At 49.9% G+C, this 64,741-nt stretch overlaps 1 protein-coding gene and 1 pseudogene across 1 annotated transcript; both read right to left on the minus strand.

Moving 5' to 3' along the window:
- Window positions 1-20,729: 20,729 nt before the first annotated feature.
- LOC149369697 (uncharacterized) lies at window positions 20,730-22,406 on the minus strand. Its single transcript, XM_089576128.1, has one exon. It carries the CDS (start codon window positions 22,404-22,406, stop codon window positions 20,730-20,732), a length of 1,677 nt encoding a protein of 558 aa, XP_089432254.1.
- A 12,124-nt stretch (window positions 22,407-34,530) lies between these two features.
- On the minus strand, window positions 34,531-56,031 carry LOC149369698 (uncharacterized; annotated as a pseudogene).
- Between the last annotated feature and the right edge of the window lie 8,710 nt (window positions 56,032-64,741).

Below are 64,741 nucleotides of genomic sequence, written 5' to 3' on the forward strand. Positions count from 1 at the left end.
AAGCTGCGCATATATTTCTCGCGGACTTCATAGCTTGTCGAGTAACGAATACATCGGTCTTCGCATCAAACGCTGACCATTCAGGAAGGTATTGACCAGTGAAGGTGCACGCTAGATGAACCAGGATTGAGTACACGCGGCAGACAAGTGCCTACTCTGATTCCAAGGATTTCATTGCTGTGTTTATTGCTTCGATGTTCTATACGACGTGATTACACTTCACAAAAACTATATATACGTCATGTCTTCGGGGATAGCGAGTGCTAGCTGCTAGCAGGCTCTCGAGCTTTTCACCTTTTGTTTTATTGCTCTCCAGAAACCAAGAACATGAATGAACGCTAAAAAAAAGTACCAGCTCTCAGGGGAACCATAGTGGCAAGTTGCCAAACTGGCAATCAGAGAGACATGCAGGCAATGTGAAAATCCCGCCGTATTCCCCTGGAGCCTGTAAGCACTGCTGAGTGGAAAGAGCAGATTTTGTCGGGTGGGGAGCTTGTCCTGGCTACTCTCGTGTCCTGTTGCGTTCCTCGTTACAGGAAACTTATGCCTGACCTACACACTTAAAAACCGTCACGCTGGTAAAGAGAAGACAAAGGAACGCGACAACAGAATTTGGTTTCGATTGAAAGGAATAGTACCAAGGACAGTTCAGTGCGGCTGTGTTCCGGGTGAACTAGAGAAAAAAAAAAGTAGAGTACATTTCTTCACTTGAAACTGGCATTCTTTTCTTCAAAGACAGCTCGAAATCCGTGTTTATTTATTTTCCAGCATTCATATCAAAATGCCGTGGATCTCTACTTGTAACAGGGTTAGTTGGTGCGATTGCAATGTTAGAACTTCGCTCACTTCAGTAAACGGGCCTACACGGGTTCGTGTACTACCAGTACGTGTGGTTCTTTGTTCTGTACAGTCCAGCCAGCGCAGCTCTAACGCAATGTGTTTTCCTCTTTCCGACTTTCTCACGGGAGCCAGATCGTTTTCAGCTTAACTTCCACACTTTCACGCAGCAGCTGCGCGGCTTCTAGAACGGCTATGATAAAACGTTCCTCTGACAAACCACTTGCCCTAGTGCCTGGCATACCGAAGTTTACCAATCATGAACCGATGCTGCAAGCAGTACAGCGACGGCGGACGGCGGACGGGCGCCGAAAGAGGGCATGCACCTCCATGTTGTTGGTGCTGGCTGGCTCCCCCTCTCAAGCCGACGGAAGTAATTTCGAGCCGTGAAGAAAAGAGGTTGGGTGCTCTGAAGGGCAACTCGAACCGCGAAAAGTTCTGGGAACCTGAAAGAGCTTCAAGCCATAAAGAAAAGAGTCGCCGAGAGCCCCACTGTCCTCCGAATGTCGTAAACCGGACCCCGCTTCCGACGCGTGCGCGAGCACCCGTGCGTTCCGGTGGTGGTCCGGTGACGTCTCCTGTAGTGCGCATGCATATACCGGTTCTGTGGTATTCCAAGAGCGCCCACCTTGGGCGCGTACGCCAAAGAAGGGCCATTGGAGCACACTTGCAGAATATCGAGTGCCCTCAACAATTTTTCAACCGAACATTCTCGTTCGAAAAATGAGGGGGGAGATGTCCCTTTGCCAATATCAGACCGAAGTTGTTGAAAGGATGTGAGGAGCGGGTTGGGACAGGTATATGTCGAGAGAACGCATCATGGTAATCTTTCGGCACCTTCTTTTTACACTATCTCGATAGCTGGAGGTGTACGTCGAGGCTTCAGGTTCCGCATATTAGGGAGCAGCCCCCCTCACCTTTTTCCAAGAACGATACAATGGAGGGCTACTGACTCACCCCCCTTCGCGCTAACCCCTTGAGCCAGCCGAGCAGGAAGTGGAAACGCGGTCTGTGAACGAGGGTTCTTGGTTTGAAGAGACCTTCATGTAAAAAAGCTTTCCTGCAATTCTGCAAGTTGTCCATTCACTTCAGACACAATGAACGCAGGCACCTCGAGAGTATGCTAGGGTGCGTCAGCGGACATCAAGGCCGCCAAGCGAACCACAGCGAAAGCGGGTATCTTGCAAGGAGCTTCCTTCGTTGTCTGCATTCTCAGTGCACGCTCTGCGACGTATTAACATCAACAGCTGTTGAGGGCATGTTTCTTGGTTGTGCATCGTCGGTGTTGGCGTTGACGTCTGAGAGGTACGAGCACAGTTACATCACGAGTGAAAGAATAGTGACGCCATGCGTATTGAAAGCAATATGAAAATAAATGGCAATAAGAAATACGATTTTCATCACCTGATATCTCGCGTTCTACAGTGGTAACCACGTCCTGTGATTTTTGTGTTCTAGTTTGAGCGTTTTTTTTTGTTTTTGATATAGTGACATTGGAGTCTCGACGCTTTGTCGTCGCCAGATGATCTCGGGAGAAACGGAAAGTTTGCTACATTCGACTAGTTTCTAGCCACACAAGGCGAGAACACGCGGTTTTTGAAGCTTTCACCAATTACGTGGCCGCTGAAAGGTCTCGTCCGTTCACAATGGTTTGTTTTATTTGATACTGCACACAAGCCATAACAACACAGTGCAAGCACGTTTCATGAGAAGGAACGAAGTAAAGGCTCTAGGAAAAGCCTTTCAGCGTGCCGTATTTTTCAGTAAGTGAGCAGACGAGAACCACGGCCACTCGGTGATGCGGTTCCATCGAGCGGCCGTTTCTTTATCAACCGCCACCTCCACAAACTGCTGAAACAACAGCGAGCTGACGGGGTAGCATTTTCTGGTGCGGCACTAAGGCTTGAATTCTCGATTTCGACGTGGTCTGTCTGTATGTCTGACGCCTGCTTCACCTGAAATAAAATAATCGAAAATGTTTTACGGCCGCGAGTGGGTTTCGAACCCGGGCCAGCGCGAGCAGATCAATTTTAGACAACTACATCGCCGCAACCGAGCATCCCGCATCCTAAACTACCGGTCTCTTGCGCTGTGTTTTGAATAGCATCTGTGCGCAATGAATCCGAACACCGTAACCGCAGTGAAAACCGAGGTGCGGGCGCACCTGCTTATTTGCTAAAAAATAAGCAAAAAAGAAAGCGAACAACACACATGAAAATATTACATCTCCGAATGATCGTCTTTTGCTTCGTCACTGACGAGCCGCAATTAAACTACTTGTTTTTTTCGGCTTGTTACTGTTTTTTTTTTGTTGCAACCTATTTCTCCTCCAAAGAAATTCAACCGCCGCGGCCGGGTTCGATCCTGGCCGCGGCGATTGAATTTCTTTGGAGGAGAAATTCTAGAGGCCCGTGTACTGTGCGATGTCAGTGCACGTTAAAGAACCGCAGGTGGTCGAAATTTCAGGAGCCCTCCACTACGGCGTCTCTCATAGCCTTAGTTGCTTTGGGCCGTTAAACCACATAAACCAAACCAAACCTACGTCCCTTTCTATTAAGTCATTTCTCCTTGTGACCACGCTTGCTTTAGCCGTTTTAATTGTATAAGCACTGAAGTTGTTTCCATAGGGTGAGTGAATGGTAATTACGATTGTTCTCTCTGTCCTCACTCGACTGCAATTGTGTATGCATTTTGTAACTTTTATTGGTTCAGTGAATTTTTCTGTCTTTTTTTTCTGCCTTACAACAAGCTAATTCCATGTGCTCTATTTACTCTTGAAGAGTGGAATTTAATTGTTCAGGGCGTATTGTGTACTGTATTTAAAAAAAAAAAACAATGTCACTGTACCGCTGTCTAGTGCTCGGGGGCGTGCGGCTCTGTCAAGCACTCATTTATCACATTTGCTGCCGGCCTTCACTGTTCTGTACCCTGTGAGACACGAATAAAACCACTATTATTATTAAAATCAATGTCCACAGAACCGAAACAGCCCGGCGTTGCTGTGGGTGGGGGGGGGGGGGGGGCGAAGCGATGGCGACGGCTGTTGTTCAGTGCGGGTAGTGCGGGCTGTGTTCGAGCTTCGGAGGCATCCCAAAATCTCGAATGAATTCGCGGAGCTCCGTTGACTGGAATGTAACTCAGCCGAATGCTATTAAAATATTTGTCTAGCAGCACAATGCGGCAGTCGAGTCGAATGACATCACTTGGAAGGCGTTCGAAACTCCCGTGTAGCAGGGGTATTACTTGTCACGGATCGTGATGCTTTTTGTCGTTAACACTTGTTTAGATGTGGAAATAAATCTGAAAATTGACTCGGAGTAATTAAATTTGCGAAAAAAATGTATTTTGTAGGTATTTACGTGAAATAAAAAAGAATTTCTCAAAGGTGCTGCAACATGCCTCGCCACTGCCATCATTTCCAAATTACACTCCTTTTTGCCGTGCAACAGCGCGCTCCGAAAGTGTCATTCGTTCAAGCTAGAGCAGTGCACTTCGTGAATGTGTCACTGAACCTGCCTGTGTGAGAAGGCACTTGGCTAGTTATGCGAAAACCCCGACGTAGCCAGAAAGCCGTGGCAGGCCAGAACTACCTAGACTGGAAGGCACGCGTGGCAGAAACGCTGCACGCGAGTGACGTCATCATCATCAGTGCGACTCTCCCCTTCCGAGAAGGGCAAGACGACTTCCGTGATGAATGGAAACAGGTTTAGGGGCGCCCCACCGCATTCCTGGGGTCGTTATACAATAACCATCACTCGTATAACAAAGCAGACCAGGCTCAAGATGGCAGCGGCTGGCCCCTTTGCTGCAGGCACTGGGCGAGATGCCACTTTACCGCCTGACTTGAAGTGGTACACGTAAAAAATTGTGTGTCGCCTCTGCGAAATAGGCTAGGAAATAAGATGCAACAAATCCCAGCAACAACTCAGCGAAAAGCAGTCCTCTCGCAGTTACACATCATAAGAATGACTTAGGTGCCCCTATAATTTGTTTGTGTGTTTGTATGTTTTTTTTTATTATACCCCTCATTTGCGGAGAAGGGTGTATGAGCACACGCTTTGCTCTTCAAGACGCAAGGATTGTTATCCATTAAATGTCTCTCCAATGGCGCACTCGGCTATGCATTGTGCTAGCTTTATTTGTGTGCATCTTTTTTATAAGATAAATATTCCTTGTTCCACCAAAGAGGAAGAGATGAAGGCCCAATGAACGAAATCCCTTGTGGGAAGTGCCTGACGACTTGGACAGGGGAAACGAAAAGCTGAAAAATAGAATTAGCGCAAGAACTACGTTCAGAACTTCTTGAGGGAGTGCAGGGAGCTACCGGTCATCCAGACTGCACCGACCACAAAGGTACCCTGAGAATACGACCGAAATTTAAGTACGAGTTTTAAGTACCATCTCCAAGGGCCCTTCCTGGGCGTACGCACCCAGCGTCTTCATGGCTTGAGCCCATTTCAGGTTCCCGGAACTTTTCTTCGCGGTTTAATTGGTCGTTTCAGCGCCTCCAGCCCCTTTTCTTCACGGCTTGAAATTCTTTCCCTCGACTAGAGAGGGGGTACGAGCCAGCACCAGAGACATGGAGATGCATGCCCCTTTTCGACGCCAGTTCCGGCACACGCCAGGAGCGCCGACGCTGAGCGCGTACGCCCAGGATGTGTCGTTGGAGTCGGAGCTTTACACTCTTGCAATCCACTCCTTCGCTTACCCAAACACAAACAGTGGACGAAATTCCGAGACCTGCCTCACGCGCCGCTGAGCGACTCGCGGAAAGGAAATAGGGAACAAGTGAGTGCATAGTATGTCTCACAACAACACAAGGCGTCGCTATGCTCCTTCCAGAGCCCCTCCCTCCCGCAACCGGTCGCCCCCGCACCACGTAACAATTGTGCCGTAGAATGCCCAAGACTCGTTCCCTCCTTTCTCATGCGCAACCAGAGCTGTCACTGCGCATTTCCATAACTGCTGAGGTATGAACCAAAAAAAGATGCCCAGGCTTAGCTTGGTTAAGCCAAGAATGCGTTGCATATTGCGCGGTCTTTTTCTTTTGAGGGCGAGGTATTGCTTGGCGGCACTCGATGATGATGATGATGATAACAACTTTTATTTCCACTGATGTAGGAGGCCCCCTACTCCCCGTCCCTGGCACGCAGGCCTAGGGGACGGGGGACGGGACCTCCGCGACTAAAGACTGGCGAAGATACATTGGCTTTTCGCGGCTTCAGCCGCCAGGTGGACAGCTCGTTTCTGGTCGGCGGGGACCTCGCTTCGCAGAAGGGCCTCCCAGGCTGCTCTACTCTTAATATTGTCCGCAGCACCCGGGGATCCGGGGCATTGCCAAATTATATGACCGAGGGTTCCCCTCGCTCCGCAGGTCTTACATTTGTCATCTTTTTTATCGTCTAACGTCGTTAACCCCGTCTGGTTATTTCAAACCACGTTAGATCGGCACTCGATTTTCTCGGCAAGACGTCACGCGCCGGCGCAGCGCCCCTAGCGGGAGGACCGGGAGTCAGGTGGTGGCTGCGGCCGCGCGCGACCGCGCGAGTTGGGGCCCAGTTTGTTGTTGTTGATAAACCTTTATTTTCCATCAGAATGGAGGCCCCCTACTCCCTACCTCCGGCACGCAGGCCGAGGGGCAGGGGCCGGGACCTCCGCGACTAGAGACAGGCAAGGAGCTTCTCACTCCTCGCGGCAGCTATCGCCAGATGGACCGCTTTCTTCTGCACGACGGGGTCCGTGCTTTGCAGAAGGGTTTCCCAGGCCTCTCTACTGTTTATTTTCTCTCGGAACCTTGGAGAATCCGCACATTCCCAAATCACATGGTTGAGTGTCCCCCTCCCCCCACACTTCTGCGCGAGTTGGGGCCCAGCTTTTCCTCCGGCTGTCGTGACGTAACGTCACGTGGTTGCGCTCAAGGTCAATGGTGGCTGCCCGGCCGCGCCCAAGGGCTGAACTGAGTGATTGCAATATGCAACGCATAAAAAGAAAACGTACACTTCGAATAGACCTCTCCCGGCACACGTCATCGGCGCACGTGTATCTGGCGTGGCGGGCAAGTCAGGGGGCTTCTGACCGGGAGGGGAAGCAGGTGCTACTCATACCCTCTTCATACCAAGGCGTCTCTCTAATCGGGAGAAGAAAGGCGGCAGGGAAATGATCGACACATACAAAACCAGTTTAGAAGCAAAAGTGGGCGATTTTTCCCACAGACACTTGTCCATTTGACATCATGCTCTTTTTCCAGGAGAGTTTCCTTTTTTATTGCCCATCCTAACATATGTTTCCAGTTTTCATTCTTTTAAGATTCTTAACATAGTATTTGTATTGGCTTGGCCAGGACTGTTTAGTTGTTCACTTTCTTCCCCTTCGACATCCTTTGACCTGGCTTTTCACGATCAATTTTTTATTCGTTTTCATTGCATTTTGAGCAGGGAGATGAATCATAAAAGAAAGCTGTGAGCGATAACGCAACTAATCTCCTACACTGGTAATATAGAATAATTTATTTAAAAAAAATGATTACAGCACAGCTTCAAGAGTACAGATGCAAACGTTCCTCAAAGGAGGCCCTCAAGCCAATGGCGTCAGCCGATTGACATGACTTCGCGGCTAATCCTGTTAATCTTCGGTTAAGCCTTTTGCACCTTCCAGCCCCCTGCAATGTAACTGTTAGAGGTGCGGTGGGATTATCCGCGGCCCCATGACAATTGGCTGCTGCCATTCGCTAGAGGGTCTGCTTTGCCGGGCATTTAATTGCCGCTGAATTCTTGCGCTGTATCCGACTGTATGCAATCTACCGACAGGCAGTGCAGTGAAATGCTAAAGCCGCTATACATACCATTTATATCTGCCATTTGTAAGACGCTTTCTTGCAGATGCCCATATAAGAGCGCTTTTTTGAAGGACAGAAGTCGACTAAATTAAATTCCCCACTTTCTTCGCAACAATTAAAAAAGTTGGTGGTATCTAGTGGTAGAAGAGAACTTTGGTGGCTGAAAAGCGCAGCCTCATTTCTGCAGTTATACCCCACAGATAGGATCCTGGCTATACGTCATGCATGCATATGACAGAAGTTTGAATGAAAGAGCACCAAAACGGAGTCGCCTACAGCTCTTTAAAAAAAATGTACGAATGGCTATAATGCGTGAAATTGTTCATTGATACTGTAAGAAAGAGAGTTGGGGCGACGACGCCGCTTTCTGACCTTTCGCTTCGCACCGCCAGTGCCGACCCCATTCGCCCTCTCGCAGCGTGCACTGCCCGCCTCGTCATCCAACACTCTTAGAAAAAAAGGTAGTGAAAACGTAGTAACGGATGCTGTTCCAACCTTTTTTTAACCCCTACTACCCATGTACTATGTTGCTACGACCTTGTTACTACTGGAAAGAAAATTAAGTAGTAACAAGGTAGTAACTTCTGCTGTTACTACGTTTTCTTGGCAGTTACTACACTTGTACTACCTCATTATAACCCTGGTAGTATCCATTACTACCTTGATCTGGAAATGGATGATCGGAATATGCACATGTACGTATACTAACATTCCCGGTGACATTGCTACTCAATGCCCCATGCTTTTATATAATGAAAAGGGTTTCCTAATTGGCAGCAAATCTAACAAAATTGCCAGTGCTGTTTTTTGTTTTCAATACAATATACGCAGCGCGTATGTGTTCCACTCTTTAGTTTGATTTCTTAATTGCACTTTTTCACCAACCCCAAGCTATTGTGCCTGACTTGTGCTCATTTTTCCTTCTGGTTTACTACAAGATGCACAAAAATGGGCGTTGAGTTTCTGATGTCATGTTCATGCACTCCTTGTGACACATTCGAAAGTCACCACGAAGTCAGGTATTCATGTCTTTCGACAATAAAAACTCAGCAGAGACTCTTTTTCGTTAACACAGAAGATTTCCTTATGTCATTGGCCATCAGCCACTGAAAGGTCCTTCTCAACTCAGCAACATTGTTGTCCCGTGCGAGAATGTAGATGCTGCTGCTACATTTACACGCAATGAAAAGAACAAGAAACAACTGTGGCTGCACATATCACGGCACATAAGTTGACAAGTTAACGTCTGGTGGCGTGGCGTAGTGGTTAGCGTGGTAGGCTAGAAAGTATAGAAACAAGTTCAACACAGAAAGTCAGAGGTCCGCGGTTCGAATCCTCCTGAAAGCAGGGATTTTTTTTTCTTTTTTTTTTGCTCTAGTTTTTTTTTTGCTCTTATTTTGCACTATTACTATCTTATATGCATACGATTCTAATGTCAAAAGTCATTAGATTATTTCTTAAGGTGTTTTCTCTCGAGAGGTAGTAAATGTTACTACCTCGCAGTTACTACGTACAGTTACTGAGAGGTAGTAAACGTTACTACCTTGCAGTTACTACGTACAGTTACTACCTAGGTAGTCATATATGTGACAGTCGTTACTACCCTAAAATGTAGTAACCTCAACTACCTTTTTTTTTAGAGTGAAGGCCTCTCATACACCATTGAGTTCTTCGTTCTCGCCCGCTCCTCTCATGACATCATCCTCGAGTGGGGCTTTCTGTCCGCGCATCACGCCATCATCGACTGTGCACGTGGCTGAAATTGATTTGTCGCCGCTGTGTGATGCTCTTGTGGACGTCTCCCCTGTTACCGCCGCGCCTATTCTCACCGCTGACGACGTCGACGTACCAGCTTTCTCTTCTGTTTTTGTGCCGCTGACTTGTGCTGCCCTCTCTGACGCTACTGTCCTTTATTCACCCTCTCCTCTTTGTGCGCACCGCAAATCTGTCATGCTCCCTCATGCCGTGCTCACTCTTTCTGGTGGTTGTGGCGCCCTGTACGTCGCAAACCCGTTGCCATTCCCCACCACTTTACTTCGGGGAGAATCGCTTGGCACGGTTGATGTGATCGATCTCGAAGACGCTTCTGCTGTCCTTGATGACCCTGACGCCCATGACATCAACGCCCTCACTCCTCCCACCGACGTCGCCGACCCGTCCTCCACGGATATGTTTTCCCATTCTGTCGATGCCGCTCTACCACCTCACCAACGCGCCCAGCTCATCGCTTTGCTGCAGCGCTTCCGCGCATCCTTCGACTCTCCTCAAGCACCGTTGGGTCGTGCAACAGCGGTTCGCCACCATATCAACACTGGCACCCATGGACCCTTGCGCCAACGCCCCTACCGCGTCTCCTCCGCCGAGCGCCGCATCATTGATGACCAGGTGAACGACATGCTACATCGCGGCGTGATCCAGCCCTCTCACAGCCCGTGGGCTTCTCCGGTCGTGCTCGTCAAGAAAAAGGACGGCTCCATTAGATTCTGCGTCGACTACCGCCGGCTAAACAAAATTACTCGGAAGGACGTCTACCCCCTGCCTCGTATAGATGACGCGCTGGATTGCCTGCAGGGAGCGGAATACTTTTCATCGTTGGATCTGCGCTCTGGGTACTGGCAGGTGCCGATGGCCGACGTCGATCGCCCGAAAACAGCTTTCATCACGCCTGATGGGCTGTATGAATTTAATGTGATGCCCTTCGGTCTGTGCAACGCGCCTGCCACTTTTGAGCGTATGATGGACAACATCCTCCGTGGACTTAAATGGCAGACATGCCTCTGCTACTTGGACGACGTTGTCATCTTCTCCAAGAATTTTCCGTCTCATCTTTACCGCCTCGAGAGTGTTCTTCGCTGTCTCAGTGATGCTGGCCTGCAGCTGAACTTGAAAAAGTGTCGTTTTGGGGCCCGTCAGCTGACTATTCTAGGCCACGTCGTCTCTAAGGATGGTGTACTCCCGGACCCTGCCAAGCTCCGCGCAGTTGCTGATTTCCCGAAGCCCGCGTCCCTGAAAGAACTGAGAAGCTTTGTTGGACTTTGCTCCTACTTTCGCCGGTTCATCAGGAATTTTGCTGCCGTTATCGCCCCGCTGACGCAACTTCTCGCTGGTAGCCACGAGTTGTCGGCTTGGTCCCCTGCATGCGACGAAGCTTTTGCAACGCTGCTCCAGCTTCTCACTTCTCCTCCGATCTTGCGCCATTTCGACCCTTCCGCGCCTACAGAACTCCACACGGACGCCAGCGGCATTGGTCTCGGTGCTGTTCTAGCTCAGCGAAAACCTGGTTTCAATGAGTGCGTCGTTGCTTACGCCAGCCGTACACTCACAAAAGCAGAGACTAATTATTCTGTCACAGAGAAAGAATGTTTGGCTATTATTTGGGCGATCACAAAATTTCGTCCTTACTTATATGGGCGCCCGTTAGATGTTATTACCAATCACCATGCCCTTTGCTGGCTGTCTTCACTCAAATATCCATCTGGCCGCCTCGCTCGTTGGGCTCTGCGTTTACAAGATTACGACATTCGGGTCATTTATCGTTCCGGTCGTAAACACTCCGATGCCGACGCTCTCTCGCGCTCCCCTCTGACCTCTGATCCTGATCCGCCATCTATTTCCGGCCTCGCACCTTCTCTTGACAACGTTGGTATGGCTTCTGAGCAGCGCAAGGATCCTTGGATCACTTCTCTTCTGGATTTCTTAGCCAACCGCTCAGCGCGCCTCCCTTCTAGAGCACTCCGTCGTCAGGCTCATCACTTTGTCGTGCGTGACCAGCTGCTGTACCGTCGGAACTACCTCCCCGATGGTCGCAAATGGCTGCTCGTGATTCCAAGGCATCTCCGCTCCGCCATTTGTGCCAGTTATCATGACGACCCGCAATGCGCTCATGCCGGTCTGCTGAAAACTTTTACCCGCCTACGCCTTCGGTATTATTGGCGGGGCATGTACCGTTTTGTCCGCCAATACGTACGCTCTTGCCTGGAATGCCAGCGTCGCAAGAACCCGCCACCGCACTCACCTGCTCCTCTGCAACCTTTACCGTGTCCCGACCGGCCATTCGACCGTGTTGGAATTGACCTTTATGGCCCTCTTCCCATCACTGCCGCCGGGCACCGCTGGATTATCGTCGCCATTGATCATCTCACGCGCTATGCCGAAACTGCCCCGTTGCCAGCTGCGACTGCCTCTGACGTAGCCGGTTTCATACTTCAGCACATCATTCTTCGTCACGGTGCGCCTCAGGAATTGCTCAACGACCGGGGTCGCGTCTTTTTGTCCGGCGTCGTGGAAGCCCTCCTTCGGGAGTGTCATATCGTTCACCGCACGACGTCTTCGTACCATCCGCAGACGAACGGCATGACCGAGCGCTTTAACCGGACCCTCGGCGACATGATGGCCAAGTACATTTCTGCCGATCACTCAGACTGGGACCGCGTTCTACCTTTCGTTACATACGCCTACAACTCTGCAACGCAAGCCACTACTGGTTTTTCCCCGTATTTTCTTCTGTACGGACGCGAGCCTTCCTCCATCATGGACACCGTACTTCCTTACCGCCCCGATTCGTCCGAATTTACAACCGTTTCTCAGGCCGCTGCGCATGCCGAAGAATGCCACCAACTCGCCCGTTCTTTTACTTCACACGACCAGCACCGTCAGAAAAGCTCCCGCGCCGCTTCTCCCGGTCTGCCGCCGCCCTATCTTCCTGAATCCTTGGTTTGGCTTTGGGTGCCCTCCTCCAGCCCAGGACAGTCTACAAAACTGCTGAGCAAATACCAGGGCCCCTATCGCGTTGTTCAGCAGACATCGCCAGTTAACTATCTCGTGGAGCCCCTCTCGCCTTCGTCTGACCATCGCCGCCGCGGCCGTGAAATTGTGCACTTAGACCGCCTGAAGCCTTACTACGACCCAGCTATCGTCTCGTGCCCTTAGGCCGCCAGGATGCCGCCTTTTCATCCCGGGGGTATTGTAAGAAAGAGAGTTGGGGTTTGCTGCCCCAGCGGCTAGCGCCGACGAAGGAGACGAAGAAGATAGAAGACGAAGCTGACGAAGCTCGGGTGCGCGCTTGTGAACGCCGGCCTGCTGAGAAGCACTGCTGGGACAAGGACTGTGGCCGTCCGCACTACCTGTGCGAGTCCCCACATTACAATACTAATATATTTTCGAGGTCCTGAAACGAGAACTCTTTATTAAAATCGGCTGACAAAAAAAAGGTTCTGAACACAGGTTAGAACCCCAAGTCCAAACCCCAGTCACCTTATTCCGACAACGCTACAAATCACTAATTTGAAAGCATCACAGATGGAAGCGACAGTTGGCCTTCTAAACAGAGGCCATCTGCTTCTAGACTTATAATTCTCTATTATTTCCGACGGCAAGTAATAAGCTGGACAGGTAAAGAACGTCTCTGAGTAAAGCTCCATCAAACTTCTTACATCAGCATTATAAGAATAAACTCAAACACCTCCATCCGACATTACTTTGTGAAGCCGGCCGTTTGGTTGCCGCTATGCTCTTCCAAAGTAACATGAATATCCAAATTCAAACGAGCTAGCTCTCATACCCTATTCTAACATAATCACAGACGCAAATAAGCTATTTGAATAATAGCACAGGGCTGAAAATTCGCGAAGTTGCTCCACTACAAGCGTTATGAACACCCACAAATACTTTTTGTAGCTACGTTAATTTTCACCCCACTAACTTTCTTTGTTTAAAACTCCGGTTCATGCACTAGGTTCGAACTCTCGCACGGGTTCTTTTCTATAAAGCATACGTGTCCTGACAAAAAGATAATCATCAAAATGGACGGAAATTCATCGCTTCGAACTATTTCTGCAGCGTAACTAGCTACCAGGCGCCATCTTTCATATGTTCAGCATTACCAGTCTTCAGATAAAAGGGCATCGGGAAGCTTCTGGATCAAAGCTATGACAGATCGACGCACACCATTTTAAACAGCATATGTTAGGGTACCTAAAACCCAGGGTCATTTTCGATATCTATCTGTGTTACGGCGCTATACAGTTTTAAAGTTTGAAAAATGGGCAAAATGTGGCCCTCTCCGATAGGCAGCATCGTATAATATTCAAACGCACTGGGCAGCTCGTGTATTAACAGCACAGAACTGAAACTTCGGCACAATCCTCAGCTAAGTCTACACTATACAAATCCCCGGGTCATTTTTTGTAGGTGCTTTTGTTCACGTTTTAGGATTTCTTTGTACCCCTTCCCATTCTGTTACGCGCCGTGTCACCGCCACTGCCGACAGATGGCGCAAGTAGTACATGTCCCGGAAAGCTGGGCATGAAAGAATAAAGAGAATCTCAGCCGGGGCCCCGAAAAGCTGGGTTCACGTGAGGGGAGTACACACCAAGTGGGCAATGGGGGAAGGTGAAGGGTATCTCTCCCAAACCAGGAAGGAGGAATAAAAGAGGAGGAGGAGGAGCTCAACTTCATGCGGCGCGTGGTGGCAGATTTGTGAACTAGGGGCGCATGAATCAGAATACTGGCCATGTTGAAGCGCATCAGATCAGTTTCGAGAGATATAAAACATTGTCCGTTCTGCATGCGACCAGCGGTCGGCAGCCGAGAGACAGGCCGCGGCCCTTCGTGATCGCCGAAGATGTTGCTCAATATTTAGCGGAGTTCCAGCGCGTCTGCTAGAGAAAGCTCGTTGAGCGTAATGGTTGGGCACAGAAGTTGGTAGCCCAGCTTTCCAGCGAAGCGTATGACGTTGTCAAGCGCCTGTTGGACGGGGGCTTGGCGGACTACGATGAGCTGAAAAGCTTCTTACTGACGATATATATAGCGTGTCACCGCGGGGCCTTCGCCAAAGGTACCTGCGAGAGAATAGCACCCCATCGTTTTACAATTTTCCCTACCAGTTTAAAGCCGACGTTTTAGAGTAGCTCGAAAATGCTGAAGGGCCGGAAGATCGTGACACAGAGGTAGAATGCGTCGCTCTAGAGCAGCCCTGCCAGTGCGGCACAGAGGAAGGTAGTCCGTACGTGGAAGATGTAACTGCTGCTGTAACAGTGGTAATTGCTCCGCATTCTTAACCGAGAAAACCTCTCTACCATCGGATAACGTAGTCACAGCATCGGACGATGCACTTACAGAGGTTTCGCCCATTGAGATTGTGGCGGAGTTACCGGAAAGCGGATCTCCTAGCGAGTCAAAAACAGGAGAAGTTGCAGAACAGGGCAGAGAGGACGTGCGTCTGGACATCTGACTGTGCGCGGGATCCATTTTTGGTGATATTTGTACGTCGACTGTACCTCGCTCGTTCACTTCGTAAATATTGTTCAGATATCTCAGAAAAGCTAGTTTTATCTGCTTTCAAAAGATGCATTTGATTTAACGATAGCTGCAAATTTGTTTCAAATGTAAAAGAAAACGCTAAGATGAATACTGGCCGTTGAGCTCAACTTGTCGCAGGAAATGCAAAATTGCGAAAAACCTCTTGCACCTAGAGAAAAATCTATCGAGATGCTTTGAGATCTGATGCTAATGAGCATGGGTAAGCATATAGAAGTACGTGTATAGGTTAGTTTATTAGCCACGCATGTTTGAAAAGCAGAGAAAACGAACAATGTAATCTGCAATAGCTTTTGGGATATGCAGTGTACTGTCTGATTGCTCTTCCATTCTGAAAATATCATTCATCTGCCTTGTTTGGTTTAAAAGTTATTTCCGATCAAAGTTAGCGTTTTTTCGAAATAGTTAAAAACAATGCTGCACTGTTCAGGTAACCAGCACATGACAGTTCTGCGATTTTGCGTGAAGAAACTTAATACTTCGCTCTAAGCGGCTAAGCATCGCCATTACTCTACGGCTTCTAGGGTGTGTGCAATGTCTAGTTGATTTTAGCTACCTTTTCTGTTGTTATGAAGGGCACAACTTCTTGAAACGTTCCGCGGCTTCTTTTTTTCTGGTAAATTTACTCTTAAAATGTCGGTCTCTCATTCTTTTAATCAACTTGTAACTATTAACAACAACAAAGTCTACAAAATACAAACAATAATAGCAATAACGCAGCGACATGCGATATATGTAGATAAATGTAGAGTTACTGTATATGCTACCCAAGGTAGCAGAGTTGCGCGTCTGTTTTCAAAACGCTGCTCGCGTTGATGATGATGATGATATTGTGGCATTGCCCTTTGTAGCGGGCGGGCACAGATTTTGTGTCCTAGCCGAAGAAAAAAAAAGAAAGAAAAAAGAACGAAGCACACGCAACCAGAAGTCACAACGTATGCGCACCGCGACTACGTCTGCGTCGGTTCAGTTCGCGGAATAGGACACCGCCGCGTCATCTGCCACCGTCGTTGTAGCCGGGCCTTCGTGGTGGACACGGCTTTCGTTGGTGTGCGCCTATGAGCACCGCGCTCTCCCTCCTGTTCCCCTTCGCCTGCTTGAAATCCCAGCGCCCGTGGGAAGGTGGCGCCATCTGCCTGTGGAGGGGACAACCCGTCGCAGTGAAGCACCAAGTGCTCCGGAGCTCCTCTTCCTTTCCGTTTACCCTCGCACGCAGGCTGCGGGCGCGCTCCTACTCTCGACAGCAGTCGCCATCTGTCGGCGCGCGCGGCCCGAGGGACTGCGGGTCGCGCCGGCGCCGCGCGTAGAACGCATGTTTACGGGTTCGCTTCTGCCGTTGTTGTGCTCCATCAGCTAACGTATGAGGGTGTGTGCTGTGCGTCACTACTCAAATTTTCCCTCTCTCAGACAGTACTGCGGTTATCTTGAGCGCAGTTACTCGTTAACATGACATCCGAGGGTAGTCGACCAGGTAGTGTACGGACTGGAAACCGGCACTTCTAAGCAGATTTCTGCGCTGTCGTGTCGTTTGTTGTCGCCGTTTACGTGCGATATCATCTATGATAATTTTATGCATCATAATGTAGATCTATTGATTTGACTCAGTGGAGTAGTAACTGGACGGGGCGAGCTGCAGACTGAAGGTTGTCCCGACGGAGCGCGTGTTTTCAATCACCAGTACGTGTTCGGCATCCTTGCGCTGAGCTTGCTCTTGTTCCCATTAAACAGATTTCATGCACAGGATTGTAAGCACGACCGCTACCGATTTCAGCTGCTTTTTCCGCACGCATGTCAGAGGGATCTGGGGTGAAAGGTTTATCTACAGTATTTTTCTGCTGTTGGTATCTACACTAGTTTGGTTTGGTTTTTCAAGGTTTTACTTCCCAAAGCGACTCAGGCTATGAGGGACGCCGTAGTGAAGGGTTCCGGAAATTTCGACCACCTGGGGTTCTTTAACGTGCACTGATATCGCACAGTACACGGGCCTCTAGAATTTCACCTCCATCGAAATTCGGCCGCCGCGGCCGGGATCGAACCCGCGTCTTTTCGGCCAGAGCCGAGAGCCGTAACCACTGAGCCACCACAGCGGTGCGGTATCTACCTTATTCATAGGCAAATACTATGCGCGATTTCATTACATTTTCCACACTTAGCCAAACGGCTACGCAACGCTCTCACACGCGGCGAGAGCTCCTGAATAAAATAACGCGACTTCGGACCTCAGAATTAGTTGAAGCTGGATTAGCTGGTCATATCTATACAAGCTTTGATAAATTAAGCGAAAGTACGTTTTTATGCACCAGGGTGCATAAACCATGACAAAATTTCTTTTCTGTTGGCGCTGAGACTCAGTTGAGCTCACAGCGGTAATTTCTTGATAAACTGGCGCGGCGACAAGAAAGACCTGTTTGTGGAAGGGGGGGGGGGTCTTTATGGCCGGCCAGCAGGAAGGAATAAGAGTGCTTGGGAATTGGAACTGCATGTTAGCCGCACACCTAATGCTTCATCTTGAACAAAAAGTTTCTTTGCGGTGGAGCACCAAGACGAAATTCGATATAAGCACGCGCGCATTCGAAGCGCCGGCACAATTAACCTGAATGCCAAACTAAACGTCATTAAAACGCGTCAATGTTATCGCTTTGATAACGTAAATACTTCCTGCAACACAGCCACGCAGTGGAAGTATGCTCGACAATGTTTTTTTAGCGCCCGAAGCGCGGCTACATGCCGGCGCGGCCGCGTAACTGCCGCAGCCCCGCAGTCCCCTAGGAAACGCCCGCACCGCGGCGCGCCAGTCGGTGCAAAATGGCCGCGAGGAGCGGGCAGGAGAGGGAGAAATACTCTCAAACACGTGCGCTGCGCGACACCCCACTGTTGCCGTCCTCCCCTGGGCTGATAATCCGGCGCGCGGAGCAACCTACGCGGCTGCTTAGCTACCGGTCAAGCGCGTGTTTGCGTCTGTACAACAAAAGCAGCAATGTTGTACGGAACACCGATGTCTTCTAGACATCATTGTTTTATTGTCGGTTGCGGAAACAGTCGACGAAAGTAGAAAAAAAAACAAACGCCGCAAGTATGTACGCGCACCATGTTATGTGAAGGTCTCAGCACGTCTGCGGTGTCCATTTCTTCACCGCTTTTCCGCCGGTCCCGAGTTGCATTGGCAGTGGGCGTAGTTGTGGAACAAAAAATACTTGCGCCAACAAAAAGCTTAAACGTTAGCGCACTTTGTGAACGAAATGCAGACAGAAACAAACCCACTGCCTGTGCCTAATTTCGGGCGCGGAACGCAGCGCAGCGCCTGGGTTACCAAACTATAATCTGTGCATAATTTTAAGAGATCAAGTATTTGGACGGCCTTGACAGAGTTCTTTTAATTCACCAGTACACTTTGTGAGGACTTCATAAATTTGGCCACAACTTCGTTTCGCCGCCCCACATGATCGTCAATATCGGGAGGATGTGAAGATCGCCACCTGAAAAAAATAAACATGTCGTTAGTGCAAAAATACTAATTTAATTTGCACAGCATGGCATGAATAGAAGCGGCGACATGAACTTTCACCCAACTGCAAAGTGAGGAAAAATGCAGCCATGGCAACGTAAGATGAAAAAATACACGGCATGCACAGGACGCTAAACTCTGCCACACGTTGTAGTGAATTATTCGACTGAAATCGAATCGAATGCACTGTAAAAAAAAATCCACACTATGCATAACCGTGCCAGAGATACAAGAAACGCAGCGACTTGAGCAGTGCACCGACCCGATTGAGATTGGAATTCTCAACACAGGTGCGGCGATTCTGCCTGTCAGTAAGTGGTAATAGTGTTGCATTAGCGTACCAACCTATTAGATCGTGTAATTGCAAATTTTCTGGTATTTGTGTACCAGTGAGTATTGGCGGGAGCGGAGAAGGCGAGAATGCGAATTGCTTTTAGTCAACTGGCTTGTATCGCTCGTAGTACGAAACAGCCCTACGCAAGCGGCAGGAGGGGCCGAATTTCAATTTCATCGCGCGTATCTCCGCAAACAAACATTCTAATCATCAGAAGTGGATTCCTTTCAGTCATGTACTCGCTGTTTCCAAAATGTTCAGTTTGTAAACTGGGTACTCTGTCGCAAGCTCAGCATCTAAACTGTCACACTCGCCATGTCGAAGCAGGCAGCGAAAGCGTTCATGAAAAACTGCGCTCCACGAAAAACTAGATATTCATTGCTCTCCGCGATCTTGTGTTTCAACACATTTTGCTTTCGTTTTTTTTTAACATGCAACACCGTGCCGCATTCGCCCTACAGGCAACCGGCGACAAAAAAGCACGCGTGAACTGCGAGCATGGCACTCACCGATGCTGATCGTTCGCTGCGTCGAGGAATGGTAGCTTGTTCCCAGTTGGTTATTGCAGGAGCTAATGGCATAGCACACACGAGGATAGACACGGGGCGAACGCCCACCGAAAGTTTCTAGGCTTGGCAGGAATAAAACGGGCGAATGACACTTTCAGGGATCTCACGCTGCTTCGTCTGCAGCCCACCGGCTGCAAATTATCAGCCCAAGATGGCGTCGGCGGTAGGCGGCGCTCGAGTAAAACAAACATGGCGGCGCCCAGGTATCGAAACTCACGTCGGCGGAGGAGTCGAAGCGGCGTCGGTACACGAGTGTGCGCAGCGCACCAGCACGCGCCTCGAAGAGAAGAGCGCTGCCCCCACTGTTGTCGTACAGCTGCTCCGTGGCGATTTCCTTTTTATGCGCGCGGTACAGCTGAAGCGTCGTTTTCTTCTGCATGTCGGAGTGCCATTGGGTGGCTTCCGCAGCCTGCACCTGGGCCCTTACTTTGCGGCTCGGTTGGCGTTTTGTTTCTTCGGTGCTCTCGGTGGTCTGGGCAAGGACTCCGAATTTGCCGCGCAGCCGGTGGACGCGAGCACGCCATTGCGTTCCGGTCCCTTTAAAGTATAGGTACCGGAGCACTCGGCGCGCCCAGCGGGTGTCGGGTAGCATGCGCAGCCTCTCCTCGAAGGCGATTTTGCTGCTGGCCTCTCGAGCTTCGAAGGACGACCAGCCGAGGTCGCCCTGGATTGCCTCAATGGCGACTCGACCATGGCACCCCAGGGCCACTCGGCCAACTTCGTGCTGTCCGCGCTCTAGCCAAGCCATGCACGTGTGGAGGCCGACATACACACGACGGCATTTGCAAAAGTTAGGCCCGGGACGTGCACGGCCTTCCACAGTTCACGCACCATCACATATCGACTACACCCCCACAGACGTCTGCGCAGAATGCAGCAGGCGCGCTGGGAGGAGAGCCGTACACGCTCCTCGTGTGCAGCGTATAGGCCTCCTTGGGCACTAATGGTGACGCCGAGATAGCGGTAATCGGAGGTCTGCGGTATGGGCTCTCCGCTTGGCAGGTGCACCGTGGAGACGCTGGTCTTGTCGCCCGCGAATCGCAACACAGCTGATTTCTTCACGTTGAAGCACAGTCCCAGCTGCCCTAGATGGTCGGCGGACAGTGAGATCAGCTGCTGTAGCTGCGCCTCATCTTCGGCCAAGAGCGCGATGTCGTCCGCGAACACAAGGCCCGGGAGAGTCCAGACCTCCGGGATGCGTCCTGTGCGTATGGGAGGGTAAAGCCGATGCCGGACCGAACCAAGAGGTGCTCCAGCTCTGCCGTGTAGAGCATGTAGAGGATCGGCGACATCGGGCATCCTTGTTTAAGCCCGATCTGCACCTCTACAGGCTCAGAGTGGGCACCGGCAAAGAAAGCCACGACTGTGCTGCCGCAGTATAGGCGGCGAAGCAGTCCGATCCACGCTGATGGCATTCCAATAGCTGCCATTCGATGAAGCAGTGGCTCGTGGGGGACGCAGTCGTAAGCCCTGCTTACATCGAGGAAGCACGCCACCAGTCCCCGCGACTCCTTGCGAGCGATCTCTACGCACTGTGTCAGCGTGAAGATGTTGTCCACGAGGCGACGCCCCTGTCGGAATCCATTCTGAGAGTAGGTTCTTCGCCTCGGCCCACGCCACTATCCAGCCTTTGACAACCTGCGCAAATACCCTGTACAGCACACTGAAGATGGTGAGGGGTCTATAGTTCTTGATGGAGCTTCGGTCCCCGCCCTTTTTAGGGAGGAGGCACACCTTGCTGCGAAGCCAGTCCTCAGGTATAGGATCGCCGGCAATGATGCCACTAAAGAGCTCTGCAAGCTGTTCTCGTGCCTCCTGGCCGAGGCATTTCACCAGGCCAGCCGGAATGCCATCCAAGCCTTGTGCGGTGTTGGCTCCCACACGGGCTATGGCCCGCTTTAGCGCCTCTGTTGTCACCGTCCGCGAGTCGGAGGATGGGGCACTGCTACTACACGGTGTTGATATTGCAGCGGTATCCGCTGGATCGCAGGACTGCTCCTCCGGCCCGGCATGGCACCCATATATTCCCTGGAGATGCTCCGTAAGGTGTTGTGCTAGATCAGTGATGGTTGTGCCTGTGGTGGCGTCGCGTAGCACGTGAGGTGGTGGTTTTCTGTCCAAGGAGGACACATAGGCCCAGAACTTCCGTGGGGCGTTATGACCCGCTCTTCTGAGCTCGTGTAATTGTTCTTGGTTGCACGCTGCTATTTTCACCTGGATCAGCAATTGTGCCTCCCTCTTGCGACGAAGGTACTCCTGCCAGGCCAGGTGGCACTCTTCAGCGGAGAGATTTTTTACAGCTCTGCGATGGAGGCGGTTAGCAGCACGCCGTGCCTCGAGGGCAGTCTGGACTTCCCTGTCCCACCATTTTTTCCGCCGCTTTCCTCCCCTGGAGTGGACACAGACTTCGTGCTGGCGTATGATTTGTTGTAGTTCTCCGATGTACTCGGTGTATGAGGTGGCCTCCATGCGCGCTGTGCTCTGCTCAAAAGCGTCGGCCACAGCTCCATACGAAGTCACTGGGAGGTACCGTAGTGCCGGATCGCGAGTCTGTTTCGCATAAGTGTTACGCACGGGACCCGACAGCGACAGACAGATGCGGTTGTGGTCACTGCCGATACTGTACACTCCCTCTTCGTCAATGTGCACCCTAGTGATGCTGGCTGCCATTCTGGGCGACACAAGAGCATAGTCTATAGTGGACCGACTGTTCCGGGCACTCCACGTGAATTGTCCTTCGCAGTCGACCCGGAGGTTGGCTATTTCGAGGCCGAGTCCGTGGGCCCAGTTGAGCAGGAGGTCACCATTGTGGTCCTGGTTTCCATCAAGAGACTGAATATGTCCATTGAAGTCCCCCATGAGCAGCACCACCTCCCTGTTCGATGCCCATCTCCGGATGTCCTCTGTGAGGCAGTTCATAATCTGGGCATTCCCATCGTGTTGTCCGCGCGTCACGGCGAGGTATACCACGCCGACAACAACAGGCATGCCCAGGATTTGGCCGGCCATCCAAAGGTGTTCATCGCACGTGCCCGTCAACGGCTCCCACTCGGAGTCGCTTCGCCATAACATTCCGACACCGCCTCCTTTTCTGGACCCTTTCTCGCGATTTCTTCCAGCCCAGTGCCACTTGTCGTGGACAGGGGGCTCCTCTAGGTCCCGAAGATGTGTCTCGGCGACCGCAAACAGGTTGAAGTTCTCTTGGTTCAATGTCCGATATAGCTCTTCCCATTTTGCTTCCTTCCGTGCGCCATGGAGATTCAGGAAGCCTACGTTGACTGGGACGGGCCGGTGGCGGCGACGTCGACGTCCTAGTGGGGCATTCGCGCCCCTTACTGCGTTTGCCGCGGCCACTGCTGCAAAATGTGGTGTCGGACGAGATCGCCAACCATCTGGAAAAGGTCGCCGGGCGCTCCTCCCCCCGGGTGAGCCAATCGCGGGACGTGCGGCGTCGCCTGGAGAGGGGTTGGGCCACCGTGCGATGTCATCACACTGCTCCGCATCGTGCCCAGGTGCCATGGGGCCACCGACAGCGGCAGCTGCGTCCCGTGGGGTAGCTGCCCCCAGTACATTGGTTGGGCCCATGGTGAGGGCGCCTGTGTGAGGTCTGTCCTTGTTCCGGCGTTCGCTCGTACTTCTTGACCTGTTGGGGTTGGTTCCGCTGCCCCGACCGCGTCGGCTGCGTTCGGTTTCTTTCCGGCCAGTTCCGCTTGTCCACGGAGAGTCTCTTTTCCTGGCGCCGGCCGACCGGTCTTCAGGGCCGGTGCTTTCGGATGCAGTCGGTTGGGTCGTCCTAGCGGTGCCAACCCTAAAAAAATACATAGCCGGCGACCCAATCGTTGCCCAAGCACGTCAGCTGTATGCTCGGCGTAGGGCCTGCCCTGCTCATTAGGTAGTACTACCCAGTTCGTGGCAACAAATTCCACCATTTGCCCCAACTCCATGCAGGTGCTCTTCATGTCGGAATTCCACTTCTCGCACTTTGCACGGATGTTCTCTTCCGCAACTGCTCTCTCCGGAATAGCATAAATGACAAAGTGGTGCCTGCTGGCTCGCTCTTTCCATTTAACGAGCGCCGCGCGCAGCTCCTGGGCCGATAGGCTAGGATCGGCACTCTTGTGTATCATGTCCTTCATGCCCGCGTGAACTACAACAATGGCCTCTGGCACAGCCCACATCTCCGCGTCCCCTTCAACGGCTGCTATTACATCTTGTAATGTAGCCTCTGTCTCCGTCCTGAATTGCACGGACTTGTTCCACCTGGACACCCGGAGTACCGGTTGTTTCAGGCGGCACGCATCCCGGTCCCCGTAGACGAAGGCCGACCGGCCCTGCTTTGCTCGTTTCCTTATATCACCTTCCTGCGGTCCCACCTGCGCATCCGGAGCCAGGCTGGAAAGTGGAGGCTGCATCACACCCCCCGTTTTCCCTGCCTGCTTCTGCGAGTCGCACGGAGCTGTGTTCATTGGCCGGCTAGCCGCCTGCAGTCTCTTTTTTAGGTGCTTGCGACTCTCCACTGGCCGATAGCCCGCTAAATCATCTGGCAGGGGGTGTAGGGCAGGCTCCTTTTCAGCCGCCCCGGCTCTCTCGGTGCTCTGGCCGACGGCAACCTCGGATGTCACACCAGCCGGCAGGGGCGAGTCGGACAGCCCGGTTTTCACTGCCGTGCTGTTCTGCTCCTGCTTTCATTCCTCTCCATGCGTAATGCCGGATAGCGGCCGTTCATGCGTCGGGCCATCCCACGAGTCCTTGCCGGCAGCGCGCAGTTCCACAACCTCCGCCTGTAGCGCTTCTCGCAGTGGGCGCTCATCCTGAAGCCTCTCTTCAAGACTTTTCGTCGCGGCTGTCTCTGGCTCCAAAAGGGCCGTCAGGTTAGCTACTGCCAGCTTGTATTCCTCCGTCACTTGTTTCACCTGTAGCGTGACCTCCGATCGTAGGATGCTGATCCTTTCACACGTACGGCAAACAAAGGACGTCGACGCCTCCGCCTCGACCACGGACTTGAAGGGGGTGTCACACAACTTTACCCACGACGTGCACACTGTGCACATGACCCAGTCGTCGACGGCCTCACCGTCGCTCGCCGTCTTGCTGCCGGCTTTCCCACGCTGTGATCGCGTCATACTGTAGCTCCTCGCGCGATGACGATGGTCGCGTAACCACTGACACCGAACACACGGTCACATTTAGATGCGTACTTACGGCCCGCGGCCTCAACACGACCAACACGTGCAACGTGTTCTGCTGAGGCTGAGGACTCCATTGGTAGAGCGCCATCACGTGGTGTCCAAGCAACCGTGTACTGCGGAGAAGACGACGCTCGATGGGCAAAATCGTCCACTTTCGGTTCTGAAGCGGTTTTACCGGTGTCGAGTGCTCCCCCGCCGCCTCTGTTCCCCGATTCGAGACGCCCTGCAGCCTTTCTTCTCCCTGTGAGAGCCTCTTCGGTACGGTGCATGTTTTGCCTGTCGGACCAGAAACACGTGCGCTGATGACGTAGGCCGCTGCTGCAGCGAACTGGATTGACAGCCGGCCAAGTTCGAAGCGGATCCACTATCCAACCGCTGTTTACGTTCGCTGTTGTGGGGCGTCTAGAGTGCGTAGCTCACGCCTTTTTTTTTTGCTAAAAGTTGCATTGAGGTTTCTTTACCGAAAACAGGCTGGACTTGCGGATCTGCGCTTTTTCGTGCCCACTGTTGAAACGCTGAAATAGAGCTCTGCGTTGCGTATTTATCCCTGTTGGCATAAAACCTGAATGGCAAACAATTTTTAATCGAGGGAAACATGTTTAGGCATCTGATTGTTTACTTCAGATGGTAACGTTCATCCAGTTTCGAGTAAACTGCATTTTGGATTTTTATACTGTTCTTTTTATAGCTCCGGCTCATAACTTTTTGCAGGGTTTCGTATTTAGTGTCCGGTGAATAAATGTTGCCGCAAGGATGAATGAATGTTGCATTTGCACGGCGCATTCAGAATACTGAGTCTGCCCTTAGGTTATCAGGTAAATAGTTCAGGGAAGGTGGCTGTGGGAATCGCTTGCTGCCGGAGCTCACGGCGCGCGCTAGAAAGAGCACCGTTTTTTCTTGGCTATATTGTATGACTGGGTTACGCAGCCAGCTTTTTAGATGCTTTTTGTTTGCAATCAATCGAAAAAATGGTCTAAAAACCTCGGAATAGCGCCCACGGTCGATCGGCATGTCGCCTGCAGAAACGGAGTGCGGCTTCGCCGCATAACTTCGGTTGCTTGACAGGCAAGATGGCGGAGCTACGCGCAACTCTGCTACCTTTGGTAGCATTACAGTGAACAAGAATATTGGGTAGTGTGCTCACTCCGCGCCGGCTCAACGGGGGAGCGGTGGCCCAGCGAATGTCGACAGGCTTCTGTTTCGCGGCGCCCACACGAGGTGGCGCCACAGTAGACTTCACGGTAGGATTTGCCGCCGCTGTCAGTGCGCCGTGTGTATTTGCGGGCTCGTTGGTGTTCTGTTGTGCGGATTTGCGCTGGTTTGAGCGCTTCTCGTGGGGTCATTTCACGTTTTTGTTCACGTATGGTGTCAGTGCTTGTTCAAGCTTGCCCAGATATCGGCCTTCAAATGCAGTGTGAAGGCCCTCCAGATTCAAACTTCGGTGCCTGGCATGACCACGATGAGCACGTAGCTAGAAGTGGCTGTAGGCTTGTTTTCTACGTAACAGGGTATGTTCCACGGAAGTGTACATTGAAGACAAGTTGCTAGATGTGCATTACCTCGCTTACAATGCAGTCTCCCGATGAAAACTGTTTCCTTGCGAGGCTGACAAAATACCGCGACCGCGGAGGACTGCTGTACCCATCGGCGCAGCTTTATGAATTTCAGCTGAAGCTTGAAAACCTCTTCACAGAAAAGCTCACAGAACCAACTTCTTTCTGCAGTCTGCTTCTAACCACTTTCAACACATCAAGAATGCTTTCGGAATGTAATTCATTGCAGCGCAGAAAAACGCGAACTGGCGAAGCACCTTAAACTGTGCCATTGCTAACGCTGCTCTTAAGTGCCAGAACAATTGAAGGAGAAAAAGGCGAAGTGTTTTGGTTTACGGGGTTTTTGACGTCCCAGAGCGACTCAGGCTATGAGGGACGCTGTAGTAAAGGGCTGCGGAAATTTACACCACCTGGGTACAGGTCAATGTAACCTGGGGCTCTTTAACGTGCACCGACATCGCACAGTACACGGGCCTCTAGAATTTCGCCTTCATCGAAATTCAGCCGCCGCAGCCGGGATCGAACCCGCGTCTTTCGGGTCAGCAGCCGAGCGCCACTGAGCCACCGCTGCCAGAGGCGAAATGAGCGAGCATAAATGCACGCAGTGATGACAAATCTGCCTCATTCTTTTTTTTTCAAATATCAGTGGATGCTGCACGGCTGTCCAAACAAATGTGAAGTCACTGTTACCGTTGTGTCTAAATGGTTTCCGTGCGCACGCCTAGTGTTCAGCGCAAAACGCCAATTGTAAATAATGTATATACCCCCCGCCCCCCTCCTTGTACTTTGTCTCACTTACATGTCTCCGTTCTACCTATCGTCACCCTGCCCTTCAGTTTTCTGTGTGCTGCACAGGGTCCTTGCGAATAGAAATAATTGTTGCCGCCGACACTCTCTCCATTCCGCGTTTGTCCTTGGCATGAATCAAATTCCGCCACACCACATGCGACTACTATTGACTTTAAGTATTAATAGAAAAAGCTGTATGACCCCTCGGTATGCAGTGCATTATAACTACACGGAAACATTGCAGGCACAAGTGACAATACGTGATCCTCCCTGCGTGCCAAACGTATACTGATAAAAATTTCTCATGCAACCCCGCATGCAATGTCCCTTGTGGATCTTTGAGCAATAAATAAGCATGTGCACATGCCAGAAATTATGTTCCATTCAAGATCCGCCTAGCCATTTCAATGACACCCATGCGAATGTTTCGATAATAATTCAATTTGTAGGCGCGGCTACCACGGCTACTGCGACGCCGGCCGAATGCGCCACGCGTTTTCACCCGTGAAGACGCGTGCAGCGCCACCACGCGCCACCGCGCCCTGTCGACACCGGCGGGGTCACCCCGAGCGGGCCTGTGAGCACACTAGTAGCATATACAGTAACTCTAGATAAATTTATTAAGTAGCGCCATCTACACCAATGCACGTGTACTAAATAATCATAGTTCAGAAAAAGAAACGAGTGTGGCGCTGCTGAACATTTAAAAGATGACACATGTGGAGTGTGTGGTAGACCTGTGGAAACAATTGAACACCTCATAATCAAATGTGATGATATCCATCCGGATGTCGATGCAGGCACAGTCACTCTTCCTGAGGCCCTAAGGTTTAAAGATAACAATGATCATGTAAATAAATCTGCAGTGGAAGTTAGCAAAAAACGATTGGAGGATTGGTGGCTGAAAAGCAGAGATGTGGAATAAGGTTAGAATTGTAGGAAACCGTAGGTAAAGATGACGGCGAATCTTAATGAGAATTGCCAGTACAGTAAACAAAAAATAATAAAGAAAGAAAAGCTGAGCATAGTGGCAATTGCCACCACCCCGTTTCAAAGGGGGCGCTCCTATCAATCCATCCATCCAATCAGGAGGTGTTCATGAGAGGGAACGATATCTCTACGATGTTTGCACGTTTCCCTCCATTTTGCCCTCCGTAGTGTGTGTCGAACTACCGAGCAGATTTCCGCCATATTGCTTTGCTGGGTTGTTTTGTAGCGTAAAGCTAGACTACGCGGGTCAGAGGCAAGGAGGTCAGAGCCGAGTTTTGCGGTAGTGTGCGCCGCCTGTTATGTATGCGCATGCACGAGAACCGCGTGACGTCACGAGAGGCGCAGGTGTGTCGCCTCCTCGCCACAGCCGGTGTGAGGTCCTGGCTGCCAGCGTGCGCTCCTCTCCGACGCGTGACCTTTAGCCGGAGCCGTGTTTACGACAGTTGCGCCGCGCGCTACTGCGCATGCGCAAGGAGGGTGCGCGGAGAAAAGACGGTCGCACTCGACATGTAAGCTCTGGTAAACTAAGGAGAGTCGAGCCGCTGCCAAACGGCGCAGAAGACTGGAAAATTTAAATTCTTCCGATCCCGAGGTTGTCCCCTGGCATTCGCCGTCACACTGCGGAAACACAACAACGACATGGACCAAGCACGTTCGCAAGCCAGCCGTCAACAAGTCGCCTAACCAACTTGTCCTACAACTTCTTGTCACACTGCAAGAACGGCAGGGAAACGAGACAGGTTGCTGGGGTGTTGCCTAAGTATGACAGTTTGCGGGAACCGGAACAATAAACAAACAGCGTTCGTGGACCCGGTTGGCGCTGTTCGCCGGCCGGGCGAATTTCCCGGAGACACTGCACCGACCAAACCAAGCACTTTGCGGTGATTCACTGCTTTTGTGCCTTTCGTGCTTGGAAACGTCGTTTGCAAAGTGCAAAAAAGAGCGTTTACTTTCGTGGTAATGCTTTCTGCTGCGGTACATGAAGTCTTGCAGGCAGGCGCATACAGACGGGACGGCTGCCGTGGCCACCGTCGGTTCGCGGATGCGGCCGCCGTGGGGAAGCACGTTCAAGCCCCGTCGCATTCTTGTGAGCAAGCGTACACTTCTGACGAACGCGGCTCAGTAGGGAGCCAAAAGGAATGTGTTGTTCAAGGGTCTGCCTGGGCCACAAGGTCCAGCAGTTTCTTGACGGGTTTGTGCTCGAGCACCACCCGAGCAGGAGCCGGCATACGAGTGTGCCAGTTGCTCGCGTGAACATGCCGCCGTCGTACTCGTGATGCCAGGAAAGTGACCTGATCGCGATGATCGAAGGGAGGCGCCTTCCATGGGATATAAAAAAAATTGGAGGCTTATCAAGGTTAAGCCCAGTGGATGCGAAGCATGTTAAGCAGCTGCCTCAGTGTGGGTGGGGCTAAGTAACGGAGACATGGTTTTAGGTTAATCGTCGTACTTTATTCTTTGCAGCCCGACAAACACACTCTTATGGTCCGTAAATGCATGAATCTTGGTTTGCACGTCACTTATTCTGTATTGTCTTTGAGCATTTCTACACAACACCAAGTCTAAACTGTTTCCCCACTGATTCGTTTTGCATTCCTATTATTAACGTCCTTAGCGTTTGGAGGCATCTTGACCGCATACACGCCCGGCGCAAAGACGCTGGCGCGGTTGCGGGCGCAGAGACTGACGCGACGGCGGGCGCGCGCCGCTTCATCCCTGGCGTGACGTCATATATTACGTGATGCAGCGATGGTGCACCGCCGCCACGTCGCGCGCGCGACGGCGCGAACCGAAGCGTGGAGGCATGGAGGAAAAAAAACTAGGAGAGAGTGCGCTCAGCCTCTGCAAGCCATCCTCCTCTGACGCCGCTGCCTAGGGCCGTTTTGCGCACTGACTCATGGGAAATAGGCCCTCCTCCACAGTTACCAGACTGCCAACCAGCGGTGCTTTTTAGTGAACGTCCGGGCTTCGATGTAGCGCAGAAGCGCAGCGCCTGTGTTGCAGCTTTGGCGCAATGCGTACCGAGCTCGAGGTTGTCTGAAGGCTCCGCGTCTCAACACTTCTGTTGATTACACTCTTGAGTTTCTGGGTGCACTGTAGGAAACTGCGGGTAAACTTTTCATCATAGGATGTGGCCGCGACCTCGTCACTGTTGAACTGTGGTTCATTAAGAGAATGGAGAGGAATTCCTTTCGTCGTTGTGCACACATAAGGAGCGTTTATTTCAGCGCATGCTATAAGCGGAGAACTTGTGAGTAGTCGAAGAAAACAAGCCTTTAAAAAAGGGCGCAGTGGCTTCCAGAGCGCTCACGACGGACGGACGTGTTTAAGGTGCGCTCCGGCGCGCTGCGCAAGATTCTATTTCTCGGGCAGGCGGACTTCGGCCCGCCCATGGGCCCGCCGTTCTCCGCTATTCTCGAGGCACAAGTCGCGCCGAATACGCTCGCGCACATACGCGGTTCCGACGTGAAATGCAGCAGTGAAGTATTTCTCTCTCTCGCTGTCGAGAGAGAGTGCCGGCGGCTTTACGTCTGCTCCTGAGCGGGGTCTCCCGGCCACTGCGCACAATCACTTACAAAAAAAGTAAACTGTATGTACTACATAGCCGCGCGCACGTAGCGTCCTGTCTCGGACTAATCGCGCGCGCGGCACACTGCACTAGCGGCCGGTTGGGGCGCCCGGCCGCGTATACCGTCCGAGGAGAGCGCTCGTTGGAGTTGGAGAGCGCTCGATTCGCCTGCACTTACAGTCACTGCACCAGTTCGGCAAAGGTCTGCGGCAGCGGTGGTGCCGCCGGTTTGTACCGCTAGTTCCGGCACTTTGAGCGCAGTTTGGCACTGTCTGCTTCCAAAACGGATGGTAGAGTGCAGGCTTGGTCGTCGCTAGCCTTTGCGATGCCAATGAATTGCAGCCAGCTGTTTACTGCCTACATCAGCGGCTGCCAACATCTCGTATCTCATGAAGAAATGATCAAACAGAACATCACAATAACATGTTGCCATGAACCAGCCTCGATCCGTTTCTTTGGATAACTCGAGCAGCGTTCTCAACCCTGCAAACCATCGTCTTCTTCCATGGCGGCTGCAGCTGCATTATTTCAGCACTGTTGTGTCCCCTTATTGCTTTTGTGTGTGTGCGCCCCCGCATCCTCCTCCTAACGACCACTCGCATCCTCCTCCTAACGACCACTTGCCCTTCGTCGCACGCTGTCGCCAGATGCCCCCCCATGGTGCGCCCCCGCATCCTCCTCCTGTTTTGGGAAGCCACTCCCTCCCGTGGACGCTTCTCCGCTCCCTCCTTTCTTCGGGCGGCCAGTTCGGCTCCTGCCTCGGTCGACGCTGGTCGCACCCTCATCGGCTTTAAATAAACGAAGTCTTAAAGTACCGTGTGCGTCTTCGCTGCATTCAACACAGCGACCGGACACGACAGTGGCGACGAGAAAGTGGATTCGACCCGCGCTACGCAACGCTATTGACAAGCCATGGCTACGCGAGGGTTTCCCAATCAGATACCAGAATTCAACGGCTCATCGTGGTCATCGTGGGTTGGACGCCTTCAGTTCTACTTTGAAGCTAACAACATCACAGACCCAGCCTTGAAGAGGGCCAACCTGCTGACGCTGTGCGGGGAGCAGACCTACGATACTGTCTGCGCCCTTATTCAGCCAAGCACACCAGCGGCAGTGTCTTACGACGACATCGTAAAAGCGCTGCAAAAGCACTACGACCCAAGGCCATCCGAGGTCTACAGCCGGGCTCGCTTCCAACGACGAGATCAACTGGGAGGAGAAACTGTGAGCGCCTACGTAGCCGCGCTCAAGAAGCTCGCTGCCGACTGCAATTTTGGAACGCTGTCGACAACAGCTACCGGGCAGGAGGGAGACGCAGCTTCTTCTGCTAACACCACCATGCTTCCCTTGGACGTGATGTTACGCGACAGATTTGTGTGCGGACTGAGTGACGAGTCACTGCAGCAGCGCCTGTTCGCTGAGAAGGACCTCACATTCAGCAAAGCTTACGACATCGCCGTTCGAGCGGAGAGCGCCAGTCACCAGCAGAGAGGGATTCGCCGGAACACCGAGCCGGTACACCAGACAAGCAACCAGGTGCGCAAGCCTTCTGTTGTTGTAAAATCGGTCAAAAAGGCACAACGCTGCTGGCGGGGTGACGACCAACACAACCCCCAGGGATGTCGATTCCAGTCAGCCACGTGTAATTTTTGCCACAAGCGAGGGCATATCGAAAGAGCATGCATTACGAAACGGAGACTTGCCAAGATAAAGTCACCTTCCCAGCCTAATCACAGCGTCAACGCCTCAGAGAATACGCCGCTATCTGATCTCCATGGAACAACATCAGCAACACCATCTGTGTTGTACGACCTGAACACCATGAATCTCGGCACGCGACCGAAGATTTTTACAGAAGTAAGCGTACATCACCAGCTGATTAAGTTCGAGGTGGACTCCGGCGCAGCCTGTACTCTGATCAGTGAGGACACGTTCCGAACTTCATGGCCATCTGACGCACCCGCCCTGCAACAAGACGACACGCACCTGCGAACGTGGTCAGGACAGAATCTGCCACTATTGGGCTCTGCCAACGTGCAGGTTAACTACAACGGCCAGACCCATACGCTACCTCTGCTTGTTGTGAAGGGCACAAGATCAAGCCTTCTAGGGAGAAACTGGTTTTCTCCACTAGGCGTGATGATATGCGGCATACACCAGACGCCGAGCCAGAACATGGTTGAGCAACTGCAAGAGAAATACGAAAGAGTATTCTCGGAAGAGATTCCAGGAAACGAAGGGCCCCCGGTCACACTGGAGTTGTTGGACAACGCGCAACCCAAATTTCTGAAGGCCAGGCCGGTGCCGTTTGCTCTCCGAGATTCAGTTGAAAAAGAGTTGAGCACCCATCGCGGCTGCATCATATTTGGGTCCCGAGTTGTGATGCCGAGAGAACTACGCGCACAAGCTATGTCTCTCATCCACGCCGGACATCGGGGCATCGTTGCAATGAAAAAGTGTGCCAGAAGCTACATGTGGTGGCCTGGCATTGACAACGACATCGAAACAGTGGTGCGAGAATGCAAGCCTTGCCAGAGCAGCCGGAGCGCCCCGCCGAAAGCTCCTGTCCCAGAATGGGAAAAGCCAGACACACCATGGCACACACTGCACATTGATTTTGCAGGACCAATTGAGGGCTGCACTTTCCTTGTGGTCGTAGATGCCTACACAAAGTGGCTTGAGATAAGGCAAATGGGACAGACGACTTCGGCAGCAGTCATTGACAACCTCCGATCACTATTTGCAACGTTCGGCCTGCCACACAAGGTAGTATCTGACAACGGAACACCGTTTGTGTCTGCGGAGATTCTCAAGTTTTATCGCGACAACGGGATCTCCTCAGTTACATCGGCCCCCTACCACCCAGCGACAAAAGGACAAGCCGAGCGCTACGTAGCCGAGCTAAAACGCGCCCTTGAAAGAGATCAGACAGGCTCGCTGCAGCGCCGCCTTGCGCGCTTTCTCTTCAAGCAGCACACGACGGTTCAGAGCACAACAGGCGAGACCCCCTCGAAAATGATGTTCGAGCGTGAAATGCGAACCCAGCTCACAGCCATCCTCCCCGAGCCAAAGGCAGAGACGTTCCGGGAAGAAAAAGCAATTCCGCGCTGCGGCACGCTTAATGAGGGGCAGCGCGTCCTCGCCCGACAGTTTCTGAAAAAGCCACGCTGGGAGGAAGCTACAATTGTCAGACGCATAGGCCTGCGCTCTTGGCTCGTCAACATACATGGCACAGTAGCACGCCGACATCTCAACCAGCTGCGTAGATTTACGACGCCGTCTGAGAGCTGTCCGCCAGCGGAGAGAACACGTGCACCATCTTCCCACATAGCCTGGCACCTCTTCCCGGAAGAAGAGACTTCGCCCAGGACAGACCTAGGAGACACAGCGAACAGCCAGCCTACAAGTGTTTCTCCCCCGAGCGCACAAAGCCAGCGCGCCTCCACGCGTGAGCGCCGACCCCCTGCACGATACCAGGCAACTTTCTAAGGGGGAAGGAAGTGTTGTGTCCCCTTATTGCTTTTGTGTGTGTGCGCCCCCGCATCCTCCTCCTAACGACCACTCGCATCCTCCTCCTAACGACCACTTGCCCTTCGTCGCACGCTGTCGCCAGATGCCCCCCCATGGTGCGCCCCCGTGCGCCCCCGCATCCTCCTCGTGTTTTGGGAAGCCACTCCCTCCCGTGGACGCTTCTCCGCTCCCTCCTTTCTTCGGGCGGCCAGTTCGGCTCCTGCCTCGGTCGACGCTGGTCGCACCCTCATCGGCTTTAAATAAACGAAGTCTTAAAGTACCGTGTGCGTCTTCGCTGCATTCAACACAGCGACCGGACACGACAAGCACTAATCATCGAGAAGGTGTTGTTTTCCTGAACTAGACTCGCACTTCTTTCAAACGAATGCCGTGGTCAAAGGGCGCCATGTTCCACCGCTGAAATGAATGCATGTGGCAGATGAGTCGGGTACAACTCAAAAACGAAGCAGCACATGCCCATCAAAGGAGATCGCCCAGGCAAGCGCATCGACCGAACAGTTTTCTGTTCGCTCTCAACCGGTGCGCCGCGATAGCACCGGTGGAGACTGAAGCCGCCACGACCGTTTGATGCCGAACATGACCCCACCTGGAACATTCAGTGCTTTTGCGCAAAAGACGCTCTCGCGCGGACATAAGCGAAAGGTGAGCCCCCCCCCCCCCCCCCCCGTGTAGTGGCCAGTGCAGCTGAGGCAATAAACGGGGGCACCACACCTACCTTCTCCTTCCTCCCTGTCTTTTCACACTTTCATTTCTCTCCTACCTGTCAGATCGTTATCCATTTCCTTTCTGCTGCCCCAGCTCAGGTGCTCCTAGAGACGATGGCAGATGCCGGGGCAGCAAAATCTTTTCCTTCATTTTTGCGTTATTATTCTTTTTATGTACTACTACTGGCTGTGCAGCTCAGGCTATGCGCAGCCTTATCCCGAACAAAGGAGATTCCACTCTCGGCGACACGGGGACAAAACGCCGTCTCCTTCCCTCTCTTTCGCAGACTTGGCTGTATGCACAGCCACAGAAATCGACGTGATTGGCTGGAGGACTCCCTCTGAGTTGCATGTGCCGCTTCGTTCTTTAGTTATAAGACCAGAATCCAGAGCCGCTCCTGGGCGCGGCCATTTTCTGCCGACTGGTGCGCCGCGGTGCGGGGGTTTCTTTGGGGACTGCGGGGCTGCGGCAGCTCCGCGGCCGCGCTTGCATATAGCCGCGCTTCGGGCGCTAAAAAAACATTGCCGAGCATACTTCCGCAGCGTGGCTGTGTTGCAGGAAGTATTCACGTTATCAAAGGGAGCACATTGATGCGTTTTAATGACATTTTGTTTGACATTCACGTGAATTGTGCTGACGTTTAGAACGCGCTCGGGCTTATATCGCTACCGTCTTGGTGCTCCACTGCAATGAAAATTTTTTGTTCAATATCAAGTATTAGGTGTGCGGCTAGCGTGCAGTTCCAATTCCCATGCACTCTTAATCCTTCGGCCATAAAGTACCACCCACAAACACGGCTTTCTTGTCGCATGCGTGGTGCGCCAGTTTATCAACAAATTACCGCTTTAAGCTTAACTTAGTCGCAGCGCCAACAGAAAACAAAATTTATCATGGTTTATGCAACCTGGCGCATAAAAACGTACTTTTGCTCAAATTATCAAAGCCTGAATAGATATTAGCAGCAAATCCAGCTTTCACGAATTCTGAGGTCCGAAGTCGCGTTCATTTTATTCGGTAGCTCTCGCCGCGTGTGACAGCGTTGCGTAGGCGTTTGGCTAAGTGTGAATGAATGTATTAAAATCGCGCATATTTTCCTATGATTAAGGTAGATAGCAAAAGCAGAAAGACACTATACAGTAAACCATTTACACCTCCCCCCCCCCCCCTTTATTCCTATGACATGCGTGCGGAAAGAGCAATTGAAATCGGTAGCGGTCGTGCTTAAAATCCTCTGCAAGAAATGTGTTTAATGGGAACTAGACCAAGCTCAGCGCAAGGAGGTGATCGAAAACACCCGCTTCGTCGAGACAACCTTCAGTCTGCAGCTCGTCTATCCAGTTACTACACCAATGAATAAAATCAATAAATCCACATTCCTGTGCCTAAAATTATCATAGATGATAGCGCACGTAAAAGACGGCAACAAACGACACGCCAGCGCATAAATCTGCTTAGAAGTGCCGGTTTGCAGTCTTTACGCTACCTGGCCGACTACTACACGGGAAAAATCCTTGCTGTTTGCAATACTATTCCAGAATTTCCCTGAGCAGCGCCGCCGCACCAGCGGCTCGGTGGAGCAGCGTTGCCGCTGCGGCGCCAGCGTTTAGAATCCTGAGCCAGCAGAATATCATCATTGAAAAACGTAGCGCGAAACCGAGACACAGAAAAGGTGAAGACAGGACACGAGCGCTAATTACCAATATCAATATCATCATGGTGGGCACAAACAACGAGACAGACGCGCACTGCCTCGCCGCACATACTCACATCCAAAAGAACGAAAAAAAACTCGGAGATGCCACGTTAACGACTAACTGCGCGCAAGATAACCGCAGTACTGTCTGGTAGAGGGAAAATGTGAGTAGTGACGCACAGCACACACCCTCATACGTTATGATGAAGCACTACAACGACAGAAGCGAACACGTAAACATGCATTCTACGCGCGGCGCCAGCGCGACCAGCACCCGCAGTCCATCGGGAGGCGCACGCCGATAGATGGCGACTGGTGTCGAGAGTAGGGGCGCACCAGCAGCCTGCGTGCCTGCGTGCCTGCGTGCGAGGGTAAAAGAATCTAGTTCCCTCTTCCGGAGCTGGCGCAAAGTACCGCCCCTTCCCTTTCGAGCTTAGCCGAGAGGTGCGCCCCTCCTGCAGGCAGGGTAGACTAGCGCCGCAGGAGAAGGAATTCTCGGAAAATGATCACAAGAATGTTATTAACCGTGTTTCCATGACGCGTTTGAGTTGAGGATTTGAGTTGAAAACCGGTTACTGGGTTCATGTAAACACCTAACAGTCGGGTCCGGGAGTCGAGGGAGCGAGTCCAGTCAACTCCGCTGCAGGGGGTGGGTCTCGGTGGGTTGACTCACTCGACCCCAACAGCAGATAGCATGTAAACCGGATGGAGTCGGAGTCGGGTTAGTGGAAGGGGAGGTGATAAACGCGAACCTGTTCTTTGCTTGCGCCATAGCGCCTCCGAGACAGCCGTGAATGCCGCAATCATGCCGCATGCCGCAAGGCAGTTCTCCCTCGAACGACGTGGGAAGCACTGATGCCAGCTCGGTTTTCCTGAGGTCACGGAATACGGTCGTGAGGCGGTTGACGTTAACAGCGCACACTGAGCTCAGGAGAAGGCTCACAAAGCCGACAATTAGCCCCGCTTCGTTCAGGGCCTCCCGGTCGTCAACAGACAGGAAACCGGCCAAGTGAGCCACGAAGCCTTCAGCCGACTTGATGTCTGCACCACCCGATTTGACGCTCTTGAAGAGGGGTTTCAAGGTACTGATGTCTAGGAAAGCCCCTTTGGGGCGCAGTGTCGCAGTACTAGTCGAAACAATTCATCAAACAGTGGCTTTGCCGGGTCTGAGGTGGTGGTGATGAAAACTTTTGATTGATGAAATAGAGTTTGGGAGCCACAGAGTGGCCCCGCTACATGGTCGGCGTCCCTAGTCCGGGACACCGCATGACGAGGCCCCGTCTCTCGCCCGTTTCACCAGAGCCCTTTGGGACTAAAGCGAGGAGCAGTTGAGGAGGGCAGTCTCCCATGCCTCTCTGGAAGGGGTAGGGGAAGGGGGGAGGTGGGGATTTTGAGTACATTCCCACACCATGCGGAAGATATCACAGGTCTCCCCACAGTGCGGGCATCGCCCATCCGTGTTAGGATCGTAATGTTTTATTATTGCATGACAGAGTAGAGTACCTGTCAGCAGGCTCCTTAAAGTTCGCTCCTCCGTCTTACTCAGCCCAGGGGCCGGGAAAAGGCGGCGGTTGTCGCTATAATCCGTTATTATTTCCCTGAATCGCAGCAGCGGCTGGTTAGCCTCCGAGCCAGAAGAGCTGGGATGAGGAGCCCGGTGAATAAGCGCTCGGGCAGCCGCGTCAGCGGCCTCATTACCTCGTAAGCCCTGGTGGCCAGGAGCCCAAATGATTCTTTTCGCTTTTGGATCAGTGGCAGTCCGTCTTAGAATGCAAGCAGCTAAGGGGGAGATCTCTTGCCAAGTAATGATCACATGCTTTTCGGGAGTCCGCGATGATGATTCTCGAATTGGCGTGGGCGGCAGCAAGCGCTATCGCTACTTCCTCGGCTAGCATTGAATTCGGGGCTCGAAAGGAGCGTCCATCAACGTGCATTTCCTGGTGAACGACAGCGGCCGTGTAAAATCCCGTGGGCGATGGCCCTGCTACGTCTACATAATATAGACCGGGTCGGGAGCCGTTTGTCGTCTGTTTTCGCGCTGTTTTCGCGACAAGCGCGCGACAAGCCCGCGCTTGTCGTCTGTTTTCGTGCATGTCGGTGTCCATGTTACGGGGGAGGGTGGAGACCCAGAGCATATGGCGCCACAGTACTGGGATACGCTCCGCCTCCTCTGGAGTGCAGTCGTGTTGGATGTGTAAGCGGTTCAGCAGGCGGCGCCCAGGAGCCGTCTGCATGAGCCGCGTGTATTGGTTCACGAGGTGGGCGTCCCGCAGCTCCTAGTAGGAGTTTAGCACCCCCAATGCCTTGAGTTTGGCATTAGAGGTAGCCACCGGGAGATCCAGGGCTCGCTTAGTTGCCTTGCGGATGATGGCGTGTATTCGCGCCTCGTCTTGCTTAGTAGTGCGGAGATATGGCACGGCGTAGAGGATCCGGCTAGTCACGAAGGCATAGATGAGCCGAAGCGCGTCCCTGCCCCGTAGGCCGCCCCGCTTGTTGGAAACGCGGCGGATCATGCGCCCTACCTGTTCTCCTACTCTCCTGAGTTTCACAATGGTGGAGTCCGGTCTGAGTCTGTGGTGAATGAAAAGGCCCAGAATACGGAGCTCCTGCACCTCTCTAATAGGACCTCCTGATAGAGAGATGTGAATTGCTCTCCTATCCTTTGGGTTCGCTCTGACATGCAGAAGCTCTGATTTCGCTGGAGCACATTGGAGCACACAGTCAATAGCATACGCATCGACTATGGAAGCGGCCTGCTGAAGGCGGTCCTTCATGTCCCCAAGGCTCCCCTCAGTGGTCCAAATTGTAATGTCATCTCCATATAACGCGTGTTGGATGCCTTCCGCCCGGGCCAGTTGGCTTGGGAGGCGCATCATAGCTATGTTGAACAGGAGCGGTGATAACACCGCTCCCTCAGGGGTACCTCGTGTTCCCATAATGTAAGGGCCGTATTCCTCGCCCTCAATCCTAAGAAAGGTATGGCGATTAGTCGAGAAATCTCTTACATACGCGTAGGCCCTAACCCCACAATCGGTAGAACTCAAGTTGGCCAGGATGCTTCCGTGTCTATCATTGTCGAAAGCCCCTTTCAGATCTAGGGCGAGGATGGCTTTGTCATTGTGTCGCATAGTTGTGGGTCGTATAACATCCCTGTGCAGCTGGAGAAGGACATCCTGTGCAGACATGTGGTGGCGAAGCCCGAACATGCTGACTGCAAAGAAGCCCTTACTCTCCAGGTATTTAGAGAGGCGATCCCGTACCATCGTCTCCATAAGCTTGCCCGCACATGAGGTCAGTGATATGGGCCTCAGGTTGTCCGTATTCACGGCCTTACCTGATTTAGGGATAAACGTCACAAGTGACGTTTTCCACTCGGGAGGGAGTGGACGCCCGCCTCAGATCTTGTTGATGTATTCTATTAAATGGAGGTAGGCTGAGTCCGGTAGGTTCGCCAACAGGTTCACTGTTATGGGATCCTGTCCAGGAGCCGTACCCCGCCCCTTTTTGCTAGGGCCGCCTTAAGGTCGTGGAACTCAAAAGGGGCATCAAGTGTTTCATTAGGCCTGCCATAGTACATATACTCAGGCCCACGCGGGTCCTCCATAAGACAGAGATATCTGTCGCACAGTGTCCGCAAGTTGCGCCGTCGTACCTTGATACCCTTGCAGATCCCGCCGGAGCTGCTTTTGCGTCTCCCCTCTCTTTTGGGAGGGGTCGATTTCTTTCTTTCTTCCTTTCTTTCTTTCTTTCTTTCTTTCTTTCTTTCTTTCTTTCTTTCTTTCTTTCTTTCTTTCTTTCTTTCTTTCTTTCTTTCTTTCTTTCTTTCTTTCTTTCTTTCTTTCTTTCTTTCTTTCTTTCTTTCTTTCTTTCTTTCTTTCTTTCTTTCTTCCTTCCTTCCTTCCTTCCTTCCTTCCTTCCTTCCTTCCTTCCTTCCTTCCTTCCTTCCTTCCTTCCTTCTTTCTTTCTTACAGACAATTTGCTATAAATTGGCTCAGGAGGCAATAGCAAAAGGCCCGGATGGGGCCCGACTAGGCTATGCCCCCCTGACAGCACAGGCAGCACAAGTGTACATATGATTATACATCATAAGCAGACCGAAGTACAACACATCAATACAGAATACAGAAAGATATATACCGTCTTAGGTTACACTCTAATCTCTCTGTAGAACGAAAAGAAAGGTAACTTATTTGAACTGTAGTAATACAAAAAGAATTTCTTACGTACTGCATCAAGTTTATCAGTAAACAAAAATGTTTCACCAAACAAAAATTGATAATGTGAAATGCAATCCAGTGTAAAGTAATGGAATATGATCTATAGTGCACGATGGTAGTACAACATAATACAGATTAACGGCACCAAGAGTTGGCTCAGGAGTTTAACCCATGCACCTCCTGCTCAGATAAAAATATTGCTTTAACTTGCTTTTTCAATTTAACAGGAGACACAACAGAATTTATTAAGTTTAATATGTCAGGGTATTTGTTGAAGAGTTGTGGCATTTGCGACGATAACCTCTGTAAGCCATAGTTTGTACGTCATCTGGCCCTAACTATTTCGCTCTGTCTTAGTTCATACGGCGACTGTTTAGCTTGATAGTTTTCTTGAAATTTCGATATATCTGCACGGTATTGGCGTAGCGCTTCCACAGATAGTTTTGTTTAAACAGTTGTTTTACCTGAAGAATGCTATATCTGGTAAAATATGGGGCAGTGCTTTCCATGTAGGGAACGTTTCCAATGGCCCGCATAGCTCGTTTTTGTAATGATAATAGGTATTTCATATTTGTCTCGGTTGTCGTTGACCACAGCAGAGAACAATGAACGAGACGCGAGTGGACAAGTGCATAGTATATTTTCCGTTTAACCCCAGTCGGGAGAAATGATCCTATTTTATTCAGTAAGCCAACTGCTCTAGCTATATCTACTCTTAAGGCGTCGACATGAGGTGACCATGACAGGTTTTCATGGAACACGATTCCTAGGAATCGGATCGTTGATGTGCGTTGAATGGATACTCCCTGAAATTCTATTGGTAAGGGTGGAAAATTTGTTGGTCCTTTCGACCTGAACAATAAATATTTTGTTTTTGTCGTATTCAGTTGCATCCTATTTGAGTTTAACCATGTATTTAAATTTCTAAGCCAACTATTAGCTTCCGCGCATATTTCATTTATGTTATTTCCTGAGAAAAAGAAGTTTATGTAATCTGCGTACAGAACCATTTTTTGTGCCCTTGAATATTAACAATATCATTGATGTATAGTAGAAATAATACAGGTCCAATACTAGACGCCTGGGGTACTCCATATTGAATAGTTCCATCTCCGATTCGACTCTATTTATTATTGTGAATTGTGATCTGGAAGTTAAATAGCTCTTTATTAGAGCAAGTGCTACACCTCGGATGCCGTAATAGGGTAGTTTACGCAAAATACGTTCATGCTATATGCAATCAAACGCCTTTCGGAAGTCTAAAAGGATACCTAGTGTGAACAGTTTCTTTTCTATGTTATCAAGAATTTCTTGTTTAATTCCAAGAAGGGCTGTTTCTAGCGACCTATTTTTGCAGAACCCATACTGCTCCTTCGTTATTATGTTGTGTGTACTTAGAAAACTGGTTATCCTATTGTTAATGATATGTTCTGCTATCTTAGAGAAGACAGAGAGGATTGATATAGGCCTGTAGTTATTTAAATAATCAAAAGATCCTCCTTTATGAATGGCTGTGACTCTTGCCAACTTCATTTAGCTTGGAAACTCGCCTGTTGTCATGATAAGGTTACAGATGTGGGCTAATGGGACTGCTAAAATACCACTCACTGCTTTTAATGGTTCTGGCTTTATGTCGTCTGGGCCAGAAGCTGAATTATCTTTCATGGACATAATTATTCCCCGCACTTCATATTGGTCTGTTGGGGCAAAGAAAAGAGTCGAGGAGCAGTTATTAGCAATATAGTGTTCACAGGGTATGGCAAGAGGGACATCAGAAGAGGCACCTACTGTGAGAAAATGTTTGTTGAACAAGTTTGAGATCTCTTTTTCAGAGGCACCAAGCTTATGAAAATTAATCTTCTTGGTGTTTGGCTCCCCGCAGGGAGGCGTCTGCAGCATACAGACGTTTTGAGTGGCGACACCACGGGGTTAACCCGAGCATCCGCAGGGACATCCCCGCAGGGGGATGATGGTGAACAATGCGTCACCATGGACCCGAGCATCCGCGCTTAGCCGTGCGTGGCATCGCCGTGTCCGGGGAAAAGGGGTCCTGGTGGTTGAGCCGATGCCGAGCGTTTGGACCCTTAAGGCCCCTCGGCGGAGGCAACACACCACTTTGGCCCCAGCTTCCTGTAGACGGCGCCTCCGGCCTGACCCGACCGGGGGAAATCGGCAGTCGCCTTTTCCTGTCCTCCCCTCTATCTTTCACTTTCCTATCTCCTCTTTACAACTCTCCTGTCTCCTCCTCTTTTCTTCGTTTTTTTCCTATTTTTCCTGGCGGCGAGGGTTAACCGTGTGTGACCAACTACCCTAAGTTGAGTCATATTAGGTTATAGTTAAGGTGTACAGCTGGCGTGGGCAGGACTTGCTCGCAAGTTCCTGTCCCGTCCCCTTGTTGGGCTCCATGGTGGGTGGCTGGCGCCATGACCGAAAAACTAGAATTTTTATGGCTCCCCCCTTTTCCAAACTAGATCGCTCTCTCAAGAGAGGGCGGAACGAAGCAGAAGAGTTTTTTCAAAAAAGAAAAGTCAGTTTTCCTAAGTACCATGTGATCCATAGTGAAGTACAAGATAAGCAAGCTAGAATCCTGTCCCCCTTCCTAGTGTCAAAGTGTTTGACAGAAGCCTTGGGCATTGGCTACAAGGTATCTAAAATGGCTAGCGGTGACTTACTGCTCGAACTGCGTGACAACGTCCAACACTCAAAACTCGTAAACATTGTGTCTGTTGGGGATATTCCTGTCTCCGTGACGTCACACCGATCTCTGAACACCGTCCGAGGCATTATATCCGAAAATGACTTTGTCCACATCACTGAAAAAGAGATGCTCGAAGGTCTGAGTGACCAAGACGTGATAGATGTTCACAGAATCAAGATCCGGAAGGATAATAAGGAAATAGACACAAAACACATGATCCTGACGTTCAACACCAGCACACTGCCCGACACAGTCGAAGTAGGTTATCTGAAAGTTAACGTAAGACCATACATTCCCAACCCTCGCCGATGTTTCAACTGCCAAAGGTTCGGTCACGGCTCACAAAGTTGCCGCGGCCGGAAAACGTGCGCGAAATGCGCCTCGAAGGATCATTCTGATCAATGTGACGCAGCCCCGCACTGCGCAAACTGTGAAGGTGACCATGCAGCATACTCCAGGGCGTGTCCATCCTAGAAAAAAGAAAAGGAGATAATCACCATAAAGACAAAGGAAAACATTTCATTTAAAGAAGCGAGACGGCGTTTTGCACTCACCAACTCATTCTCCTTCACAACAAAACAAAACTTCGCCGATGTGGTGCGTGGGCGCGGCGCACCACACCAGGCTTCGGCACCCGTCGAGGTCACACGCAGTGAGCCTGTAGCGGTGCCATCCGCGCCCAAAGGCAGAGCAGCTAACGCTACTCTGCCAACTCCAAGTCAGGCTGCGCAGACCCCCGGGTCGGCGGGCCTCAAGACCTCTTCCCACAGGTCGAGGTAAAACTCGAACGCGAACGTGCATTCTGCACGGTCGTCCAGCGCCTCCGCAGAGGCGATGGACACGACCCCGGGCAGCCCCGCGCCGTCCACGTCGGACGGTCGGCGGAGCTCTCTGGATCGATCAAAAAAAGACAGGCCCCGAGTCACGGGGCCATCAAAAACTTGATCTAGTTTTTCACCCGATACAAACACAAAAATAAGATGGCTTTCATAATACAATGGAATTGTAGAGGACTTTTAAACAATTACAGTGACATAAAAGACATACTAGGAGCACACGCTCCTGTCGCCTTATGTCTACAAGAAGAATATTTAGGTCCCCAAAAAATAACTTTCTTAAGAATTACACTGTTTTCCGCAGTGATCGGGAACAGGCGAGCCGACTATCGGGAGGCGTAGCCATCATAGTGAAAAGCGGCGTCCCTGCTCAAGAGATCAGACTCAAAACAAAAGTTGAGGCAGTTGCAGTCAGCATTGTTAGCTACAAAACAATTACAATCTGCTCTGTATATATTCCTCCACATCTCACACTAACAGTCCACGATCTACAAGGCCTCATTGATGAACTTCCAGAACCATATCTAGTAGTCGGGGATTTTAACGCTCACTCCCCTTTTTGGGGAAGCGAGCACTGTGACTCTAGGGGTCAAATAATTGAAGATTTTATCCTCGCAAATAATGTATGTCTTTTAAATACAGAAAAAGCCACATACTGCTCGCCTACCTCATGGAAAATGACTTTTTTAGATTTGTCTTTTGGTTATGGTTTATGGGGTTTAACGTCCCAAAGCGACTGAGGCTATGAGAGACGCCGTAGTGAAGGGCTCCGGAAATTTCGACCACCTGGGGTTCTTTAACGTGCACTGACATCGCACAGTACACGGGCCTCTAGAATTTCTCCTCCAAAGAAATTCCAGCCGCCGCGGCGGGGATCGAACCCGCGTCTTTCGGGTCAGCAGCCGAGCACCATAACCGCTGAGCCACCGCGGCGGCAGATTTGTCTTTTAGTTCACCTTCTGTTTTTAACGATTTGAACTGGGACGTCATTGACAATCCATATGGCAGCGATCACCTCCCTGTACTAATCACTTTAACATCCCCACCGGAAATAATCCCCACAAGGCCACGGCGCTGGAAGCTTCACCTCGCCGACTGGTCACTTTTTAGAGCAAAGGCAACTTTAGAAGATATAGTTTTAGGAAATCTTACCGTTGACCAGATAAACGAAAAGTTCACTAATTGTATCATAACTGCCGCACTCACAGCTATTCCTCAGTCGTCAGGAGTGGCGCGACAAAACCATAAAGTATGGTGGACAAAAGACTGTAAAGAAACGAAAAAACAACAAAACAGAGCTTGGGGTAAATTCCGTAGGTATCCGACGCGTGAAAAATTTCCTAAATTTAAAAAAAGCAAAAGCTAAAGCTCGGTATGTCCGTCGCAGTGCCGAAAAAGCTTCATGGCAGAATTATGTTTCAACTATCAACAGTCAGATCCCATCTAAAAAAATGTGGGACCAGGTTCGAAAAATAAACGGTAACATTTCATCATTCACAATTCCTTTTTTAACAACACCCGGAACACAAACAAGCATAGACGAACAGGCAGACATATTAGGGGAACATTTCACTGCAGTTTCAAGTTCATCACACTACACGCAGTCCTTTTTAAAATACAAAAATACAGCTGAAAAACAGAGGCTCCCAACAACTGGAGGTGCAAATGAAAAATACAATAGTCTAATTACCCGCCAAGAAATCAACAGAGTACTGTCTGCCAGGAAAAAAACTGCTCCAGGACCCGACCATATACATTATGAAATGCTTGCACATCTTTCTGAGCCTGCCATAGAAGCACTTTTGAGATTCTTCAACACAGTTTGGATGTCAGGGAAAATACCTGAAGCCTGGAAGAAAGCTATTATTGTACCGTTCCTTAAACCTGGTAAACCCCCAACCTCTCCTAGCAGTTATAGGCCCATAGCCTTAACCAGTTGCCTCGCCAAATCCTTCGAAAGTGTCCTAAATATCAGACTAACCTTTGTTCTTCAATCCTGTGAACTGCTTGATATCCATCAGTGTGGATTTAAGAAAGGATGCTCCACTACAGATCACCTAGTCCGTCTCGAAAATACAGTCAGAGAAGCTTTTATACACAAACAGCACTGTCTTAGCGTCTTTTTTGATTTAGAAAAAGCATATGATACAACCTGGAGGTTCGGGATTCTCCAGGACTTAGCTGAGCTCGGCATCCGTGGCAGAATGCTCAACTGCATTAAAGACTTTTTGTCTAACCGCTCATTTAATGTCCGCCTAGGCTCGACCCTTTCGAGGGACTTCATTCAGGAAAATGGAGTTCCTCAAGGGTGCATTTTAAGCACAACTCTCTTCGTTGTAAAAATGAATTCTATTAAAAAAATAATCCCAAGGTCCATTATGTATTCAATGTATGTTGATGATCTTCAGATAGCATATACATCTTCCAATATATCCACATGCGAACGACAAGTACAGCTTACAATCAACAAAATGGCAACATGGGCAGACAAGAATGGTTTCCAGTTCTGAACACAGAAAACAGTGGCCTTACTTTTTTCACTCAAACGAGGCTTGCACACAAATCCAACATTACACCTCAACCAAACCGAGCTGCCTTTCAAAAAGGAACACGAATTTCTAGGCATCACCTTCGATAAAAAACTTACTTTCCTGCCTCACATAAACGCACTGAAAAAGAAAGCATCGCTAGCACTGAACATACTGAAAGTCCTATCACGCAAACACTGGGGTTCTGATCGGGTATGCCTTCTACACATTTATCGCTCTGTAGCACGTTCCATTCTAGATTATGGTTGCATAGTGTATGGATCAGCAAGGCCATCGTACTTGAAGCGACTGGATCCTGTGCACAATTTGGGATTGCGCCTTTCAACTGGTGCATACAGGACGTCACCAATAAAAAGCCTGTACGTAGAGACCAATGAACCACCACTCGCAGACACACGAACTATGCTCACATGCTCATACATTTTAAAGATCCGTTCCCAGCCTAACCACATCTGTTACCCACTCGTTACAAAGTATCCATCTCGAACACTATTTACCAACAAACCTCTAGCAATCAGACCACTTCTCCGCTTTGAAGAGAAATGCCAAGAACTAGGCATAATGAACATATTACCTAATATTGCCCGCAAACCTGATCCACTCCCGCTTTGGTACTGCCTACCATCTGTGTGCGACTTCACATTAACACAATTTCGGAAAAAACATACACCACATGAACAGATATTACAAGAATATTTAGCACTCAACGAAAAGTACGGAGAATACGAAGCATTTTATACCGATGGATCAAAATCGGTGCACTACGTGGGAAGTGCTGTAGTTCAGAATAATTGGGAAAAAATAGTACTGCTACCTGAGTGTACATCCATTTTCACCGCCGAGTGTTACGCAGTCTTGGTGGCTGTAGAAAAAATAATAAATGAGAACATTCAGAACAGTATCATTTACACTGATTCTCTGAGCATACTAACCTCACTTCACCATAGCAATGCAGTGACACCACTAATCGGGGATATCATACATAACATAACAAGCGCCACAATACAGGGACAAGACATAAAATTTTGCTGGGTTCCCAGCCACATTGGAATCGCTGGCTATGAGAAAGCAGATGAATGTGCTGGAAAAGTTCGAAACAAACAAATAAAGAAAGTGTACATTCCCTACAAAGATGGTATGAAGTTGGTGCAGTGCAAATTAAGAAATAAATGGTAGTCGCAATGGAATATCGAAAGAAAAAATAAGCTACATTTAGTAAAACCCATCCTAGGCGAATGGAAATCATGCTCACACCAAAAACGATTCATCGAAGTTATTTTATGCCGTCTCCGTATAGGACACACACATCTCACACACAACTTCCTGCTAACAAAGAAAGACAAACCTGTTTGCGAGCAATGCGGACATGAACTTACCGTAAACCACGTACTACTATCATGCACAAAACTTGAATCAGTAAGGAAAAAATATTTTGCTACATTTTACAAAGAACATATTCCATTTCATCCAGCGTTGATTTTAGCTGAACATGCAGCCGTTAGTATGCTTGATGTTTTTAGCTTTTTAAAGGAAGCCGGTGTTCTTCAAAAACTGCAATTTCTTACCCTGTGCTTCTCTACTTAAAACGATACACCTCAGCCACTTTCTCAGTCCTGAGAAGGAGGCTGAGGTTTTTATCTGAGTAGTTTGGGGCCTCGAGATCCTTGCCATGCCAAGGATGTCCACGGAGGTTAACCAACTTTTAAAAGCTTCTGCAAACAGCCATTTCTAAAGTGTTTGTATTTAATCAGCCAGGTAATAAAAATAACTTTTAGGCCCTTTACACCACCGTTTTTATACACTTTGTCTTCAAACTTCGCTCAAGCCAATTTTACTAAACCTTGTTCTTGGCGCATGATAGCCTTAGCCGCTTATGCGCCATTAAACACCACACAACACACAACACAACACACTCTTGGTGTTTGGTTTACTGTTTACTAATTCTCTAAATGTCTCCCACATAAGTGTGGAATTGCTGGCAGTACTAATATAGTATTGTTTATATAGTATTCAATATTATTTATATAGTATTCAGATTTAGCTTTTTTCATGTCCTTATTCAGTTTATTGCGTGCTTTTTTATAATCATGGAGATCATTTGCATCCCTTGTGTTTAAAAATCTTTGGAAGAGGTTGTCACGAGATTTCATCCTTTCGTACAGTTCCATGGTTGTCCATGGTTTCCGAAGTTTCCTGCCCTTGTTTTTAAGCTTGAGGGGGAAACACTGCTCGTAAAGGGACATAAATGATGATATGAACACATTATAAGACATATTGGATTCAGTTTCAACTAATACGTCATTCCAATCAAAATTTGACACAAGGTGTACAAACTTTTCCACGTTCCGCTCAGAGCATATTCTCTGCAAGAGCTCTTCATTTCATCGAGTTGGTGGATTCCCAGGTAGAAAACAAAATATTGGGAAATGGTCACTTATGTCTGATTTTAAAGCACCCGCTTTGACATCCTCAGAATCAAAACTCGTGATACAGAGGTCAAGTGTCGTTTCCGTGGTCAGTGTTACTCTTGTTGGTAAACTGATTACATTGCACCACATATATTCGACTAAAATTTCTTTGAAATGTTTGTACATTGGGTTGTCAGCGGTTGCATTGATGTTGCAATCACCAACCATAACAGTTCCAAGATTTAGTTCACAGCCTTTTTCTAGCAACCTTTCTGTAAAAGATAAAAATCTTTGAAATAAGCACATGGGGGTCTGAATACAACAGAAAACAATATATCTGAGCACTCTATGGCTATACATTCATGACTCTCATCTATTACCTTGAATTCAGGAACTATTTTATACTGCAAATCAGAGCGGACATATATACACACACCTTCGCCCCGTTTTTCTGAACGAGATGCTTAGACACAGTCGTATTCATCAAGTGGCAGGTATTCCTCCTCGGATGAGAGCCATGTTTCGGTAAAACAAATGAAATCAAAAAAATGTTTCATGGAAGACAGGAGTATCTGAATTTCATCAAACTTGTTACGTAAACTTCTGCAATATAGGTGAAACGCTGACAGTTTACAGTTCGTATTTAACTGCGGAACAACTTGAGAAAAATCAGAAACTCAAAGCAACATTTCAAATTAGAATAGCCAAGGATTGCTTGCACTGCAAATTACATCATGTGAGGCGGTCAAGGTCTTCCTTCTCGCGGATAACAATCGCGCTTTCACCGCTTGCGCGCCTCACTAGGACTTTGCCGTTGACTTGCCATACAAACTTATAGCCTGAAACGGCTGCCCATTCCTTTGCTGTGGTAAGGAGGTTGCGGGAGTGCCTGGTCATGTTCTCGCAGATATATGTGTTATCAGCTATATCATTCAACTCTTTCCTGTTTGACAGCCAGTTATCGCGCATTTCTTGGGACTGAAACCGGAAAATTACGCCGGGTGTCTTGCCTGCTTTCGCACGTAGTCTGTGTACATTTGTGATGTCGTTTCGGGTCACCGGCGGCACTTAAGTTTCAGTGCTACTTCGTTCACTTTCTTCAAAAGATCTTCGTTTTCGCTAGAGGGGATGCCATGTATTTCAAGGTTTAGGCGCCGGCTGCGGAATTCGAGATTATTCGTTCGTTCGCTCGTTCGCTCGTTCGCTCGTTCGCTCGTTCGTTCGTTCGTTCGTTCGCTCGTTCGCTCGTTCGCTCGTTCGCTCGTTCGCTCGTTCGTTCGTTCGCTCGTCCGTCCGTCCGTTCGTCCGTCTGTCCGTCCGTTCGTCCGTCCGTCCGTTCGTCCGTCCGTTCGTCCGTCCGTTCGTCCGTTCGTCCGTCCGTTCGTCCGTTCGTCCGTTCGTCCGTCCGTCCGTCCGTCCGTCTGTCCGTCCGTCTGTCCGTCCGTCCGTCCGTCCGTCCGTCCGTCCGTCCGTCCGTCCGTCCGTCCGTCCGTCCGTCCGTTCGCTCGTTCGCTCGTTCGCTCGTTCGCTCGTTCGCTCGTTCGCTCGTTCGCTCGTTCGCTCGTTCGTTCGTTCGTTCGTTCGTTCGTTCGTTCGTTCGTTCGTTGGTTCGTTGGTTCGTTGGTTCGTTGGTTCGTTGGTTCGTTGGTTCGTTGGTTCGTTGGTTCGTTGGTTCGTTCGTTCGTTCGTTCGTTGGTTCGTTCGTTGGTTCGTTCGTTCGTTCGTCTTTATTCGACATCTTTACAGAGGTCTGGAGCACAGACAAAAAGCTGAAGAAGACAGCTTGACGGGGTCTGTGCCCCTTAACAATTCATGTGCGTACAGACATATAGAAATGATATTTGGCATCGTCAGTTGCAAATTTGTAATTCAGAATATAAAAAAGTCATGACTGAAACTGGTTGGTTGGTTTATGGGGTTTAACGTCCCAAAGCGACTAAGGCTATGAGGGACGCCGTAGTGAAGGGCTCCGGAAATTTCGACCACCTGGGGTTCTTTTACGTGCACTGACATCGCACAGCACACGGGCCTCGAATTTCTCCAAAGAAATTCAGCCGCCGCGGCCGGGATCGAACCCACGTCTTTCGGGCCAGCAGCTGAGCACCATAGCCACTGAGCCACCGCGGCGGCATGACTGAAAACTAAATGAACAATTCTGTTATTAATAAGACGAGCAATTCACAGTGTACTAGTAAAAACATTCTCGGTAATGATACAAGCCAGATACATGGATAGTAGCTAAGCAAAACAAACAGAGGACGACAGCATGAAAGCACTGGTGAATACAGGATAACAAAGCGAGCAAAAGAACGTTAGGAAAAACAAGAGAAAGTGACACGTTGATGGAAGTTTAAAATGTGTAGGAAAAGGCGTAGACTTTCTTCTAGGTTTGCTTTTAGCTAACTGAATTTTTTTTTATGGATTGCGAATATTCAATAGGGACGGCCATCTCACGCGCAACGACTGAGTTCCATAGTTGGTACGCACTGATGGAATGTGCCAGATTTCATGGTGACGTGTTTCATAAACATTATCATTTCTCATGAGGTTCGATAATGTTGCAATAAAATTATTTCCTTGGTTTCTTGTTTTAAAGTATCGGTTTAGTAATGTGTCATTATACAGAAAGTGAACTGGACAGATTTTCAGATTTTCAAAGAGGGGTTCTGTATGAGCATCATATGAGGAGTCCGAAATGACGCGCACTGACTTTTTCTGGAGCAACAATAGCTTGTTCATGTTAGTGGCAGTGGTAGTCCCCCAAATCAGATGACAATAGCTAATGTGCGAAAGGATGAGTGAGTTATAAATAACAAATTTTATTCTGCTCGGTAAAAAAGGAACGTAATTTGGTTAGTACTCCAACTACTTTGGCAATTTTGTTAGCCACCATGTCGACATGTGAATTCCAAGATAAATGCTCCTCGAATATGACCCCAAGACTTTTGAAGGAATGGACGATGTCAATGACTGATGCTCCGATCATTAGATTCCCAGTAACGGACACGTGCTGATTTTTTGGCCTGAAGAGAATAGCTTTGGTTTTATAAGTGTTGATTGTTAATGAGTTTACAGCGCTCCATTTGTGCAATTTTAACAATGTAAGGTTTGCTCGGTCAAATAAGCCCACCGAAGTAGGTGAAGTAAAAAATATGGTAGTATCATCGGCGTAAATAATAAACGTAGCTGATTCATCAATATATGTTATGTCGTTAATGTAAATATTAAACAGCAATGGGCCGAGGATACTCCCTTCAGGCACCCCGCTGTTAATTTGTCGAATTTCAGATATGTGAGTATTAATGTGCACTCTTTGTTGGCGATACTGGAGATAACTTTTCAGTAAACTTAAGAATACCCCTCGAAATCCGTAGATTTCAAGTTTCTTTAGTAATATAGTATGATTTAGGCGATCAAAGGCCTTCGAGAAATCAACAAATACACCTAGAGTTAGTAATTTGCTTTCTATTGCATGCAAAATGAGTTCTTTTTGAGTTAGAAGTGCTAATTCAGTTGAAAGTCCCTTTCTAAATCCGAACTGAGATTTAGCTAGTATGTTATGCTTTTCACAAAATTCAGTCATCCTGTTGTTAATTAAATTTTTTAATCCCTTTGAAAAAACTGGAAGAATAGAAATCGGTCTGTAATTGGTTAGGCTATGTTTATCGCCGGCTTTGAACAGAACGCTCACTTTTCCTGTCTGCATACCTTTAGGGAATATGCCATGTGCGAAGGAAAGGTTGTACACGTGCTCAAGGATGGGACTGATAGTGTCTATGACGTATTTGACGGGGCGTATCTGTAAGTCATCCGAGTCGCATGATTTGCTGTTGTTGAAGGTGAGAAACGTGTCGCAAATTTCTTCAGAGTTAGTTGGTTTTAAAAACGCGCTGTCACGGGAGGAATATTTAATGTTGTTTACGCTCCGTGAATCGTGGGAATCAGTCACCAGGGTGGTGAAGAATTCGTTGACTGCGTTAGCCAGTGATGATCCCGATGATGGTGTGCCATTTAACACCAAGCCTTCTAGGCTCTGTGAATTTCGGCCGTCTCGACCAAGAACCGTGTTAAGTCTTCGCCATGCAACGTCACTGCGTTTCATAACTGCCGTGTTAAAAAGGTTGTGAAGGTAGTTTCTTTTGCTTTGTCTTAAAAAATTTGTCACTTTCTTTCTGAAAGCCTTAAAAGCACGCAGGTCTTCAGGATCCTTTGTTTCAATAAAGCGTTTGAAAAGAGCGTCCTTTTGTTTAATTAGTTTTAAAGAATGGTTCGTTATCCATGGTTTACGAGTCTTTTTATTGTTTGTTGCTTTGCGGGAAAAAAGTTTTGTTATAAGCTGACTTAAATAATGACAGAAAAAGTGTCGTAAGCAGTGTCCGGGTGCGATTCGTTGTAGACTTGTTCTCAGCTGATTTGAGATATTTCATTGCGAAACTGTTCCAGAGTAAATGGGTTAATATCCTGATATGTCATGTCACGCGTTGCCAGGAATGATGATTGTGTTAATTTGTGGTCAGTAATGAGAAATATTGGCAAGTGATCGCTGATGTGGGCGCCAATGGCACCAGAATAATCTTTCTCATTGTCTATATTTGTTAAAAATACGTCTAATAATGTTTCAGAATCGTCATGAATTCGGGTGGGCCTGTTAATGGTGTTAATACAGGTGTTGGCTTCGAGTATTGTGAGGAGGTCTGATCGAGCTTTTGAGGTATCCAGCATATTAATATTAATATAGCCTCCTAATACAAGGTTGTAATTGTTGTAATTAACCCATTCTAAAAAATTATCCAAAAATGAAAGAAAATTTGGTATACTGCCAGATGGTGGGCGGTACAGAACGGAAAAGATGTTTGTGGAAGAATGTAGGTCTTGTTTGATTTGAGTCAAGTCTTTACTAGGGCACTCTTTCTCGAGTTCCTTCACTCTTTTCGTCAGATCTTTTGTCAAATTTTCTTGAGTGAGTAGCCTTGTCTAGAATTCGTCAAACTTATCTGACAGCATCTGCACTGAACTTTCCAAACCCTCTACTTTGCTAGGCAATGCCAGGATTGCATCCATTTTTCGTTCCGGTGAGATTAGGTGTTCCGCTATGGTTTTTTCGATTTTTTGCCCTTCAGCAGCTAACTCTGAGGTCTCATGTTTAGCTTTATCACCTTTACAAGTGCAACATTTCCATTTCCATGCCTTCTTTAGCTTTTTTTTGCGTTGTATGTTTCTTCAGTTACGCTGGAGCATTCATCCAAATGAAAGAGAAATTTGCACTCACAGCATCCGAGTTGAATGTCATCCTCGTCAAATTCTCGTCTGCACGCACAACAACGCAACTGGGACATGGCTACCTACAGCATACACTGTTTAACATAGGGACAACGTGTGGCAGCAGCGGCAGAGAGCAAGGTACTTAAAGGCAAAGAACGCCACCAACCTGCAAAATTGAGAGCAAAGCTCAGTTGCGTCCGTACTGCTCTGCCGCCGCTGCCAAATGACGGGCTACGCCCCTCGTTGATTATCAGCTGGCGGTGGCGGCGCTTGTAAGAAGGTGATGTCGCTCCCAATGTGAATGTGGCCTTCACTTGTAACTGGTTGAGACAGGAGCGGATTGGCACAACAGTTGCAGTCGAGAGAATGGTGGTCCAGATTTTCTCCAGTTGAGGCGGAAGGGTTCCTTGCACAGGAGTATGTTCTGCAAAATTGAGAGAAAAGCTCAGTTGCGTCCGTACTGCGCTGCCGCCGCTGCCAAATGACGGGCTACGCCCCTCGTTGATTATCAGTTGGCGGTGGCGTCGCTTGTAAGAAGGTGATGTCGCTCCCAATGTGTATGTAGCCTTCACTTGTAACTGGTTGAGACAGGAGCGGATTGGCACAACAGTTGCAGTCGAGAAAATGGTGGTCCAGAGTTTCTCCAGTTGAGGCGGAAGGGCTCCTTGCAGAGGAGTACGTTCTGCAAAATTGAGAGAAAAGCTCAGTTGCGTCCGTACTGCGCTGCCGCTGCTGCCAAATGACGGGCTACGCCCCTCGTTGATTATCAGTTGGCGGTGGCGTCGCTTGTAAGAAGGTGATGTCGCTCCCTATGTGGATGTAGCCTTCACTTGTAACTGGTTGAGACAGGAGCAGATTGGCGCAACAGTTGCAGTCCAGAGAATGGTGGTCCAGATTTTCTCCAGTTGAGGCGGAAGGGTTCCTTGCACACGAGTACGTTCTGCAAAATTGAGAGAAAAGCTCAGTTGCGTCCGTACTGCGCTCCCGCTGCTGCGAAAGAGACGCCACGTCCCCTTCGAGCTCATCTGATGAGCTGCGGCGTCGCAGCGTGCTATTCAATTTGAATCTGAAAGTTCGGCAGCGTACGCTGCAGCCTGCTCTGTGAGTTTGGCTATGGGTTCGCGTAATTTGAGATTAGTTTTCTGCTTTTTCCACCGTTTAGTTAAGCTCTGGCGCGCCTCCCACAAATGCAGGAGGTGGCTGTCCACTGCGGGGATCTCTTCGGTGGTTTGTAGTGTTTGGACGTGTTGCTTCTGAATGTTGTATATGTGGTTAGCCCACTCCACGTAGCCGCCGGAAAATAGTACGGGAGGGATAGTGTGGGGGAGGGCGTGGCTGCCACGCAATCCAGCAATAGACGATCGAATGTCTCAGGCCACTCTTGCGCATCAAACGCGGCGAGCCACGCCTTATAGAGGCGTCGACGAACTCTATCCGCCGGGCATCCCGTGCAGCGGCACAGGACGTCGCTGCCTACTCTAATGGCAACATCATCCGTCCAATCACCGTAGCTGTGAGTAATCATGGGCAGGTACTTCTCTTCCGGCACACTGAGCGTGGCTACATAGTCGCTGGTGACAATCGTAGCGAAGTACGGGTGAAAATTTGTCGTAAAGTCTTCCCGCCTTCGCCTCAGTAGCGACATTGCTAGGACACTTCTCGGTCACCTGCGTCACCAGAAAGCAATCAGCTAATTAATGCGAGCATATATTACAATACTGCGCTTCGCCAGAATTATGCTCAACTATATATACAGCATGGCCACTCTGACAGCTCTGCAAAGAATGTACGCAGCGCCGCCATATTGGCCACATCGCCATGGTGCAAGGCTGAACGAACGAAGCAAGCATCTTAAATCTTAAAACACGCAGCGCCAGTTCACGAGCCAGTGGCACGTCCGCTGCCGCATAGAATGCTCCGTAATTTTAAGGCGGAAGCCTTTAATGCCTCATCGTTGTAAGCAGGAGTTGTCGTCAGAAATATCACGCATTTCAATTGGTCGAAACGGTCGTGACGTCAGAGTGCGCTAATTTCAAACGGGGCCAATTGTACTTTGGCTAGCAACCATGCAACCAATTAAAGGGATCGTGTAGCGATGCTCCAAGTAAGTGGGACTGAGTAGTTAATTGCTTAATTGCCCCATTACCCTAATTAACCGTTCTAGTCAGCCCAGATAAATAATTAAAACCGAGTAAGAAATTGGTTGAGCGCGGGAATCGAACCCCGGTCTCCGGAGTGCGTGACGAGCATGCTAACCACTCCGCCATGCCAGCTCGATGGTTTGGAATGAACAAAGGCGCGTCAAGTGAATACGGTGTCTTCGTTCACTACAATCTTCCGCCCTTCTTTACGTAGAGGTTCAAGTGTCCACCGACATATGCGAGACAGATAATTTCCTTTCCTCAAAAACCAATTTACCGACGAGCAAGACGTAGAGCCGAATGGGCGATGGCGTTCTATGGACTATCTGGCAGCGTTGCAGGACGCTGTCGCGTTGCAAACTCAGGGGCGAAGACTAACATGTTAACAACACATCAGTGACACAAGCAGCAACATCGCGCTTGACGCTTTCGCCTCACCGCACTTTAGGTCAACCAAGTGCCCCCTGAATTTTTTTTGCTAACTTTCACTGCAGATTTATTTACATGACCATTGCTATCTTTAAACCCAAGGGCCTCAGGAAGAGTGACTGTGCCTGCATCGACATCCGGATGGATACCATCACATTTCAGTATGAGGTGTTCAATTGTTTCCACAGATCTACTACACACTGCGCATGTGTCATCTTCGTTAAATTTCTTTTTGTAGCTGCGCGTTCTAAGACACCCTGACCAAGCTTCAAAAAGTAGGGCACTGCCTCTTGAGTTATCATAAAAAAATTCTTTCCTGATCTGCCTTTTCCAGTATCGATATAGTTTTACACTATGCTTCTTTTCCATTGAATTAATCCAATTTTTCACTTCCGCGTTTTTAACCGGTCGTTTACTGCTCTTTCTTTCTCCGTCCTCATGACCGGCATACTTACTGGTCAGTTTTATAGTTCTTTCCCGCCACTGTGAGCCAATGCTCTTTCTGTATAAGTATTTAAATACCTTAGCTACTCACCTGTTATCGTCCAATTTCCTCAGGCGTTCTTCATATAATACTTTACTCCTAGCTTCCCGTGCTTCGAACGATGGTTTGGTTTGGTTTGGTGTTTATTTTCTTTCAAAAATGAAATGGGAAGCCAACGCAAAAGGCGGTAGGCCTGACTAGGCCTTGTCTCCCTGATGCAGGCGGGAGCACACAACTTTAGCGCCTATGCAGGACAAAGAAACTAAATAATATAACAACAATATGACACAAACAAACATGAATTGAGTACATCAATGACACCAAAAAAAATAACAATATGAATAAACAAGCATGAATTAAATACATCGATGACAACAAATAATATAAGAATAATGACACAAACAAGCATGAATTGACAAATTTTGTGCCGCAGGGCGTTTTCATGGAAACGCCAGCCCATATCCCCTTGTACAGCCTCGTTTGTGGTTTTGCCGGGGCACCGAGTGCTAATCTTCCAACAGCTCTCTGATTTAAGTCTAATCTCGACTGAACTTCTGCCCTTAAGCACAGAACCGCATTCCCGAAAGTAAGCCCCGGCACCATTATTCCTTTCCAAATACCTCTCAGTACGTCATATTTGTTGAATGTGTCCCCATTATGCCCTATGTTTCATTGTGACGGAGTGGCGCGCCCCCGGGGAGGATGACGGCGGAAACTTGAACTTCTCACAATACGCTCTTCCCCAGTCCTTGAGGCGCTACGCGACGGGCCACAACAAGTGCGCCTTGTTATAAGTTGGGTAGCGTGACCAGTTGTTACGGGGCGGGTAGAAGCATCCTTGGGGGCTCGTACAGGATGAGGAAACGGTCTGAAGCTTCGAAGGTTGGGGATACGAAAAAAGGTTTAATGCCACTTTTTTAAGGCACTTATTTTCATAAAGAAAGGCAGAAAAGCAAAGAAACAAAAATTAAGAGTTCAAAGCGTCGAGCGACTGGATGAGCCTGTTACACCCAGAGCGTTCGTTCTCACTTCGGGCGCTGGTTAAATAGCCTAAGGCTCCACCCCTTCACCAGGTGGCATTTCAAAACGACGCACAGGTCAACACAACACAGCAAACGAAGACACCTGTTGCAGAGTACCCGCGTGGGAACTGGCAAGGAGGAAACGTAAGTCTGCAGCTCTTTCGCACTGCGGTGCAACATTTCCGCGAACTGCACGGGTCTTTCGAACACAGGTGTGGCATGATAGCGCCGCGGCCGCAGCTGCGCTGGCTTCCTCGGAATCGTTCCGGGTCCTCTCAGACGAGGTGAATCCTTTCTTCCCTTGTCGTCCGTCCATCGTCGGTCGCTTCTAGAAGGGAAGGTCGTTGGAACCGAGCCGAGCGTGGGAAGAGCTCCATCTACTACTTCCCAGCTAGTCATTCTTTTTGGTGGAGTCATCTGAGGGTCAAACGACCTTTCGAAATTTCCGCTGTTGAATCCGCCACCGTTATCATCGCGGGTCTCAAGTTGGGTCGTAACAGCTTCCTCCCCCGCCAGACGAGTCTCGGCGGGTAGCAGTCACCGCTGCTGGACGAAGAGACGACTGAGGCTAATTGCTCGCAGAAGTATGCCAGAAGCCCTCTGCCGTTCGCAACATTTTCTTCTATTACGTCCGCCAAACTCTTTGAGGCGTCTCTGAAACTTAAACCACATGTCCGAGCAAGCACTCAACTCCCCTCCGAGTAAACCAGTCTAAAAGAGGGTTTCAATCTCGGTACTATAGCTGTTGGAGAAAAGCTCACACCGACACTTCTCAGCACCCACGCAAGCTGAGAAAACCGAACCTGCTACGATACACATTCACTCAAAAACGCACGAAAAAACTGAGTAGCAATTTTGGTTCATGAAGAGCATCCCGGACTGCTTAAAAAAAACAGCTAAGTAAGTCCGCGTCCCTTCTTGCATGTACTTAAAAAAAAAAACATCTTCAAAAACTGCACAACTGAGCGAAAAATTACGTCACAAAACCACTCAGGCACTACCACTAGAAGCCTGAAACTTCGTTTGCCTTCTCCCCTAACTCCCTTTCCTTTCAGTTGAGTCAATGCAACAACAACAAAAAAAGCAAACACTTATTCTCCGAACTTGTCATTCTTCAGCCGCGCCCTGCGCGGACGTGGTCGGACGGCCAGTCTACCAGCCGATGCTTCAAAAAAAAAAAAAACTGTGGGGTTGATTGGTCCCGCCTCCGAGACCTACTGCGGAAGGGGCGCCATCTCCATTTTTTTCTCCCTGCATGTGGTGTCCCCCTCCGACTCACGCGCGCTCTGCGGCGCCCCTTTGTGTGACGGTCGCGCGCTATTCTCCGTAGCGCGTAGCATGCGTCACGTGTGGTGGTGGTGGTGGTGGTGAAAAACTTTAATCAAAGAGAGCTTGAGGGTTAAAAAAAATAAATAACCCTGCTGCATGGTCGGTATCCTTAGTCCGGGACACCGCATGACGAGGCCCCGTCTCGCGCCCGCTTGACCAGAGCCCTTTGGGACTCCAGTGTGGAGCAGTTGAGGAGGGCAGTCTCCCATGCCTCTCGGGTGGGGGTGGGGGAGGGGGGAAGGTGAGGATTCTGAGTACATGCCCACACCATGTGAAAGATATCGCAGATCTCTCCACAGTGCGGGCAGCGCCCATCTGTGTTCGGATCGAAGTGTTTTGCTATTGCAGGACAGAGAAGGGTTCCGGTCTGCAGGCGCCGCAGAGTTCGCTCCTCCGCCTTACTCAGCCCCTTGGCAGGTGCCGGGTAGAGACGGTGGCTGTCGCAATAATAAATTAGGATTTCGCGGAACCGCAGAAGCGGTTTATGAACTTCTGAGCCATGAGAGCTAGGATGAGGAGCCCGGTGTGTGAGCGCTCGGGCGGCCGCATCAGCGGCCTCATTGCCTCGTAGACCCTGGTGGCCAGGAGCCCAGATCACGTTTGTGCGAGTTGTCGAAGGACTACACTGTCTCTGTTCCCTCAATGGACAATGGTGCTTTCGGCCCGCAAGGGCAGTCGCCTTGGCTTTCATCGGGCCCAACCGCCTTCGGGAAAATTTCACTGTTGATTTTCCTTTTCCGTTAACAGCGGTGCCATCCCGAGTTGATCTGCCGGCCCTCGCATCAGCAGTAACACCTGCCCTAGCATTTGTCAATCGCTTGTCGCGTTCGCGGTTTCTCCTGCGCAGCGACGCTATTTGCGGTTTACTCTCAGTGGTAGGCGACGGCTCACCTGACGAACTGTTCGCTTCTGTTTCCTCCGAGCATGATAGCTTATTTTCTTGCGGTCGGTGCCTAGCCGCTCTGATTTGGTTTTCGCTGAGCAGCTGTTTCTTTCGATGCAGCGCTGAGCCGCATTCTGCGCTTGCTATCGAATTGTCAGGGGGTGCTATGCGTCGGCCACTGCCCGTCGGAAACTCAAAACAACCTGTCTGCATTCCACTATCTGCAGAGCTTAATACTTCGCTGTCCTGAAGTCGACAGTTTGGAGCAGCGTTAGTAATGTTCTCGGTCACCGCAACAATTCGAGTAGCATCGCCCCTTTCAGATAACTCTGCGCTCTGGCTTGGCGCTTCAACGTTGCTATCCGGTAACTCTCCGTGACGGTCTTTCTCGGAAAGCTGTCTTTCGGTGAGGTGGCATACCAACTCCCTACACTCTTTCTGGCGCGGAACCTCTGCCTCAATTGCCATAGCGGCATCTCTCCCAGGGCTAGAACCGGCCTTCTCACTCTTAATGCCTGTACCTTCCACCAAACTATCTCCTGTGGCTTTATTACAGTTGGCTGTGCTGCAGCCCTCTTTTTCCACCTCTAAATTCACAAATGCTGCCCCTGCAGCTGCCGAGCTGGCATTTCGTTTTGGGCTTGAACCTGCCCTCTCCTTATTCTCCTGAACAATTTTTGTGTCCCTAGCTGACAAAGCGGGGTTTCTAGGCTGGTCGCTGACACTCATATGGGAGCGCTGTCCCCTGCCATCACTTCGACCTTTGTAGTCGGCCTCTACACGTATGCAAAAATACCTGTAAAGAGCGCTTTTCGCTGTCTGATAGTTGTTGAACTCCTCGTCAGACAGACGCCCTAATCCTTCGCTGATATCACATGGGAGGATGGCCACCAACATCGTTGACCAGTAGCCTTGGTCTAGCTCTTCCTCTGCGCAAATCTTCTCTAAATTTGCGATAAAAATTTTGAAACTTTCGCCTCTTCGAAAAACTCTCAATCGAGCTGTCGCTCTTTTCCAATTCAGCAACTGAACTTTACGTGTGAGCTCCTGCAGCTCTTGTTCGCGTAACTCTCAATCGAGCTCTCGCTCTTTTCCAATTCAGCAACTGAACTTTACGTGTGAGCTCCTGCAGCTCTTGTTCGCGTAGTTTTTCTCGCTCAGCCCGTCCCTCGCTACACTTCGCCTCGCGACGTTTTCGCCTTTCTTCTTTCGGCACGCGGAGGCTTTGTTGCGGAATCGTTTCACACGTCTCGCCCGCCCCCTTGTTGAGAAGAGGTACCACTTGCTGGGGACAACTGCCCGACCTCTTGCTCAACTCCATTCCTGACTTACGGAGCTCAGTCTCCCGCTGCAGACTCTTTTCACACGTCTCGTCTGCCTCCTTGTTGAGAAGAGGTACCACTTGCTGGGGACAACCGCCCGACCTCTTGCTCAACTCCATTTCTAACTTACTGAGCTCAGCCTTTAGCTCCAGTAATTTTGCTTCATTGTCACGTTCACGCCTCTTTTCCTCTTTTCCCGCTATTTCTGCTGTCAGAGCTGCTCTTTTTCCTGCTCTTTCTGCTGTCTAAGCTGCTCTTCCTTTTTTTGTTCGATGAGGCTCCCCGCTTCACTGAGCTCCTCATCATCTGCCCCCAAATCAATAATAGCCTGAATGATCACGGGTTCTCGTGCCAAACCCCTTGTATCAATCCCCAATTCCTCACACAACAGCAACAGGTCAGGCTTCTGCAGTTTCTGTAGGTCCATGAGTTTTGAGTCTGGGCTATTTCCAAAACAACTATGCAAAAATACCAATCCTCTAGGATTTAAGCACAGGTGTCTACCAGTTCTAAATTTTAACCCTCTTTTAGAACCTGGTCCACATCAGAGGAAAAGCCAAGCACTCACCCACACACGCGATCATGTCCCGAGACAACTGCACTCTTGCTGGCCGACCGTTGTTGCCGCTTGTAGCTTCAGATGCCCATCGCTGATCCACAGTTGTTGGGTCTTCGGATCTCAGGCTTCGGGTCCCACCGCTGTTCATAAGTTGTTATGGCTCGGGTAGCAGCATCTAGGGGCTCGTCCGGGATGAGGAAACGGTCTGAAGCATCGAAGGTTAGGGATATGAAGACAAACACATCCGAGTACAGGCAGATAATCACAGATGCCGAATTTACGCCTATCCAGAGTTGACGAGTATATTGGCGCGTCTAAGAGCAGCGCGGTGCCTGAAATCTAAGGAACGGTGCAAGAATATCTGGCTAAATCTCTACAATTTTGATTGCCCATATATGACGGCATGTCGGGAAACCTACGCGTTGGGCGCTTATATTCTGACATTGTGACAAAATACTCATTCTCGCTACGAATTCGCGAACGCCGAGGGAGGAGTGCAAGTGCCGGAAACGTAAACCTCTTAGCTGGAGCATACTGCATAGCATTGCATGAAATACTCGCCAAAGCTTCAGCAACACGTGCTAACTCCCCAACACACGACCGACTCTACCTGCTTTACCTGCGCGAAAGCATTAAACCTACTCATTAATACAAGACTCGAGATGGCAACATGGCAATAACGGAGCAATAAAAACCCTTGAGAATTTCAGGCAGAGAATGCGTCCTGAAATCGTATTCGAGTGTACTAAATTTCCAGAAAGTTGAACAAGAATGCTATAAATATAGGACGTCACAACTCAAATTGAGTGCTCAGAGAGCCGCAACAGAGCTAGGTGAAGGTAAATGCATTATATCGTATGCCAGGAAGCCGAGAAGTTGGGAGAAGCAGACGAAATCCATTTAAATACGGCCGCCAGTGCGCGTCACTTTCCGCAAATGGTCGTATGCTCCGCGACGCGCTGCACCGCAGCCGAGTGCGGAAATCTCGAACAGCGAAGGCGTGAAGGCGCGCGCCTCACCGTCTTTTTCACTGCTTTGTTATCATGGAGAGCGAGAGAGAGAGGGAGCGTCACCTCCTCTCAGCGCATACCCTCGCAACCCGAGCGCGGCGAGACACGCGTGCGATAACCGCCCCGATAGCGGAGAGCAGCCGCTCCGCGGCTGTTCGGAGCGGCCTGGGATTTTTTGACTACCCGTGTACATACTTCGCTACTGCCCTTACAGACGCATCGGCCTGCGTGGTTTCGTCATCGACGCCCTATGACCATTCCCCGGCCAGCGACCACGAGAAATCGACGACTACCTGCGCAGAGGGGAGTACGCGTCGTCAAGCCGTCTTTCCCGCTCGCCGTCTGAGTCCACCGCACGTTTTGCATCACCGGGCCGCAGCTACGCCGCGGCTGTCAGAGGAAGGTCCCCTAGCCCCCGTAGGGGAAACTAAACAGAGCAATCATACTGGTGAACAGCGCAAAAAAGGCGGGACAACGACAAGACAAGCGCTGACTACAACCACAACAACCACTACAAACAAAGCAACCTGTGGAGGTCAGGTTGCTTGCCGAGGAAATGACGAAGATCCTCCAGCGACCAAGCCGTATGAAGACGCCGCATTCAACAACCTCGACCACGACGCAATCCGCCTTCAAAACTACGCCGCCATCAAGAAAAGCTCCGACCACACGCCGCACCCACGATTCACATACCCGACGAAGCCGTAACCCGACGCCGAGGACGACGTTTAACTCCAGAGCCAGGACATCCGATTTAGAAGTGGTTATCGACGGCCGGAAAGTCGCCGCTCTAGTCGACGCAGGAGCCGATTATTCGGTGATGAATGGACCGTTCGCTGCGCACCTGAGGAAAGTAACGACCGCTTGGGACGGCCCACAAATTCGCACCGCAGGGGGCCACCTCATTACGCCATCAGGACGATGCACAGCGCGAGTGACTCTCAAGGGACATACCTATCCCGCGACCTTTGTAGTGCTACGGCAATGTTCCCGTGAAGTGATCTTGGGCATGGATTTCCTTAATGAGCATCAGGCGATCATCGACCTGCGATCCAAGATCACGTTTCGCTTAGTGTCCTGGAGGAACACTCACTTGTTCCTCCAGGAACGCTCATCTGCCAGCTCGTCGAGAAAAGCAATCGTCGTACCTTTGTTCAGGTGCCGGTATTCTTCGGT

Source organism: Amblyomma mixtum, chromosome 1 (assembly GCF_055824585.1).
Source record: "Amblyomma mixtum isolate Tamu chromosome 1, ASM5582458v1, whole genome shotgun sequence".
In the NCBI taxonomy this organism is placed as follows: domain Eukaryota; kingdom Metazoa; phylum Arthropoda; class Arachnida; order Ixodida; family Ixodidae; genus Amblyomma; species Amblyomma mixtum.

Coding starts and splice junctions, on each gene's coding strand:
- LOC149369697 (XM_089576128.1), bottom strand. CDS start 22,406: ATGGCCGGCCAAATCCTGGGCATGCCTGTTGTTGTCGGCGTGGTATAC.